The sequence below is a fragment of the Oncorhynchus clarkii genome, unplaced genomic scaffold, assembly GCF_045791955.1.
Source record: "Oncorhynchus clarkii lewisi isolate Uvic-CL-2024 unplaced genomic scaffold, UVic_Ocla_1.0 unplaced_contig_3011_pilon_pilon, whole genome shotgun sequence".
Classification (NCBI taxonomy): Eukaryota; Metazoa; Chordata; class Actinopteri; order Salmoniformes; family Salmonidae; genus Oncorhynchus; species Oncorhynchus clarkii.
The window spans coordinates 88,511-152,634 of NW_027260832.1; the positions used below are offsets into that span (position 1 = coordinate 88,511).

Below are 64,124 nucleotides of genomic sequence, written 5' to 3' on the forward strand. Positions count from 1 at the left end.
GTAAAATGTCCAAAATATAAAAAGGAGCCGGGTTGTTTTGCATATCCTTTTCTTCAAAGCACCGTGTCTGTGCTGACATGCAAATCGTCACCCAATGCTGAGACATTAGTTTCTGTCAGGATATGTTACGTATATGGAAAATAACCTGACCACATCTACACAATACATCCAGTGATGTCCTAACTTTATTATAAGGTCTATATCTGCATGTCTGATAGTTTGGATGTTCAGGAGGATCCGAAGGTGCAGATAGACAATCAGTCATGAATAATCTGGGAAAACCCAGAACAAACATGTTGCGTAATCTCATCAGATGCGCAATTAGATTCTGGGAGGAGAGGTTGAGAGAAACATACTTATGCAACTAGCAAAGTCTGGACCCACCTAAACGGAAACTAACAGCCAAAGCTTATCCCCCCACCCCCTTCCAAAAACAACATTCTGCTTGAAATCATTGTTTGAAAGCCCCGCCCCCACTTTAAGAACCATCTTCACCCAATCATGATTGGTTCAAATTAACCAGTGATGGAAAATGTTTCTCAAAATGTGTCCTCCCTACTGACCACTACCCTGGTCCCGGAGTCTCTGACAGGTGGAGTGCTCTGACTAGGGTTCATATTCACAAGACATCTCAGTGGAGGGGTGCTGATCTAGGATCAGTTTGGCTTTTTATATCATAATGAACAAGATCATAGATGACCAGCAGAAGAGGACTGGCCACCCCTCAGAGCCTGGTTCCTCTCTAGGTTTCTTCCTAGGTTCCTGCCTTTACTAGAGAGTTTTTCCTAGCCACCGTGCTTCCTCATCTGCATTGCTTGCTGTTTGGGGTTTTAGTCTGGGTTTCTGTATAGCACTTTGTGACATTGGCTAATGTAAAAAGGGCATTATAAATACATTTGATTACATTTGATTGATTACATAGACGCTCGTTCTGTTCCTTCTTTGAACACACGACACAGTGGGATTACTGCAGTGCGTTTGTAGAACTCACCACACAGGAAACCCTGAATGACACCACCACAACACTATAGTGTGACCTCTGACCCTTAAACCCCTGCTCTCTGACCTCTCCTGCAATCTCACATCAGCCCTCCTTGTCCACATGAAAGCTGTCCTAATGACTCACCACCAGGGCTAATCTAGAGTTCCGGTGCCCCCCCCCAAGTCCCCCTCACCTCTCTACCCCCTTCACCCCCCCGTCAGCTCTCCACTTTGAAACCCCCTCACATCTCCACCCCCCTCATCTCCCCCTCACCTTTAAACTGTAGCTGCACCATCCCACATTATTGGGACCCCATCACCTCTCCACCCCACTCACCTCTCCAACCCTTCACCTCTCCCTCATCTCTCCACTCCCTTATCTCCCCCTGACCTCTCCACCCCCCTCATCTCCCCCTGACCTCTCCACCCCCTTATCTCCCTCAGTTAACCACCACCCTCATCTCTCCACCTCTTCACCCCTCCCCCTCGTCTCTCCACCTCATCCCCCTGGGGTGGCAGGGTGGCAGGGTGGCCTAGTGGTTAGAGCGTTGGACTAGTAACCGGAAGGTTGCAAGTTCAAATCCCCAAGCTGACAAGGTACAAATCTGTCGTTCTGCCCCTGAACAGGCAGTTAACCCACTGTTTCTAGGCTGTCATTGAAAATAAGAAGTTAAATAAAGGTAAAATATATTTGTATTTTTTAAAAGTACCTCTCCATCCTCTCGTCTCTCCACCCCCTCATCTCTCCAACCTCTCATCCCTCATCACCCCCCCCCCCACCTCTCCACCCCCTCATCTCTCCACCTCTCCAACCTCTCATCCCTCATCACCTCTCCACCCCCCCCCCACCTCTCCACCCCCTCATCTCTCCAACCTGTCATCCTCCTCACCTCTCCACCCCCTCATCCATCCTCATCTCTCCACCCCCTCATCCCTCCTCACCTCTCCACCCCCTCACCCCCCTCAATACTCCATTGTTCCACCCCCTCATCTCTCCACCACTGTAGAGGAACTGTAAAGAACTGATTCTGAACCTCTTGTGTTGTTGGACAGATATTTTCACTCAGGTTTGTTTGGCGCATTACGAATTCTGTGAATATACTTATCTTAGTCCAGCAGATTGGTGATAACTTTGTGAGGTGTATGATACAAAATTAATGAATTCTGTCTGTGGGCTTCTGTCTGCCTCATGTGAATTGGGCCGGACATCATCTTACGATCTTGAAAAGTAACTGAAGAGTGAAAATTCTCAGATGTATTTACCTATTTAAAGTTGTGTTTAGCCCTAGTCTCTGTTGCCACTGCTAGCCAAAGCCAAATTACATTATGTCAGTGGAAGCAAGTGTGAGATCTGCTCCCATTCACCAATCTGCTGGACTATTCACAGAATTCACAGAATTCGTAATGCGCCAAACAAACCTGAGTGAAATGATCTGTCCAACAACACAAGAGGTTCAGAATCAGTTCTTTACGGTCTCCTCTACAGTGGTGGAGAGATGAGGGGGTGGAACAATGGAGAATTGAGCTGCACCATCCCACATTATTGGGACAGTAGATCCCTCATATGTTACCGTAGTAGTAGCCCTTAGACTAGTCCTTCACTCACTGGTCCAGTGAACAGCAGCCACGCGCAGGGGATAACCATGACACCTGTGGATGCCAATCCTCTCCGCAGCCTAACCAAAGGCCAAACATCACACTGTGTCCGCCCCACTGGCAGCTAAAGACATTTCGGTCATTACTTGCTCCTTTCGAAATATCATCAAACGTTTCCCCTGCTCATATTCCCAGCCCGCTGTAAGCCTGATAGACAGGTACCCAGAGGGCCCGTGCAGTACTATTTTTATTTCAGGCCCTTTGATCGTTCCTAAAAATAGGTTGATCTGCTGACCTCTGGTCCCGCAGGGCCAATCAGCTCATTTGGAGTACGACTTGATCCCCCCCCCCCCACACCTTTTGACGTCATTTTAGACAAAGCAGCACTTTATTATTAGAGGGAGGCTTCCCGACATTAATTGAATGGTCTGCTGCCATTCAGTTTGTGCACCATGTGTGTTATGTAAGTGGATTTACTCTTGTTATCGTCGACCTGTACCCTGGCCATGCAGGCCACAGTACTGTGTGTGTGTGTGTGTGTGTGTGTGTGTGTGTGTGTGTGTGTGTGTGTGTGTGTGTGTGTGTGTGTGTGTCAGTTCGCAGTACAGTGTATGTGCAGTGTCTACGATAGAATCCATGGCTCCCGAAATAGCCCCAGTCCTCCACCTAATTGTACATCCCTCCTCCTTCTGCTCCCCTCTTTCCCTCCTCTGCTGCATGCCAAGGTCGCTGACCCCATCATCCACCTCACTGGTTCCGGAAGAGTCCTTTCCGCCCCCTGCGTCGTCCAAAACCCCAGCCAATAGGGAGGGCACAGCAGCAGCCCATCCCGGCCCAGGCCTAACAGCAAAGCGCCAAAACCAGTTAGGAGTGATCCCAGGCCGTCCCAGCCCAAGTAGCTCAAACTGCCAGGTATGTTCTAATCAGAACCACCCAGTGGGCCCAGTGGCTCCCTAACGAGGGCCCTTCAGAGAGGCTCCGTCCGGGGCCCCTGGAACCTCCCACTGTGTTTGTGTCACGGCCGTGGAAACTGCAGGCAGAGCACACCGTCTGGGTATTTACATTCAGTGCACACACGCTAGGGTTAGGGTACACCCTCTCTCCTCAACACTAGGGTTAGGGTACACCCTCTCTCCTCAACACTAGGGTAGGGTACACCCTCTCTCCCCTCAACAGTAGGGTAGGGTACACCCTCTCTCCTCAACACTAGAGTTAGGGTACACCCCCTCTCCTCAACACTAGGGTTAGGGTACACCCCCTCTTCCCAACACTAGGGTTAGGGTACACCCTGTCTCCTCAACACTAGGGTTAGGGTACACCCTCTCTCCTCAACACTAGGGTAGGGTACACCCTCTCTCCTCAACACTAGGGTTAGGGTACACCCTGTCTCCTCAACACTAGGGTTAGGGTACACCCTCTCTCCTCAACACTAGGGTTAGGGTACACCCTCTCTCCTCAACACTAGGGTTAGGGTACACCCTCTCTCCTCGAGACATACAAGCTAGGGGATGTTAGGGCCATACACAAACATACACACGTCCATGCGACTGTGTACAGTATGTATGAAGTTTGTTATACAGTGTTGTTCATGTTTGTGAGTAGCATATGTGTTTGTAAGTCTTCATGATTTGTGATTGACTGTTAGCATGTATTGCTAGTGTTTATGAAAATCCTACACACTATGAAGTGACCTATCAGATAGTGTTAATATTTTGAAATGGAGAAATACTCCATGTTTTATGTGCCTCCTAAACTGTATGTGGTACATCCAGTGGTTCAGCTACAGTACTGTTACAGCAGGCCAACCAGTCTGAGACAGAATGCTGCAGGGTGTATAACTGTAGCTCAAACTTATAGTCTGGGCCTGAGAAGAAAATAGTTGGAGGAGTGAAGACAGAATATTGGGAGGCTGAGTCATCGTGGGCTCAAACAGAACGATGGAAACCGGGGGGGGGGGGGGGGGTAGTACAAGCTGACATGATCCTGACGTACCCTCAAAGGGACAATAAAGTGATGCTGACGTCCAGACTCACTCCACCCTAAAAACTGACATGATCCTGACCTCAAAGGGACAACACGGATTGATGCTGAAGTCCAGACTCACTCCACCCTAAAAAAAGCGACATCAGCCAAGGCCCAACTCCATCACCCACTGTCGCCACCACTATTATCATCAACGACCCCTGTCGTTGATAATCATAGATTTGTGCTTGCTGGCATAGGGTGTTACCATTATTCTCTCAATGTGTTTTTATTTGCTGTTGTTTACAGAAAATGAGTGTTACTGTGTGTGTGTGTGTGTGTGTGTGTGTGTGTGTGTGTGTGTGTGTGTGTGTGTGTGTGTGTGTGTGTGTGTGTGTGTGTGTGTGTGTGTGTCAAACCTTGGTTACAGTGAAGATTCTGTTTTGTTTGTTTCCTTTCAGGTAAGACAAGAGAAGACTAGCAGTCCAAGCATTGGAGGAGTGAAGACAGAAGGTCACGTCACGATGAATATCAACCTTAACTCAGAACCAGAACATACAGCACCACACATAAGAAGAACTTTCCAAGTTTCTCATTACTGACCTCAACCCTTTTAACACAGTCAGAATGACTACCTTAATGATACGAAAGACAACATATTGTAGTGACCTCAACCACTGTAATTTCTGACTCTGTTGAAACAATATCAACCCTACCTTAATGAATTACATCAACCCTACCTTAATGAATGACATCAACCCTTCCTTAATGAATGACATCAACCCTTCCTTAATGAATGACATCAACCCTTCCTTAATGAATGACATCAACCCTAACTTATTGAATGACATCAACCCTTCCTTACTGAATGACATCAACCCTTCCTTAATGAATGACATCAACCCTTCCTTAATGAATGACATCATACCTACCTTAATGAATGACATCAACAGTACCTTACTGAATGACATCAACCCTACCTTACTGAATGACATCAATAGTTCCTTTTATGAATGACATCAACCCTGCCTTACTGAACGAAATCAACATTACCCTAATGAATGACATCAACAGTACCTTAATGAATGACATCAACAGTACCTTAATGAACGACATCAACAGTACCTTAATGAACGACATCAACCCTACCGTAATGAATGACATCAACCCTACCTTACTGAATGACATCAACCCTACCTTACTGAATGACATCAACCCTTCCTTACTGAATGACATCAACCCTTCCTTAATGAATGACATCAACCCTTCCTTAATGAATGACATCAACCCTTCCTTAATAAATGACATCATACCTACCTTAATGAATGACATCAACAGTACCTTACTGAATGACATCAACCCTTCCTTAATGAATGACATCAACCCTTCCTTAATGAATGACATCAACCCTTCCTTAATGAATGACATCAACCCTTCCTTAATGAATGACATCATACCTACCTTAATGAATGACATCAACAGTACCTTACTGAATGACATCAACCCTTCCTTAATGAATGACATCAACCCTTCCTTAATGAATGACATCAACAGTACCTTACTGAATGACATCAGCCCTTCCTTAATGAATGACATCAACCCTACCTTAATGAATGACATCAACCCTGCCTTACTGAACGAAATCAACATTACCCTAATGAATGACATCAACAGTACCTTAATGAATGACATCAACAGTACCTTAATGAACGACATCAACAGTACCTTAATGAACGACATCAACCCTACCTTAATGAATGACATCAACCCTACCTTACTGAATGACATCAACAGTACCTTAATGAATGACATCAACAGTACCTTAATGAATGACATCAAATCTACCTTACTGAACAACATCAACATTACCCTAATGAAAGACATCAACAGTACCTTAATGAACGACATCAACCCTACCTTATTGAATGACATCAACCCTACCTTACTGAATGACATCAACAGTACCTTAATGAATGACATCAACAGTACCTTAATGAATGACATCAAATCTACCTTACTGAACGACATCAACATTACCCTAATGAAAGACATCAACAGTACCTTAATGAATGACATCAACAGTACCTTAATGAATGACATCAAATCTACCTTACTGAACGACATCAACATTACCCTAATGAAAGACATCAACATTACCCTAATGAAAGACATCAACCCTTCCTTAATGAATGACACTGCTTCTCAGTGCAAGAGGTGTCACTGCAGTACCTGATTTGAATTCAGGCTGCATCCTATACGGCCATGATTGGGAGTCACATAGGGCACAATTGGCCCAGCGTCGCCCGGGTTTGGCCAGGGTAGGCTGTCATTGTCATTGTTCTTAACTCACTTGCCTAGTTAAATAAAGGTTACATTTTTTTTTTTTAAATAACTTAATAAATGACATCAACCCTACCTTAATGATACAAAGGACAACATATTGTAGCGACCTCAACCCAATGCCTAACAACCTCATCAAGAGGCTCGGATATCTTGGCGTGACAGCTAAGGTGTTGAGTTGACAGTTGCTGAACCTGGGTTTGTATCTTGGTCGGGCTACCCCCACATTCGCTATAATATTTATTTTGTTATTATCATAGATATTGGATTTTGAGTACGTTATTCTGGAAAAAAGCTTATTGAAATTCCTGTCTTTAAAGGCCCCTCTTGGGCCGGAGAAGAGGCCTTCAAACATAGCAGTCTGACGTTATCTCACTTAATATATATATCTCTTTCTGTAGAGAACAGAGCTCGAGGAGAGGCCAGGCATGGCTACTGCTGCTTCCATAACGTCAGTACAGATCATGACGACCACCATCACACTAATAGCCACAGCCACGAGCAGGGCCTTTATCCCACGTGTGTCCAAGACCAGTCATCGGGATTGGAGACGGTTCAGTGTGTGTCTCCTGGTAAAAGCCTCCTTGCTCCGGAGCTTCTCCAATGCGTCTGGAATGGGCTGTGTCTCAAATGGCCCCACCTTATTCCCTACGTAGTGCACTACTTTTGACCAGGGCCCAGTAGTGCACTGTGGAGGAAAGGGTGCCATTTGGGATACAGACATGGGCTGTCGACACTCCCTAGCCTTTAATGTACGATCTAGAAAACCTTCAACTCATTACTCTCTTCCACGATCCTCCCCAGTCTGGTCCTAACTGCTTTCAGATGTTCAGTAATGCTGCCTTCAGATGTCATTAGTTCCACTAAGATGCAGAAGGAGAAAAGTGGTGGGGTAGCGCCACTACTTCACTACCATTACAGAGATCTTCCAAGAGCACTTCAGTGGAGATTTGCAATAGTACTCAGTATTGGAGGTTGACTACAGTTAATGTTTATGCATCTCAAATATCTCTGGACAGTAGGCACAATCATTAAATCAAAGGGAACTGTAAAGTTAACTGTCTCTGTGGAATCATGTCTTCTCATATAATACACACATTGTGAATTGACATCTTTATGATTAGTTACAGTATCTTTGTGGCAATTGTAATGCAATACTTTGAAATTGTTCAGTTACTTACACATTAGGAAACTAAATCAATAGTTTTACATATGCAGTGCATTGGGAAAGTACTCAGATCCCTTGACTTTTCCCACATTTTGTTACGTTACAGCCTCATTCCGAGTGGCTATAGAGTTACTCCCAGCGTCTGCCGGCGTAACTCCCTCCGTTGTGCCCTCAACCGACCTTTGCCGGACGTCGGAGCAGGCCCCAGCCTCGAACTCAGGTCCTGTGTGTAGTTAACTGACCCTCTCTGCCCATCGATCGCCATTTTACCTGTTGTTGTTGTCTTAACTGATTAGCTGTTGTTGTCTTACCCATTGTCTTAGCTAGCTCTCCCAATCAACACCTGTGATTGCCTTCTGCCTCGCTTCATGTCTCTCAAATGTCAATATGCCTTGTATACTGTGGTTTAAGATAGTTATCATTGCTTTAGTTTACTGCGGAGCCCCTAGTCCCACTCAACATGCCCCAGATACCTTCTTTGTCCCACCTCCCACACATGCAGTGACCTCACCCAGCATGACTAGTGCAGCCAGAGATGCAATCTCTCTTATCGTCACTCAATGCCTGGGCTTACCTCCACTGTACCCACACCCTACCATACCGCTGTCTGTACATTATGCCCTGAATCTATCCTACCACACCCAGAAATCTACTCCTTTTATTCTCTGTCCCCAATGCACTAGATGACCAGTTTTGATAGCCTTTAGCCGTACCCTCATCCTACTCCTCCTTTGTTCCTCGGATGATGCGGAGGTAAACCCAGACCCTGCGTGTCCCCATGCACTCTCATTTGTTGACTTCTGTAACCTAAAAAACCTTGGCTTCATGCATGTTAACATCAGAAGCCTCCTCCCTAAGTTTGTTTTACTCACTGCTTTAGCACACTCCTCCAACCCCGATGTCCTTTCTGTGTCTGAATCCTGGTTTAGGAAGGCCACCAAAAATTCTGAGATTTCCATCCCCAACTACAACATTTTCCGTCAAGATAGAACTGCCAAAGGGGGAGGAGTTGCAATATACTGCAAAGATAGCCTGCAAAGTTCTGTGATACTTTCCAGGTCTATGCCCAAACAGTTCGAGCTTCTAATTAAAAAAATTAATCTCTCCTGAAATAAGTCTCTCACTGTTTCCACCTGTTATAGACCCCCCTCAGCTCCCAGCTGTGCCCTGGACACCATATGTGAATTGATTGCCCCCCATCTATCTTCAGAGTTCGTTCTGTTAGGTGACCTAAACTGGGATATGCTTAATACCCCGGCAGTCCTACAATCTAAGCTAGATGCCCTCAATCTCACACAAATTATCAAGGAACCCACCAGGTACAACCCTAAATCCGTAAACATGGGCACCCTCATAGATATTATCCTGACCAACTTGCCTTCCAAATACACCTTCGCTGTTTTCAATCAGGATCTCAGCGATCACTGCCTCATTGCCTGCATCTGCTATGGGTCCACGGTCAAACGACCACCCCTCATCACTGTCAAACGCTCCCTAAAACACTTCTGCGAGCAGGCCTTTCTAATCGACCTGGCCCGGGTATCCTAGAAGGATATTAACCTCATCCTGTCAGTCGAGCATGCCTGGTCGTTCTTTAAATGTAATTTCCTTACCATCTAAAATAAGCATGCCCCTTTCAAAAAATGTAGAACTAAGAACAGATATAGCCCTTGGTTCACTCCAGACCTGACTTCCCTCTACCAGCAAAAAAACATCCTGTGGCGGACTACAATCGCATCGAATAGTCCCAGCAATACGCAACTTTTCAGGGAAGTTAGGAACCAATACACACAGTCAGTCAGGAAAGCAAAGGCTAGCTTTTTCAAACAGAAATTTGCAACTTGTAGCTCTACTTCCAAAAAGTTTTGGGACACTGTAAAGTCCATGGAGAATAAGAGCACCTCATCCCAGCTTCCCACTGCACTGAGGCTAGGAAACACTGTTACCACCAATAAATCCACGATAATTGAGAATTTAAATAAGCATTTATTTACGGCTGGCCATGCTTTCCTCCTGGCTAGCCCAAAAAAAGCTAGCCCCTCTTCAAAGGGGGTGACACTCTAGACCCAAACTGTTACAGAACTATATACATCCTGCCCTGCCTTTCTAAAGTCTTCGAAAGCCAAGTTAATAAACAGATCACTGACCATTTCAAATCCCACCGTACCTTCTCCACTGTGCAATCCGGTTTCCGAGCTGGTCACGGGTGCACCTCAGCCACGCTCAAGGTACTAAACAATATCATAACCGCCACCGATAAAAAACAGTACTGTGCAGCCGTCTTCATCAACCTGGCCAAGGCTTTTGACTCTGTAAATCACCATATTCTTATCGGCAGTCTCAACAGCCTTGGTTTCTAAAATGACTGCCTCGCCTGGTTCACCAGCTAGACAGAGTTCCGTGTGTCAAATCGGAGGGCCTGTTGTCCAGACCTCTGGCAGTCTCTATGGGGGTGCCACAGGGTGCAATTCTCGGGCCGACTCTTTTCTCTGTATATATCAACAATGTCGCTCTTGCTGCGGGTGATTTCCCTGATCCACCTCTACGCAGATGACACCATTCTGTATACATCTGGCCCTTCTTTGGACACTGTGTTAAAAACTTATTCGGGATAGGGGGCAGTATTCGGAAGTTCGGGTGACTGAGGTGCCCAAAGTAAACTGCCTGTTACTCAGGCCCAGAAGCTAGGATATGCATATAATGGTATTGGATAGAAAACACTCTGAAGTTTCTGAATCCGTTAAAATAATGTCTGTGAGTATAACAGAACTGATATGGCCAGTGTAAACCCGAGGAGAATCCATCTGGATTTTTTTTTTTGAGCTGTCTGCCCATTAAAATGCTTGTTTATGGGAAAATCAAAGGAATACCTCCCAGATTGCAGTTCCTAGGGCTTCCACTAGATGTCAACAGTCTTTAGAAAGACTTTCAGGCTTGTTTTTTTTTAAATGAGCTAGAATTTGTAGTTTTTCTAGGTGGCTTTCATTTTGACTGTAGTCTTGTGGCGCGTGTGGATGAGCGCGCGCTCTTCTTTATTTATCTCCGGTAATGTACATACTATTCTCCTTCTTAAATTTGATCGTTTATTTACATATTAGAGTACCTGAGGATTGATTAGAAACGTTGTTTGACTTGTTTGGATGAAGTTTATTGGTAACTTTTGGGATTCCTTTGTATGCATTTTGAACGAGGGGAACAGGTGGATTACTGAATCAAGCGCACCAACTTAACTTACTTTTTGGGATATAAAGATGGACTTTATTGAACAAAACAACCATTTGTTATGTAGCTGGGACCCTTGGGATTGCAAACAGAGGAAGATCTTCAAAGATAAGTGATTTATTTTATCGCTATTTCTGACTTTTGTGACACCTCTGCTTGTTTGGAAAATGTTTTTAATGCTTTTGTACGCAGGGCTCTGTCCTCAGATAATCGCATGGTGTGCTTTTGCCGTAGAGCATTTTTGAAATCTGACAAAACGGCTGGTTTAACAAGAAGTTAAGCTTTTAAACAATGTGAGACACTGATATTTTCATGAATGTTTAATATTACGATTTTTGTATTTTAAATTTCGTTAGCGCCCCACCTATCCCAAAAAGGTCACCTTTTGTGACTAGGGGGCAGTATTTTCATTTTTGGAAAAATAACGTTCCCATAGTAAACGGGATATTTTGTCAGGACAAGATGCTAGAATATGCATATAATTGACAGCTTAGGATAGAAAACACTCTAAAGTTTCCAAAACTGTAATCCAAACGAGCTTCAATGCCATACAACACTCCTTCCGTGGCCTCCAACTCCTCTTAAATGCTAGTAAAACGCAATGCATGCTTTTCAACCGTTCGCCCGCACCCGCACCCCCGACTAGCATCACTACTCTGGATGGTTCTGACTTAGAATATGTGGACAACTACAAATACCTAGGTGTCTGGCTAGACGGTATACTCTCCTTCCAGACTCATATTAAACATCTCCAATCCAAAATTAAATCTAGAATCGTCATCCTATTTCACAACAAAGCCTCCTTCACTCACGCCACCAAACATACCCTCGTAAAACTGACTATCCTACTGATCCTCGACTTCGGCGATGTCATTTACAAAATAGCCTCCAACACCCTACTCAGCAAACTGGATGCAGTCTATCACAGCGCCCTCCGTTTTGTCACCAAAACTCCATATACCACCCACCACTGCGACCTGTATGCTTTTGTCGGCTGGCCCTCGCTACATATTCGTCACCAGACCCACTGGCTCCAGGTCATCTATAAGTCTTTGCTAGGTAAAGCTCTGCCTTATCTCACCTCACTGGTCATGATAACAACACCCACCCGTAGCACGCACTCCAGCAGGTATATCTCACTGGTCATCCCCAAAGCCAACACCTTCTTTGGCCGCCTTTCCTTCCAGTTCTCTGCTGCCAATGAAGGGAACGAATTGCAAAAATTGCTGAAGCTGAAGACTTATATTTCCCTCACTAACTTTAAACATCAGCTATCTGAGCAGCTAACCGTTCGCTACAGCTGTACATAGCCCATCTGTAAATAGCCCATCCAATCTACCTACCTCATCCCCATATTATTTTGATTTACTTTTCTCTTTTGCACACCAGTATTTGTACTTGCACACTCCAGTGTTAATCTGCTCAATTGTAATTACTTCGCTACGATGGCATATTTATTGCCTTACCTCCTCAATTGTAATTACTTCTCTACGATGGCATATTTATTGCCTTACTCCTCAATTGTAATTACTTCTCTACGATGGCATATTTATTGCCTTACCTCCTCAATTGTAATTACTTCTCTACGATGGCATATTTATTGCCTTACTCCTCAATTGTAATTACTTCTCTACGATGGCTTATTGTAATTACTTCTCTACGATGGCATATTTCCTCAATTGTAATTACTTCTCTACGATGGCATATTTATTGCCTTACTCCTCAATTGTAATTACTTCTCTACGATGGCATATTTATTGCCTTACTCCTCAATTGTAATTACTTCTCTACGATGGCATATTTATTGCCTTACTCCTCAATTGCACACATTATATGGACTTTCTTTTTTTCTATTGTGTTATTGACTGTACGTTTGTTTATCCCATGTGTAACTCTGTGTTGTTGTTTGTGTCGCACTGCTTTGCTTTATCTTGGCCAGGTCGCAGCCTACCTGGTTAAATAAAGGTGAAATAAAAAATTACAAAAATAATATTCTAAAAGGTTTGCAGAAATTTTTGCAATTAAAGGAATAAGTGGTTTTGGGTGGATTTTTTTCCTTTGACTAATCAATCAGGTACAAGGAAGGAGTGAAAACCAACAGACACTGCCTTCCATGGAATGAGTTGGACACCTGCACTTTAGGAGAATTGTCACCTATACCTACATAAATGTGTGTGGCTTACCCTTTTCATAGTTAGGTTTAGTCTCTGCTGTGTGGTGCACTGCAGACATACACTCAATAAACACATCACTTTTAGGTTGCTAAGTAAAAATGGTTCCATAAATGTGCAGTGCTGGACATGGAATTGTCGAGATCTAATTCACTACCTAAAAGGGGCTGGGTCATGTTATGTTCTGTTAATTACTGATGCCCCCTTTAAGAATGGAGCACCCTTGGTCATGCGCAGTGTTGTTCTGTTATTCTGGTACTAACTCGTTTTAGTAAATGTGAAGCTCCAGTTCAAGTCCTGGTATTCAGTCTTTCTTATTATATAAATAAGTAATAAGAGCTAAGACACTACAGGTCAAATGCCAGGTGTTGTATCCTTGAGCACCCAGCAGGGCTAGCTATGACTCAAATCCCCCCACTTTACATCCAGCTGTATATGTTAGCAGCAGTTGTAAGCCCAGTGAGTCATTCATCAGCTCCACAAATAAAGTGTGAGGTGCTGTACAGCTATGCTGACTCACAGTGAAACCATGCTGGCTAGGGCCTGTCCAAAATGGCACCCTAGAAAGCGCTCTCAGGTTAGAATAACAGTCATCAGGCTCTCTCAGGTTAGAATAACCCAGTCATCAGACACTCTCAGGTTAGAATAACCCAGTCATCAGGCTCTCTCAGGTTAGAATAACCCAGTCATCAGGCTCTCTCAGGTTAGAATAACCCACAGTCATCAGGCTCTCAGGTTAGAATAACCCACAGTCATCAGGCTCTCTCAGGTTAGAATAACCCACAGTCATCAGGCTCTCTCAGGTTAGAATAACCCACAGTCATCAGACTCTCTCAAGGTAAAATACCCCCCCTACATGCCTAATTTATTTACCATCACAATTACACCCTGCTCTTCCCCTGTGGGCCATGTTCCAATTCCTTCTGTTTTGCTTCTTCTTTTCAAATGGAAGATCTATGCGTGTGGTCTCTGCAATGGTTTGGCTGACACACACACAGAGAGACAAAAACACACTCATGCACGCACACTCCATTCAACTTTCCCCTGGCCTGTACCTCGAAGTCCCATTCCTCCCCTCCCCTCCTAACTAAACATCGCAGGACAGCAGAAGGGAACTTCAAAGTGTCCGGAGGGGGGTACTCCTTTTTTCCTGCCACTTGTCATCATCCAAGGGCCTGGCTGCTCCCCTTATTACTCTAATTGCTTCCAACTGCTCCAGGAGCCTTTGATGGGGGGGGGGGGGGGGGGGGAGCCAGCCAGAGAGCATGCTGCAACCACCTGTTGTTGCAGAGCCAGACACAGGTGGGCTGTAGCGTGGCGGTGCTGTATAAAAGAGGACTGCACTACTGGGGTGTATTCATTTATGCAAAACTTTCTGGGGTTCCCAAAAACATAAAGATCATCTTTAGAGCTAAGATCATCTGAAGTCAATTGATAGGCAATGTACAAACAATGACCTTAATGCATAAGACAATCATATCTGTTCCGCATAGTTTCTAAATGTTCTGTGATGTTTCTTAGTCCTGAACATGGCCCCTGGTTTCTGTTTCTATTGTATTAAATATGTATAAACATATTCAGTGCACTCCGTAATTATTGTTGTTTTGGCTTTATACTCCAGCACTCTGAATTTTAAATGATGAGGTTAAAGTACACACTGTAAGCTTTAGTCCTGAATTAATCATGAATAATGAGTGTGAAAGCTGCACAAATATCATACCCCGCCCCAGAAATGCTAACCTGCCATTATTGTAACGGTGTCATATTATTATTGTTAGCATTTTTTGGGGCGGAGTATGATATTTGTGCAGCTTTCTCACTCATTATTCATGATTAATTCAGGACTATCCGTAATCATGGTATCATCCACATTAATGTGGAAAATACCCTCAAATGAAAGCTGACAGTCTGCACTTTAACCTCATTACTCACGATTCATTAAGGACCATGCATAATCATGGTCGATCCATAAAAGTGTTAAGAAACATTCTATTCTTATTTACAATTAAAGGGACTCCAAATTGACACAATACATTGTTTACCATTCACTTCTAAATGGGCAAGAAAATTAATCTGAAACAACCAAAACTAACAACAAATGCATCCAACAAGTTAGTCACAAGCTTTTGCTCCCCTACAAAAGGGGGAACTATGTACAAAAACCACTGTCATTTCAAAGCGGTTCACCTGACATGAATGAAAATACTCAAATTAAAGCGGGTCGTCTGCACCTTGACCATTAAAGAGGCCCGTCTGCACCTTGACCATTAAAGAGGCCCGTCTGCACCTTGACCATTAAAGAGGCCTGTCTGCACCGTGACCATTAAAGAGGCCCGTCTGCACCGTGACCATTAAAGAGGCCCGTCTGCACCTTGACCATTAAAGCGTCCCGTCTGCACCTTGACCATTAAAGAGGCTCGTCTGCACCTTGACCATTAAAGCAGCCCGTCTGCACCTTGACCATTAAAGGCCCGTCTGCACCTTGACCATTAAAGCGGGCCGTCTGCACCTTGACCATTAAAGCGGCCCGTCTGCACCTTGACCATTAAAGAGGCCCGTCTGCACCTTGACCATTGTATAATTTCAAATCCAAAGTGATGTCCCAATAAGGTCACCGTATATGTTTTATTGTCAAACACCAGATCCTCCCCCAATGCTGCTGGAGTACTAGGTGTGAATTCCTATCACACAACTGATTACAATAAAGTGCTTTTAGGTTTACAATACATGTTTCCCCCAAGAAAATAAGTGTCACAGACTGATGTAATAAATAAAAAAAAGCACGCAACAACTTTTATTAGTTAGCAATGGTTTCAAATGATTTCAAATAACAAACGTAGGCAAAACCACAGAGCAAAATGTACAGAGTTCATTAGAGACCGTGTGCAATGTAACTCAAATAAAGGACTAATTACAATATAATATCCTATATGGGCTGAATGTAGGACTGGTGGAAGGGATCACTGCCCCTACCTCTCTCCAACCAAGGTGCATGAATTAAGAAGTAGATTCAGAAACTCTTGGAGGACAATAGAAGTAAATAAAGTGCTTCTTTATGTTTACAAACAAAACAGAAGCCTTTTTCTTTACTTCCATTGTCCTCCAAGAGTTGGTCAATCTCTCGAATTCTGAATTGAGGACTGGATGGCTCTCTGGCTCCACCTTCTGGCCTGAAGTCATACTAAAAATCCAACAGCTGGAGAAGAAATGAAATATGTTATGACTGTTGATTCTTATACTGTCATTCCTTGACAATAATAGGAGAGGATATTTAATAGAATTCATGGGTATATTTACACACCAGTTGAGGCAGGATCTTCTCAAAGTGTTCTATGTCCATTCTGTCACAGTCCTCAGCCTCAGCCTGTTTTATCGTTCTTTGTGCAGCTTCTGAGAAACAAAGAGTCAGGGTCTGTATTCCTAAAGCAACTCGGAGTAAAGACTGCTGATCTAGGCACAGTTTTGCATTCAGCATTTTAGATCATAATGAATACGATTATTCAATACGACACATCTGATCCTAGATCAGTATTCCTACTCTAAAATGCTTTACGAATCCTGGCCCTGATATCTTCATCTCCTATTGAAGTTATATAAACACCATAATCGCAGCCTGTATAAACACCTCCATTGATTTCCATGTACATTACAGCAACAATCAATCGTTTGAACTTACCTTGAACAAACACATGTAGCATCTCTGCCATAAGGAGGACAGCATCGGCACCGACTTGAGAAAAACAAAGAAACAAAGGTCAAATGGCGATGACTTAGTTAACAGCCTACAACTGCTGCTTCATTTGACTAAACATGATCAGGTCCAACTCCTTTCCAGGATAGTTACATTAAACAACTCCGCTAGCTAGCAACTCGCCTTTAGTTTTCTCGTCCTTGAAGAAGCTTGACAGGAGTTTGCTTACAGTCTCCTAAAAAGAAAGAGAAAACCCATGATTCTGAATAACAGTATGCACGACAACAGTACGTTAAAGTTACTGTAGTGAACTGCTTCCAAAAACAACTGCCAGTGTTGTCAGAAGTATCCAGTAGGCTGATGATTTAGCGCGCTACCCCGCTGAATTAGCTCCATACAGTCTGCTCAGTCTAATTTGAAAATGAGGCTTGTGATCTTGATTTAGTTACAAAACGAGGCTTGTGATCTTGCTTTAGTCGAAATTATGTGACTCACAACATATAACAATTAATAGTATTAGCGACTTTCTCTTACCTTTTTGAATGTGATTTCCGCGCTGCTTTCCGCCATTTTCAGTTTTTGTCGATCAACGCGCTCTCAGCAGTGATTGGCTGCATCGAGTCCGTGATTATTTACGTAAAACGCATCGCGCAACGCTTCTATTCCAAAGGAAAAATAGTACCAAATAAAATGTGGAAAATAGTAAATGTCTTAAGAAAATGTGTGTGCTTGCTAGTTTAAAGTGCATTTACAGTTTTAACAGATGGAACTATCCAAGCAGAAGATAAATCTCCTTCAACCAAACTCAATATCACTTTTGAAATACAATGAATAGCCTATTTTTATTTATTTTTATAAATAGCCTATTAACTTTTCGACAAGTTAACAAATGACATGTTGGATTACATGTTGGCCTAAAGTTAAGGCTATCTTCCAAACTAATGTAACAATAAACCTTAAATGAGTAACACACCCATAGTTATTGTAACTATACATTTCTTCTTATGTAATCATATAAAGCGTGCAGGTTGAAGATAGCATACATACAGTAGGTCGTTGAAGGTTTGTGGAGATCTTCACAAATGTGAAAAAAAATCTGTTGAAATTTCAAACGGCATTGATCACGTGCACTTTTAATGTCATTTCAACTGCAATCCAGGTCATTTGGTTCTGCTAATAAATGAAGCACACTGATAACACATTAATTAATCTGTTGTATAAATAAACACAATATCATTGTATTCCCATTTGAACTTTGCTGTGGTTTTAAATGGTTGAAAGCAAAGTGATAGATATTTGGGTGACAACTAAACCAAAAATCAGACATTGTTTTTCCATTGGAATTTTGTTGTGCTTTTAGATGGTTGAAAGCAGTGATACAACATTGGAAATTCAACCCATTTTTAGCTGTCTTTTTGAGTGGGTAATCGCATTGATTAACGTCTCAACCCAATACTACCCAATTATCCACATTGAAAATATGTGGTGATATCAGTGGGATACCGAGGTGAGTGTGTTTCAGTGTGTGTGTGTGTGTCACAGCAGCGGTTTTACCAGGTAGGTGTGACAGGGTTTGAATTTTATGTTTGCTCTTGACACCTCTTCTGACAGGTGAACCTTGTAGTGAAAGATCTTCATATCCACCTTCAGAAACAGTCACAGGGTTAGAGGAGAGAGAAAGAAAAGATGAGAGAGAGAGAGAGAGAGAGAGAGAGAGAGGAGAGGAGGAGAGAGAGAGAGAGAGATAGAAAGAAAAGATGAGAGAGAGAGAAAGAAAATATGAGAGAGAGAAAGAGAGAGGAGAGAGAGAGAGAAAGAAAAGATGAGAGAGAGAGAGAAAGAGAAAGAGAGAAAGAGAAAGAGAACGAGAGAGAGAAAGAGAGAGAGAAAGAGAGAGAGAAAGAGAGAGAGAAAGAGAGAGAAAGAGAAAGAGAGAGAGAGAGAGAGAGAGAGAGAGAGAGAGAGAGAGATAAAAAAAAGAGATGAGGGATCGTTGAGTTTCATTTTACAGCCAGTCTCTACTCCTGTAAAGTCATAAAATAATCCACAAGACAGCTTTCCCAAGGACAACCAGTCAGATAAACACGCTGTATTAGAGGTAGGGAATTACACTGGCCAAAGAGATCACAGCAATCACAGCCACCAATTATCATACACCATCTAAAATATACACAGGAATCTAATTGTTTCTTGTTGTATTTGTTGCAAATTCATCAACTTTAGCTGCGCTAAACAACCAGACAAGCAAATGACTGCTATAGTGGAGTTTCAGCACCATGGACAGAGGTCAATCAATTCCCCGCTAATCTGACTACAGTTAGACCTGTGCTCTCTCTTTTATTAGTAAATGTCTATTTCCTATTGTAGAGGAGAGTGGGGTAAGTCGAGCAACATTTTTTGCATTCAGCATCACCCCATCAAGGGAAACATAGTATTCTTTCTAACAAATATATTTGCATATTTTTCAGGATGATGTGTATCCCTGGAAATAATCAGAATTAATGTAAATATTACAGTTTTGAAAACATAGCTTGTTAAAAAACCTTCTCGTGGCACAATATACCCCTTACCCAGGGTAAATTAAGCTGCTTACTTGGTGAAAATCTGTTTTTAGGACACAATGTAAAAACGGAGCGCTGGAGCTCATCTGAGCGGTTGGGTTCTGTTTGATGTCATATTGATATGTTAAATAAATGTGTAATTTGTGATTCTGTCAACCCTACACATGAACCTGTTTTTAATTTGTTTTGTTTATTGTTTATTAGCTGTGTTCTCTTTCACTTTAACCAGGCTAAAAATAGAGAATCTCGAATGATTAAGGTTTTATACTAATGGTGAAGGAGAAATAAAACATGTAAACTGTTATAGACTTATTTATTTTGCCACTCAACCCAAACTTTAACAACCCGTATGTGTGTTAGGCAGAGCACCCCATGCTCTTGTATAAACCTGGGGTGGCGTAGTGTGGCAGTTTGACTTGTGCATTTGGTGTTCTTTCAAATTAGCCAACAGTGGCATTTTCTGATGTTTTCAACGTGATTCTTCTTTGAATGAACCAGAGAGCGCACATTGTTCCAAAAAAATCTGGCTCTGCCCAAGTACACACAGGTGTGAAGAACTACATGTTAAGCTGTATCGGCCCTTACCCAGAATCACCAACCCACATTTTTAATGATCATGGTCACAGTATGGATAAGGTCCACGTGGGGCAAAATACATTGATCCTTAGTGGTTTTGGAACAGTCAGCATTTCATTAAAACAAACAACTAGCAACATCTGAAAGCTAATATGCCCTTTTAACCAAAGCAGTAGAGCAGAGCTTCATATTTCACTACTTAACCAGTTTGTCCAGAACCCATAGCCTATGAAAACCCAATTAGTACCATGAGCATACCACCGTGCATCCCGCCGCTGGCTTGCCTATGAAGCCAAGCAGGGTCTTTCCTGGTCGGTCCCTGGGTGCTGCTGAAAGTGGTGTTGGAGGGCCAGTAGGGGGCACTCTTCCTTCTAGTCTTAAGATCAAAATCCCAATGCCCTAGGGGAAGTGATGGGGACATTTCCCTGCGTAGGAGGCTCTCTTTCGGATGAGACGTTAACGTGTGACCTTACTCTCTGTCACTAAATATCCCATGGCACTTATCGTAAGAGTAGGAGTGTTAACTCTGGCGTCCTGGCTAAATCCGGGCGGCAGGTAGCCTAGCGGTTAAGAACGTTGGGCCAGTAACTGAAAGGTTGCTGGTTTGAATCCCTGAGGTGATATCTGTTGATGTGCCCTTGAGCAAGGCACTTAACCCTATTTGCGCCTGTTCTGGATAAGAGCATTTGCTAACATGTACATTTCCATCATGGCACACCTTCCCCTCATTTCTAATTGGCATGTATCACTCCTCACCTCTCCAGCTGTGGTGAGCGTTTTGGCACAAATGATTGTCATCATCTGGAAAGGCACTATATAAATGTTGGGCCCTGTAAAATCTGTATTTTTTTGTTGTTGCCTGATTCCGATTAGTCTTAATTCCAAATTCCGTTTCCTCCATTTCGTTTAAGGTTTCCATTCTCTGTTTTTTCCCTTCATTTTATCAAGAAAAAAAACAACAAGAAAAAAAAACATTTTAATAGAAGACAACTAAATTGGACATGGTCCAAGCACACCAAGAGAGTCGTTAAGAGGGCACGACAAAACCTATCCCCCCTCAGGAGACTGAAAATATTTGTCATGGGTCCTCAGATCCTCAAAAGGTTCTACAGCTGTACCATCGAGAGCACTGGTTGCTTCACTGGCTGGCAACTGCTCGGCCTCCATCCACAAGGGTAGTGCGAACATCACTGGAGCCAAGCTTCCTGTCATCCAGGACCTCTATACCAGATGGTGTCAGAGGAAGGCCCTAAAAATTGTCAAAGACTCCAGCCACCCTAGACATAGACTGTTCTCTCTGCTACCGCACGGCAAGCGGTACCGGAGTGCCAAGTCTAGGTTCAAGAGGCTTCTAAACAGCTTCTACGCCCAAGCCATAAGACTCCATAACATCTAATGAAATGTCTACCCAGACTATTTTCATTCCCCCCCCTCTCTACACCACTGCTACTCTCTGTTGTCACCTATGCATAGTCACTTCAATAACTCTACATACATGTACGTACTACCTCAACTTACCGGTGCCCCCCTGTATATAGTCTCGCGTTTGTTATTTTACTGCTGCTCTTTAATTACTTGTTACTTATTTCTTATTCTAATCTGTATTTTTTTAAACTGCATTGTTGGTTAGGGGCTCATAAGTAAGAATTTCACTCAAAGGACTACACCTGTTGAATTCGGCGCATGTGACTAATACAATTTGATGTTCTAAGTCCAAAGAAAAACAACATCAAGAGACCACTTTTGAGGTCTGGATTTCTTTTGCAAATGTTTGATTTTGGGGTGTATTTACCCTTTAATTCCAGTGTGCACCTACAGTAACAAGAAGCAGTTTAGAAGTGTTTTTGTAGTGCACACGTGATGGCAGAGTTTGCAAAACAAATACCCACTGATTGATTAGTAAGGTAAGCATAGGCTACTTTGTAGTTAACATCTAATTGCAAAGGTTTATGGGAAAGCCTTTCCATCTACCAGAAGATTTTTGATTAGAATCCTCACTACCAGCTACACAAAGTGGCAGGCTTGCGCACCACACATACAGACAAGGAATTCAAATCAAATCAAATGTTATTGGTCACATACACATGGTTAGCAGATGTTATTGTGAAATGCTTGTGCTTCTAGTTACGACAGTGAAGCAATATCTGCAATAACAAGTAATCTAACAATTCCACAACAACTACCTTATGCACACAAATCTAAATAAAGGAATGGAATAAGAATATGTAAATATATGGATGAGCAATGACAGAGCGGCATACGCAAGATGCAATAGATGGTATAAAATACAGTATATACATATGAGTAATGCAAGATATGTAAACATTAAAGTGCCATTATTAAAGTGACTAGTGATCCATTTATTAAAAGTGGCTAATGATATCAAGTCTGTAGGTAGGCAGCAGCCTCTCTGTGCTAGTGATGGCTGTTTAACAGTCTGATGGCCTTGAGAAATAGCTTCCGTCTCCCAGTCCCAGCTGTGATGCACCTGTACTGACCTCACCTTCTGGATGGTAGTGGGGGGAAACAGGCAGTAGCTCGGGTGGTTGTTGTCTTTGATGATCTTTTTGGCAAACCTGTGATATCGGATGCTGTAGGTGGTGTCCTGGAGGGCAGGTAGTTTTCCCCCGGTAATGCATTGTACAGACCGCACCACCCTCTGGAGAGCCCTGCGGTTATGGGCGGTGCAGTTGCCGTACCGGGCGGTGATACAGCCAGACAGGATGCTCTCAATTGTGCATCTGTAAAAGTTTGTGAGGGTTTTAGGTGACAAATTTCTTCAGCCTCCTGAGGTTGAAGAGGCGCTGTTGTGTCTTCTCACCCCACTGTCTGTGTGCATGGACCATTTCAGTTTGTCCGTGATGTGTACGCAGAAGAACTTTAAAAAACTTTACACCTTCTCCACTGTGGTCCTGTCGACCTAGGGCCTCAAGCTTAATGATGGGCTTGTAGAGTACTATGGTGTTGAATGCTGAGCTGTAGTCAATGAACAGCATTCTTACATAGGTATTCCTCTTGTCCAGATTGGATTGGGCAGTGTGATGGCGAATGCAATTCTCATTGCCCTCTAGAAGTTTGCAGAAAATATGAATCACTGATGCATTGTGTTCATTTCTTATGACATGATAAACTTGGGCAAATGTATTAATTTTCAATAGGCTACATTTTGTTGATACTTTCTAAGCTATATAAATTTTTGAACATTGTTTAATTCTGTTTTAATGTCTGGATTCCGTCAGCGTTCTGCATATCGCAGATTTACAGGGCCCTATAAATGCAATCAATCAATCATTACTACTATTGCTGTCACTATCATAAATACTTCTAGCAAACACACATTTTCTTTAGGAAATGTCCCTTTCTAGTAATATCTTCGCTTATTCTACTAAAAGTTCATGCAACATAGGCCTTATAATGTTCACAGCATTGAAAACAATTGGCATTTCATTACAAATCAGTAAATCACGGTACATAAGACATCTGAAAACAAATTGTTACAATCAAACCAAATCATAGAAAGAAATTATAATCTACATTTATTTTTCAACAAATAATCCATGTATCCCATCCAAAATTGCTTAAAAAAAAAAATAACTTAGGTACAGTATCATCCGGCCTCTGATACATTCTCGAAGATGCTCAATTGATGAACAGACCCATGGTCACGTCTGTGGATAGACCTGGCTGGGATGACCTCAACCTTCTGGGTCATCCATCTATATGAAAGATTAGATTTTAGCATGGTAAAAGAGTTGCAAAAACAGTGACTCGTAACTTCTGTTTGACTCTTGCATATGACTTTAGACTTGACTGTGTTTTAATAGTCAAGTATTGAATCAAAGTATATATATATTTTTAAACAAATTGACCTTTGACCTAGAATAGTCTAACCTGCAACACAATGTTACCCTGCATGGATCAGAACACACATCTGTTTATGAAGAGAGAGACTTGAGATTTGACTCAGACTCGCCCTGTTGAGACTTAAGACTTGACTGGTGCTGAAAGACCTGTGACCCAGACAGTGACATATCGATAAGACTGGCTGCATGTGCTGGATAAAAGCAACCTACACACAACCATGTCAACACAACACTCATTAAAACATGTTTCCAATGTGTAATCACAACAACAACAAAAAGTCAGCGGATTGAAGTGAAAAAATATGACATTCTCTTTATGTTGATGACTTTTTGTGAATCCAAACAGTTTTCCACGTTGATTCAACATCATCATTTTTACTTTTTTGGTTGATATGACATAGAAACATTGCTGATTCATTCAACAAGTCGTTGCCCAATGCTCTGTTTTGATTTACCTTCAGACTGACAACTCTCTTGGCCTCCACTTCCATGCCTCCTATATAGTGAGGACCCGCCCAGTCTGCCGTATCTGCCTCCTCCTCAGAGGAAAAACTCACGTATCCCAACGCACTGGCACTCTTTGAGTCAGAGTCCTGTGGAGTCTTCGTGATCTGTTTTCAAAGGATGGACCATCACCATTACCAATAAAAACACCAATAATCCAAGAAAATACGTTGTTTTAAAGGGGTCAATCTGTAATAGCTACATCCATTGATTCTTGAGGAATATAACTTATAAATACCTTGTCAGATTAGTTCAACTGTCTTACTGTCTTGTCCCATTAGAATGCAAATTATAAGCTTGTTTTACTCCACTGACTGCAGTGTAAAAAAGGTGGAGGGGTGAATGCTATGTTGTTTAAAACTACAGATTTCCCCTTTAAAAAGGTATGGTTTAGGCCTTATCCACGTGAGGCTAATATTACAATAATTGATATGACTTAATCAGCCCACCGTGCATGCTGTAATGCTGCCCCACTGTCGGAAGTAAGCTTGTAGGTATCCTTCATTTATGTTAGTGCTGAGATCCTTAATGACAAGCCCGTGATCCTGTCCAACAGATACAAAATAAAGCCATTCATATTTTTATTTTAAAATGTTATCATGGTAAAGTAACTATATTGTGTGTCTGTAATAGGAATACTATGAAAAATACACTACATCCATTCATAGGCTACTAAGAACTACAGACATCAAACCTTAATTTGATAACCCTGTTGTTGCAACAAATCAAAGACTTGATTTGGCATAACTAAAAATGTCCATTAATTATAATCCACATTTCCTGTTGCTGCAGGATTATTTTCCTGCTGTGACAAACTGATCCTACACCTGTAAGTGTGTTTTAGGATGGTCAGAAAAATAAGTGTTTGTTTACCAGTTTGTACTTTTTGGCCAAAGCGGTCCTGTGTTTTTTAGGGAGAGATATGTACACTCTCCTTTGAGGCTCCATTTTCCCCATAACTAGAGGGAAACAGAATAAATCAATATTTCATTTCATTTGACCCTGTGAAATGCTGTAGTCTTTGGATATTTGCTTCAGACAAAAACAAAATCGATCACTGTAACTTCTTCTATGCTTTATAAAATATATTAAAAAAATGTATCAGTCATAATTAACTTAACATGAAAATAACCTGTTAGAGCAAGATACAACGAATATTTCCTGAGTAGACTTTATTTTCTGCAATAAAAAGGCCAAAATGTGATCTTTCACTAGTAGTATAATGATATATATATATTGTCTTACATACCAACAGAGGTCGTAGAGATGTACATCCACCTGTTTGTTTGGTAGCCCTAAGAGCATTGCATAGGAAACCCCATCATAAGATATAAATCAACAGGTGGATTCGGGGTGGGTACAAGGTTTCTCTTCCTGCTTCACAAGAAGATGATGCAATCCTACTCTTGGCTTTCTACAAGTTCCATGTTACTCATCCTGCAGCATAACTCACATATTACTGGATTGAGTTCCACAGAAATTTCTGAGTAAATGGGCATTGTTCACCCCTCCTTCCCTTTGTGATATTTCGCCTCCTAGCAATGAATGTTAAGTAACAATCTAGGCAATGATGCGGGTCATCTTGGGGTCATGATAGGGGCTGCACAAAATGATTGATGTATTCTAATAATTGATAATGCTTATATTGTGTTAATAGAAGGGGAAGGACTATAAGACCCTCCCCCACTACATGTATAGGGTCCTGGACCACAGATTAGCAATATATGCATTATAAGGTTTAACTTCTTATGGCTGGGGCAGTATTGAGTAGCTTGGATTGATAAGGTGCCCAGAGTAAACGGCCTGCTCCTCAGTCCCAGTTGCTAATATATGCATATTAGTATTAGTACATTTGGATAGAAAACACTCTGAAGTTTTTCTAAAACTGTTTGAATGATGTCTGTGAGTATAACAGAACTCATATGGCAGGCAAAAACAATATGGCGGATATCTTTTTGGCTTGTTTGGTCTCTGAGCGCCGTACTCAGATTACTGCATGGTATGCTTTTTCCGTAAAAAAAAATTGAAATCTGACACAGCGGTTGCTGTGAGAAGTTTATGTAAAAAGAAGTTGCTGTGAGAAGTTTATCTACAGTTCTATGTATAATAGTTGTATCTCTTAATGTTTATGAGTATTTCTGTAAATTGATGTGGCTCTCTGCAAAATCACTGCATGTTTTGGAACTACTGAACATAACACGCCAATGTAAAATGAGATTTTTGGATATAAATATGAACTTTACCGAACAAAACATACATGTATTGTGTAACATGAAGTCCTATGAGTCATCTGTGAGTCATCTGATGAAGATCAAAGGTTAGTGATTAATTTTATTTATGCTTTTTGTGACTCCTCTCTTTGGCTGGAAAAATGGCTGTGTTTTTCTGTGACTTGGTGGTGACTTATTATAATCGTTTGTGGTGCTTTCGCTGTAAAGCCTTTTTGAAATCAGACACTGTGGCTGGATTAACGCGAATTTTATCTTTAAAATGGTGTAAAATACTTGTATGCTTGAGGAATTTTAATTATGAGATTTTTGTTGTTTTGAATTTGGCGCCCTGCACTTTCACTGGCTGTTGGCGGGGTGGGACGCTACCGTCCCACATTTCCCAGAGAGGTTAAACTGATTAATCATGTAACTGTAATTAACTAGGAAGTAGGGGCACCATGGAAAATATTCAGATTACAAAGTTATAATTTTCCAAATATAACTTTCAGATATTTTAATATCTGATCAATCAGTCTTGATTAATGAATCATTATTTACCTCATGTTAGTCTCATTCAAAACGTCGAAAATTGTTGGTTATCTGCACGAACCCAGTCTTCACTATGAGTCATCCATTCATCAATTGTCTTAAAATATTTATTTACTAACTAAGTAATTCACAGAAATGCATAATCAAACAGTAGATCGTTACAAGGAAATGATAGCAGAGTTTCCCTAGTGTGATAAACCGGCATCGCAGCTTGGTGGACAAAAAGGGAAGTGCGGGTCAACTGAGATGAGACACTACAAAGTTAAATATTATAACAATTGAAATACTAATCCTTTGCACATGAACGCTCACTCATTCGGGAACAATTGCAATCAATATATAGATTTACGCTCAGTGTGTCGTCTTGATCTCTGTTGAAAAGTTTGTTTCTGTTGGAGAGTATGTCCACCTTCTCTCTATCTATCGGTCGTGGTTAGAATGGATAGTTCAGAGTGACATTCATTCATGTCGTTATAGATAGATGTTTCGGCGGTTGTCGGTCTTCGTGTTCAATAATACAGAATTCCTAGCTGCAGACTAGTAATTAATATCAAAGACTTGTTCTTATTCTGTCGGTATCGATAGTCTAAGAGTTTAACCACGTGGGATGGTTAAATGATTCAGCAGTCTGGTCTCAAACCTTGGCCCTCTTGTTATCGAGGTAAGCTGGTCTGCAACCTTTGTCTTCACGTAATTGAGAGAAATATGGTCTGTTGAGAATTCTCAAGGTGGGGGTTTTATTCGGAAGAGCAGAAAAAGGCTGTCTCATGATGCCAGGTCCCAACTGTGTTCATGGGGGCGTGCCAGTGACTTAAGTGAAACTTTACACAGAAATACAATTCTCTCACATTACATCATTACATAGCATCCCACAAATAGTTTAATCTTTCCTCATTCATCCTGTACAGCAATTAGATGCAAGCCTCATAACTGAGGCTATTATATAAACAGCGTTATGGTAATGTATTGTCTCCCATGAGTTTCACAAAATTTTACCAAATGGACCAATTCATAGTTGGATTCTTCACCGATCTTTTATACCTTCTCCAGAACATAAATGTTGCTCGGAACTCAAGTTCTGTGAGGTGGAAGAAATTCCTTTGTTCTCTCTATGAAAACTCACTCTGTCTCTATACTGTGGCAATGAGGAGATAATCTCCTCCAGGAATTTACAACCTCTCTCTGACCACAGCAGCCTGGGTGTAGGAGACAGGGGGGTAGGGGGATGGTGCATAGAAAAGGGCTGGTGCAGAGGGAGGGGTGCTCGCTGTACCCAAAGAGGGCAACGTCATGACAAACTGTAACGCAGTAAAATCGTTGAAATTGTTGCATGTTGCGTTTATATTTTTGTTCAGTATACATTGAAGCTTGAAAGCGGTGACAGACAGCCCAGAGACAATAAATATATTTACAAATATATATTAACAAAAGGCAAATTAGACAGTTATGGCCCACATTGGAAATACCATACTAGTATAAAACACACCTCGGATGGTCTTGAATATATATCAGTCTCAGTTACATCACATTTTGATGGTCTAGAATACATATCAGTCTCAGTTACTTCACATTCTGATGGTCTAGAATACATATCAATCTCAGTTACTTCACATTCTGATGGTCTAGAATACATATCAATCTCAGTTACTTCACATTCTGATGGTCTAGAATACATATCAATCTCAGTTACTTCACATTCTGATAGTCTAGAATACATATCAGTCTCAGTTACTTCACATTCTGATGGTCTAGAATACATATCAATCTCAGTTACTTCACATGGTCTAGAATACATATCAGTCTCAGTTACTTTACATTCTGATAGTCTAGAATACATATCAGTCTCAGTTACTTCACATTCTGATGGTCTAGAATACATATCAGTCTCAGTTACTTCACATTCTGGTGGTCTAGAATACATATCAGTCTCAGTTACTTCACATTCTGATAGTCTTGAACACACATCAGTCATAGTTACATTCTACAAGAAATGTCTCAATGTCCTTCACCACACACATCACTCCACTTTGAGTTCACTTTGACTGGTTGATAGCAGACAAATATCCTTGATGTGATGGGAGTCCAAAATGTAACATGCAGCATCCAATGAATACTCTGGAATAATTTAATCTTCCACTAAAACATATTCCTGAAATGACATAAGGGAAAACATATTCAGAAATGACCTGAATCTAGACTAACATATCAACCTGAATCTGTTTGACTAACATATCAACCTGAATCTGGACTAACATATCAACCTGAATCTGTTTAGACTAACATATCAACCTGAATCTGTTTAGACTAACACATCAACCTGAATCAGACTAACATATCAACCTGAATCTGTTTGACTAACATATCAACCTGAATCTGTTTAGACTAACATATCAACCTGAATCTGTTTAGACTAACATATCAACCTGAATCTGTTTAGATAACACATCAACCTGAATCTGTTTGACTAACATATCAACCTGAATCTGTTTAGACTAACATATCAACCTGAATCTGTTTAGACTAACATATCAACCTGAATCTGTTTAGACTAACATATCAACCTGAATCTGTTTAGACTAACATATCAACCTGAATCTGTTTAGACTAACACATCAACCTGAATTTCTGTTGCGCACGCTAATGAACACGGCACAGTCAGGGTCACTCACCTCACTGCCCTGTGGCTGAGGCCTGGAGGAAGGGGACAGTGGATACTTCCTCTTCTCATGGATGGCCTGCAGACTAGTAATTAAGAACTTCTTGTCCTTCCCCTCCTGGTGATGAAAAAGAACAGATGAGCAACCATCAACACACAGATCTATCTTTGTAAGAATATTAAATGAAACAGAAGTGTTTTGTCTATACATATACACACACACACACATTTTCTATTTGCTCCTGTAGCAGACTGATTATTTTCCTTTGGCCGTCTAAAACTTGGGTGTGAATGTAAATGACCATTCTGAAAAAAAGAGAGGAAAAATTAACTGCCAGGTAGGTGAACATAACATACTTAAAACATACACTGTACTGTTAGTGGCTTTGCATAATAGTGTCAGCCAAACGGCACACAACAAGAAATATCCAGAGCAGTCCAAAGAATGTCCTTGTTGGATGCTGACTCACAGAAAGACACCTGCCAACAGGAACAGGAAGAGGGGGTTCTCCACCAAGCAGCTGTGTACCCAGTTGAGCCAGGCCAGCTTGTGGTTGGTACTCTTCAGCTCCTGGGCCCACTGTTTGCCCGAGTGGAACATGAAGGGGAGGTTCCTGAAAGGACCACAGCCAGAGGAGGGCTTAATCCTATGGGGGGGAGGCGAAGGGAAGAGTGGAAGAAACATTTGGACCACAACATCCTTTTCATACTGCAGTGTCAACCTGAAGCGTACTGTTCAGGCTGAAATATATTTTCTGTTCATGTTGTCCTTCCCAGCACAATTCCAGAGATGTATACTTTTCAAGGGATGTTATATAGCAACATAGACTCAAAAGTGAAAAGGTGCATGCACTGTATGCATGCATACTTGCGCCTACATTGGTATAGGTTGATATATTTGTGTGTGTGTGTGTGTGTCAGACACCGCTCGTGTGTGTGTTGGACAGACTCACGTCCATATGGTGTAGGTCACAGACACGGTGGCCCCGAGGAAAGAGGGGAAACACAGCAGAGAGATGAAGAGGGTGCTCATCTGACTGGCTCTCCACGGCTTCCTGGATGCCTGGCAGTTCACCAGTAGACTGCTCTGAGGAGGGAGAAAAGCAACAAGAGAGTTCACCAGTAGGCTGCTCTGAGGAGGGAGAAAAGTAACAAGAGAATTCACCAGTAGGCTGCTCTGAGGAGGGAGAAAATCAACAAGAGAGTTCACCAGTAGGCTGCTCTGAGGAGGGAGAAAAGTAACAAGAGAGTTCACCAGTAGGCTGCTCTGAGGAGGGAGAAAAGCAACAAGAGAGTTCACAAGTAGACTGCTCTGAGGAGGGAGAAAAGCAACAAGAGAGTTCACCAGTAGGCTGCTCTGAGGAGGGAGAAAAGCAACAAGAGAGTTCACCAGTAGACTGCTCTGAGGAGGGAGAAAAGCAACAAGAGAGTTCACCAGTAGACTGCTCTGAGGAGGGAGAAAAGCAACAAGAGAGTTCACCAGTAGACTGCTCTGAGGAGGGAGAAAAGCAACAAGAGAGTTCACCAGTAGACTGCTCTGAGGAGGGAGAAAAGCAACAAGAGAGTTCACCAGTAGACTGCTCTGAGGAGGGAGAAAAGCAACAAGAGAGTTCACCAGTAGACTGCTCTGAGGAGGGAGAAAAGCAACAAGAGAGTTCACCAGTAGACTGCTCTGAGGAGGGAGAAAAGCAAGAGAGTTCACCAGTAGACTGCTCTGAGGAGGGAGAAAAGCAACAAGAGAGTTCACCAGTAGACTGCTCTGAGGAGGGAGAAAAGCAACAAGAGAGTTCACCAGTAGACTGCTCTGAGGAGGGAGAAAAGCAACAAGAGAGTTCACCAGTAGACTGCTCTGAGGAGGGAGAAAAGCAACAAGAGAGTTCACCAGTAGACTGCTCTGAGGAGGGAGAAAAGCAACAAGAGAGTTCACCAGTAGACTGCTCTGAGGAGGGAGAAAAGCAACAAGAGAGTTCACCAGTAGACTGCTCTGAGGATGGCAAACAGCAACAAAAGAAGAAAAACTAATGAGTCTAACACCGCTGGGGTTTCCACTGAGTGCGATAGCTGGCAACAAAATGGCGGATCCTATTCATTTTCAATTGAAGGAAGTGGCTCGGGTCAAAGTGAACAAGGTCAGAGAAGGCAGGCAAACAGAGCATGAGCGGGTGGGAATTAAGTTGGGGACCTTAAGTTTCTGGACAGGACCTTTACTTACCTAATCATTTGTCAACACTTTTTGGGCCTCTGGTTATGACAAGTGCAGAGTTTGGACATGATAGTTTGACCTCTTTTAAGGAGTGTACCACTGTCACTGAAATAGTCACACTGGTTGAGCTCTGAGCTGGGGCCTACCTACCTTTTTCATATGGAACAACAACAACAGCTTGAGGATCTGCACAGCTGGCAGTAAAGGAGTGAAGAGCAAGCCTAGCCTGTGGGAAAAGATGACAGAGAAGGAGACATAAATACCACAGAAACCTCAATGACATTATCATCAAAAGAAAGAGAGACGACCCAGGGCTGACGGCACCTGCAGCATCTAACGAAGCATGACAAAACAATTATGTCACAGAGATACGAGGTGAGACGACTCATGGCATGCGAACAGGCATTTTACCAGGTGAGGGTTTGCCCATAGATGAGCTCGAGTACGTTACGGGCGATATCAAACACTGGCTTCCTCCTTCTCCTCAGCACTCCTTGAGAAAACCGCCTATGGGGGGAAACAGTGTGGAGTATCAGTACATTTTACAGGAATTCTAAACAACATGTTCAGCAGGTCTGCCACGTACAAATTCTATTAAAAAAAAAGCTTATTTACAAATGTCCATTTCACAAATACACTTTGGAAGTTACAACTTGAACATACTATACAGAATGACTGCTAATATGACAAGAACAGAAATACAATCACATACAAATAGTACAAAAACCTGTATTGGTTACTGTTTAGCTGTCTGACTAATGAAGGTCATCTAATGAAGGGACTCTTGAAGCATCCTTCAAAAGACTGTAGAACACAGTCAACATTAAAATAGTAGTGTCAGTACATCTCACAGTGAATGTGAAACAAACAAATGCTCAAGCAGTTCTGGCACTCACAACTTCACTACCGACTTCCTCACAAAATTACCCAGAGAGCATGTCAAGCACAGTGAAAATAGAATACCAGTTACATTTCACAGGAATTGTCTACACAAACATCTTCAAAATATGCTCAGCTGGTTAGTCACTCAAATATTTCCAGATAGAATCTCCAAAGAGCAAGTAGAGCGAATATGAAAATAGTAGAATACACAGTACCAGTCAAAAGTTTAGACACACTCGTTCTAAACCTACTCATTCAAGGTTTTTTCTTTATTTTTACTAATTTTCTACATTGCATAATAATGGTGAAGCCATAACTATGAAATAACACATATGGAGTCATACAGTAATCAAAAAGTGTTTTAGATTCTTCAAAGCAGCCACCCTTTTTCTTGACAGCTTTGCACACTCTTGGTATTCTCTCAACCAGCTTCACCTGGAATGCTTTTCCAACAGTCCTGAAGGTGTTCCCACATATGCTGAGCACTTGTTGGCTGCTTTTCCTTCACTCCACGGTCCAACTCATCCCAAACCATATCAATTGGGTTGAGGTTGGGTGATTGTGGAGTCCAGATCATCTGATGCAGCACTCCATCACTCTCCTCCTTGGCCAAATAGCCCTTACACAGCCTAGAGGTGTGTTGGGTCATTGTCCCACTAAGCGTAAACCAGATGGGATAGTATTTCGCTGCAGAATGCTGTGGTAGCAATGCTGTTTAAGTTTATTTGGGCTGCAATTCCTGAGGCTGGTAACTCTAATGAACTTATTTTCTGCAGCAGAGGTAACTCTGGGTCTTCCATTCCTGTGGCGGTCCTCATGAGAGCCAGTTTCATCATAGCGCTTGATGGTTTTTGCGACTGCACTTGAAGAAACTTTCAAAGTTCTTGAAATGTTCCGGATTGACTGACCTTAATGTGTTAAAAAGTAATGATGGACTGTCGTTTCTCTTTGCTTATTTGAGCTGTTTTTGCAATAATATGGACTTGGTATTTTACCAAATAGGGCTATCTTCTGTATACGTCCCCCTACCTTGTCACAACACAACTGATTGGCTCAAACACACTATGAAAATAAATTACAGAAATTAACTTTTTAATTGAAATGCATTCCAGATGACTACATACAGAATGCCAAGAGTGTGCAAAGCTGTCATCAAGGCAAAGGGTGGCTACTTTGAAGTATCTCAAATATATTTAGATTTGTTTAACATTTTTTGGGTTACTACATGATTCCATATGTGTTATTGCATTGTTTTGATGTCTTCACTCTTATTCTACAATGTAGAAAATAGTCAAAATAAAGAAAAACGTGTCCAAAGTATTAGGCGTGTCCAAACTTTTGACTGGTACTGTAGGTTAACACATACAAATCTCCACAACATGGGGTTACAGAGGGGAGTGTCAGTACATCTTACAGGAATTATTACCATAAAACACTTCTTACTTCCAAATAAATTCTCCGAAGACTGTGTAGAGAACCGTGAATATGAAATCCACGAGCAGGAAACGATACAGCTCCTGACCAACAAAGCTCTCCCAGCACTGTAGAGACAGACCAAGATACCAAAGTCAAAATATACATTACAACAACTGTGGTGGGAACTCATTAACAGACTAATTGACATCTGAAAAGAGTCTATACTATCCCAAATATGGGAACTCATTTTGTGGGAGAGCAAAATTGCTCCACTTGCAAGGCCTAGGGGGGGGGGGTCCAAAATAAGGGAGGGTTTTCCAACAATTTTTTTAAAAAGGTGCTTTGGGGAGGGTTATGCATTTATTTTATTTTATTGGGCACAGGGCATGGTAGTGTGTTTTTTATATATATTTTGTATTGGGCACAGGGCATGGTAGTGTGTTTTTTATATATATTTTGTATTGGGCACAGGGCATGGTAGTGTGTTTTTTATATATATTTTGTATTGGGCACAGGGCATGGTAGTGTGTTTTTTATATATATTTTGTATTGGGCACAGGGCATGGTAGTGTGGTTATGCATTGGTATATATATAATTTTTATTGGGCACAGGGGAGGGTAGTGTGTTTTTATATATATATGTTTGTATTGGGCACAGGGCAGGGTAGTGTGTTTTTTATATATATATTTTATATTGGGCACAGGGGAGGGTAGTGTGTTTTTTATATATATATTTTATATTGGGCACAGGGGAGGGTAGTGTGTTTTTTATATATATTTTGTATTGGGCACAGGGGAGGGTAGTGTGTTTTTTATATATATTTTATATTGGGCACAGGGGAGGGTAGTGTGTTTTTTATATATATATTGTATTGGGCACAGGGGAGGGTAGTGTGTTTTTTATATATATTTTATATTGGGCACAGGGGAGGGTAGTGTGTTTTTTATATATATATATTGTATTGGGCACAGGGGAGGGTAGTGTGTTTTTTATATATATTTTATATTGGGCACAGGGCATGGTAGTGTGTTTTTTATATATATTTTGTATTGGGCACAGGGCATGGTAGTGTGTTTTTTATATATATTTTGTATTGGGCACAGGGGAGGGTAGTGTGACCTTACCCCCCTCCAAAGGTGCGGACTCCGGCCGCAAAACCTGAACCTATAGGGGAGGGTCTGGGGCCAGCAACGAGGGTCCCCAGTCCGGGGCCCGCAGAGAGGGTCCTCACACCACAGGCGCCACCAAAGCGGGGTGAGCCAGAGGTGGAGCGGGGTCTACGTCCCGCACCAGAGCCGCCACCGCGGATAGATGCCCACCCAGACCCTCCCCTATAGGTTCAGGTTTTGCGGCCGGAGTCCGCACCTTTGGAGGGGGGTAAGGTCACGCCCTGACCTTAGAGAGTCTCTTTTTGGTTTGGTCAGGGTGTGATTTGGGTGGGCATTCTATGTCCTTTATTTCTATGATTTGTGTTTCTATGTGTTGGCCGGGTATGGTTCTCAATCAGGGACAGCTGTCTAACGTTGTCTCTGATTGAGTATCATACTTAGGTAGCCCTTTTCCCTCCTTTTAGTGTGGGTAGTTGACTTTGTTAGTGGCACTATAGCCCTCTTAAGCTTCACGGTCGTTTTGTATTGTTTGTTTTGTTGGCGACATTAGAAATAAAGTAATGTACACTCACCACGCTGCGCTTTGGTCCACTTATTCGTTCCAGGAAGACAGCCGTGACAATAGGCGTACGGAGGCCCATTATCAGCAGCTATCACTCCTGTGTTCCAATGGCACGTTGCGTTAGCTAATCCAAGTTTATCATTTTAAAAGGCTAATTGATCATTAGAAAACCCTTTTGCAATTATGTTAGCACAGCTGAAAACTGTTGATCTGATTAAAGAAGCAGTAAAACGGGCCTTCTTTAGACTAGTTGAGTATTTGGAACATCAGCATTTGTGGGTTCGATTACAGGCTCAAAATGGCCAGAAACAAAGAACTTTCTTCTGAAACTCGTCAGTCTATTCTTGTTCTGAGAAATGACGGCTATTCCATGTGAGATATTGCCAAGAAACTGGAGATCGCGTACAACGCTGTGTACTACTCCCTTCACAGAACAGTGCAAACTGGCACTAACCAGAATAGAAAGAGTGGGAGGCCCCGGTGCACAACTGAGCAAGAGGACAAGTACATTAGAGTGCCTAGTTTGAGAAACAGATACCTCACAAGTCCTTAACTGGCAGCTTCATTAAATAGTACCAGCAAAACACCCGTCTCAACGTCAACAGTGAAGAGAACTCCGGGATGCTGGCATTCTAGGCAGTGTTGCAAAGAAAAAGCCATATCTCAGACTGGCCAATAAAAAGAAAAGATTAAGATGGGCAAAAGGACACAGACACTGGACAGAGGAACTCTGCCTAGAAGGCCAGCATCCCAGAGTCGCCTCTTCACTGTTGACGTTGAGACTGGTGTTTTGCGGGCACTATTCAATGAAGCTGCCAGTTGAGGACTTGAGGCCATTTGACAAATGGAAAGAGACATCTGTTACAAAACACCAAAATTACAGTTTAATGACAGTCGGAGATTGTCAACACAAGCCTTCAATACTGGGTAGGCCTACAAGGTAGGGAGGGATGTATTTCCAGTTGTCAGTCTATTTGTTGTGGTGCTGAAAACGCAAATCATGATATTGAGGTGCATGGAATTGGTATGCTTTGTTTATTGGTTGTGTGGTGCATTGGGACAGAAACCTGTTGGTGGAAAATGTGTCACATATTTGACATAGTTGTACATATGGCATAAACATTTTAAATCTGATTTCCCCCTAGCTGATCATTGGCTGCATCCGGCTCTGATTGTAGAGTAATGAAACAGGCAGGGAGAGTGAGCTCCTCGGTGGTGGTCGGCCAACCCTCAACCTGCACGGCATCAATCGTGCCACAAAAGCATGCTGAAGTGGCAAAGTTCATGTTTATAAACACAGTGTTGCTACAGTTGTTATTTGTGGTCGTAAACATTATTTTGAGTTAATTCTATGAGGGGGGAGGGTGTGCAATTTATTTTACAGTGAAAAGGGGGGGGGGGTCATGTGTAAATAGTTAAGCTGAGAAGGGAGGTACATTTTTTGTATGACACCTTGAGTTGGACCAGCCTCCCCAGTAAATATAGAACTGTCCCCTACTACTACTACTACTACTTTGGGCCATAAATTCTTAGCTACTAATGTTTCAATGAAAGGGGACCTTAATTTGAAGGTGACCTCTTGTTTTATGACAGACAGCATGGTGACAAGTATCAGGTGTCTTACCTGCAGACCATGTTGCTCTGGTTCAGCTGCAATTTTCCCCAGCCAATGGTAGCACAGTACGCCAAGAATGCTCACCTTCAGCAGTAGGTTCCTGTATAAAAACAGGATGTACAGTATCAAGTGTCTCAGAGTAAGAGTGTTGATTTAAGGTCAGTTTAGCCCAGCCATACTGAAATGGAGGACCGTGGTCCGGACCCAGAACGGGGTCAATACACACAGCGGGTCCTGACTTTTTTGGGGTGAACTTAGTCAGGCTTTCAACTTGCTGCTGTTGATTTATAATAGAATGCACAAGGTGCAATTTGGAAATGTCTAAGTGCATGGACAGTTTTCTTCTTATGTCATTCACTGACAGACCTACAGCTATTTACAACTGACAAATGTTCAGTTGTTAAACTACTAGCCCATGTAAGCTAGACACAGTGCATTGAGAAAGTATTCAGACCCCTTGACTTTTTACACATTTTGTTACGGCTTTATTCTAAAAATGGATTAAATAAATAAATCTAATCAATTTACACACAATACCCCATAATGACAAAGTGAAAACAAGTTTTTACGTAAATAATTTGAATTCGAAATTGAGCTCAGGTGCTTCCTGTTTCCATTGATCATCCTTGAGATGTTTCTAAAACTTGATTGGAGTCCACCTGTGTTAAAGAGTCTATATAAGGTCCCACAGTTGGCAGTGCATGTCAGAGCAAAAACCAAGCCATGAGATTATAAGAATTGTCTGTAGAGCTCCGAGACAGGATTGTGTCGAGGAACAGATCTGTGGAAGGGTACCAAAAAATGTATGCAGCATTGAAGGTCCGCAAGAACACAGTGGCATCCATCATTCTTAAAAGGAAGAAGTTTGGAGTTCTTCTGTGGAGATGGGAAAACCTTCCAGAAGGACAACCATCGCTCCAGCACTCCACCAATCCGGCCTTTATGGTAGAGAGGCCAGACGGAAGCCATTCCTCTGTAAAAAGGCACATGACAGTCCGCTTGGAGTCTGCCAAAAGGCTCTCAGACCATGAGAAACAACATTCTCTGGTCTGATGAAACCAAGAGTGAACTCTTTGGCCTGAATGAGAAGTTTCACGTCGGGAGGAAACCAGGCACCATCCCTACGGTGAAGTATGGTGGTGGCAGCATCATGCTATGGGGATGTTTTTCAGCGGCAGGAACTAGTCAGGATCAAGGGAAAGATGAACGGTGCAAAGAACAGAGAGATCCTTGATGAAAACCTCCTCCAGACCACTCAGGACTTCAGACTGGGGTGAAGGTTCACTTTCCAACAGGACAACAACCCTAAACACACAGCCAAGACAATGTAAGAGTTGATTCAGGACATCTTGAACCTGATCGAACATCTCTGGAGAGACCTGAAAATAACTGTGTAGCAACGCTTCACATCCAACCTGACAGAGCTTGAGAGGATCTGCAGAGAAGAAAGGGAGAAACTCCCCAAATACAGGTGTGCCAAGGTTGTAGCGTCATACCCAAGAAGAATCAAAGCTGTGATTACTGCCAAAGCTGCTTCAACAAAGTACTGAGTAAAGGGTCTGAATACTTATGTAAATCTGATATTTCAGTTTACATTTTTTATACATTTCAATCAAATTCTAGAAACCTGTTTTTGCTTTGTCATTATGGGGTATTGTGTGTAGATTGAGGAGGGAAAAACAATTGAATCAATTTTAGAATAAGGCGTAACAAATGTGTAAAAAGTCAAGGGATCTGAATACTTTCTGAATGCACTGTAGGTAAGTTAGACTAACCAGCTACATGTCAGCTAGATAACTGGTTAGCCTAACTTAACCTATCTAAGTCTTGCAGTTATCGTGGCTGGATTACGTGCCCAGGGCCCCCCATTGATTTTGTTGAGTCACTCAGGTATCATATGAACACACATTAGACATGTAGAATTGCAGGAATTTAGCTTTACAAACAGCAACAATTTCTCTCTGCCAACAAGAGAGGTGTGAACAGTTTGGGGTCGCACTGTGAGGAGGTTTGTTACTACGGCAATAAATGACAACATCCATCCACTGGTTTAGCCTTTCAGATCACAAATAATAAGATTATATTTACAGGGAGGAGCTGAACCTAGATCAGCACTTCTACTTTGAGAAGCTTGATACATGGCTCCAGATATTGTTAGAGGAAGGAACATTTGGTGAGTTTGTTAGGGCACACGTTTTAAAAACGTTTTGCAACGTACAGCAAATATGAGCATTTCTTATTGGACAATACCAAGTAGTCCCTCTGTTTCAGTTCATATCCTTCCGTTTGATGCCTAATGAACATGACCCTGCTGTACTACTTTGGCCATTGGTTGGTTTGCTTTATTACACACAACCCCCCCCCCCCCCCCCCCCTCCCCCCCCTCCTATTGGGCCTCTGTTAACCACTTTGATAGGAGCATCTAAAAATGTTTACTCTGAAGTTATGGTATCTGTAGTATTGTATACTTTTGCGAAGGGCTCCATCCCTTTGTTGGTCCATTGACAACACCCTCCCATTTGTACTTCTTGTTTACACATGGAGGGAGCATACTAGCTCACTAACTGTTGTCCAAACGTTTGTTGCATGCTTTGAATTAAAAAGGGAAATTTTTCTGTAGTCTAATGTCAAGATTTGTCCACATTCCACACTACCGGTTGTATAGAGCTATCAGTATGCTTCAACCCCAAAATTGTTTTAAAATGTAACCTTTATTTAACTAGGTAAGTCAGTTCAGAACAAATTCTTATTTTCAATGACGGCCTACACCGGCCAAACCCGGACGACGCTGGGCCAATTGTGCGCCGCCCTATGGGACTCCCAATCATACCCGGTTGTGATACAGCCTGGAATCGAACCAGGGTGTCTGTAGTGACGCCTCAAGTACTGAGATGCCGTGCCTTAGACCGCTCTGCCACTCGGGAGCCCATTAATGTCACAATCCAAAATGAAATATAGGCTAAGCAACATGTAATTTACATATTTCCATTCATATTGGATTGTGACATTAGCAATGGTAAGATAATTCACCAACTTAATTTGTTGGACAACCAGGGTTGTCATTTTCACCAAAATTTGCTGTTTTTCCAGAAATCCCAGTTGGAAGATTCCCAGAATCAGGAGGGAATAAGCAGGAAATCCAGAATCCTTCAACCAGGATTTCTGGGAAAAATATTGGAACTCTGGAACTTACCACAATGCTAATGTACTAATATGTGTCAAACACTGAACATCTCTGAACGCAGTTCTAGTCGTATTTACCTGAAGATGGAAACATAGAGACGTACAATGGGCGAGTTGAAGTTCTCCATCCAAGACACGAGGTTGAAGAGACCAGGGAGGAGGAGGTTCCCACAGGACACAACCCCAGGCAGAGCCAGCAGACGAGCCTCATGCACCACACTGACCTCCCCCTCTGCATGCTCAAGTCTCCTCTGGTCACATTGAAGGAAAATCATTAAACAAAGGACTTTGTTGTCAAAAAGAGAGAGTGTAACAAAATAGCAGGAGTGTTGCATAGGCCTACAGTAGAGACCAGGAGTGTTGCATAGGCCTACAGTAGAGACCAGGGGTGTTGCATAGGCCTACAGTAGTGTTGCATAGGCCTACAGTAAAGACCAGGGGTGTTGCATAGGCCTACAGTAGTGTTGCATAGGCCTACAGTAGAGACCAGGAGTGTTGCATAGGCCTACAGTAGAGACCAGGGGTGTTGCATAGGCCTACAGTAGAGACCAGGGGTGTTGCATAAGCCTACAGTAGAGACCAGGAGTGTTGCATAGGCCTACAGTAGAGACCAGGAATATTGCATAGGCCTACAGTAGAGACCAGGGGTGTTGCATAGGCCTACAGTAGTGTTGCATAGGCCTACAGTAGAGACCAGGGGTGTTGCATAGGCCTACAGTAGAGACCAGGGGTGTTGCATAGGCCTACAGTAGAGACCAGGAGTATTGCATAGGCCTACAGTAGAGACCAGGAGTGTTGCATAGGCCTACATTAGAGACCAGAAGTACTGCATAGGCCTACAGTAGAGACCAGGAGTGTTGCATAGGCCTACAGTAGAGACCAGGAGTGTTGCATAGGCCTACAGTAGAGACCAGGAGTATTTGCATAGGCCTACAGTAGAGACCAGGAGTATTGCATAGGCCTACAGTAGAGACCAGGAGTATTGCATAGGCCTACAGTAGAGACCAGGGGTATTGCATAGGCCTACAGTAGAGATCAGGAGTGTTTCATAGGCCTACAGTAGTGTTGCATAGGCCTACAGTAGAGACCAGGAGTATTGCATAGGCCTACAGTAGAGATCAGGAGTGTTGCATAGGCCTACAGTAGAGACCAGGAGTATTGCATAGGCCTACAGTAGAGACCAGGGGTGTTGCATAGGCCTACAGTAGAGACCAGGGGTGTTGCATAGGCCTACAGTAGAGACCAGGAGTGTTGCATAGGCCTACAGTAGAGACCAGGGGTGTTGCATAGGCCTACAGTAGAGACCAGGGGTATTGCATAGGCCTACAGTAGAGACCAGGGGTGTTGCATAGGCCTACAGTAGAGACCAGGAGTGTTGCATAGGCCTACAGTAGAGACCAGGGGTGTTGCATAGGCCTACAGTAGAGACCAGGGGTGTTGCATAGGCCTACAGTAGAGACCAGGAGTGTTGCATAGGCCTACAGTAGAGACCATGAATATTGCATGGGCCTACAGTAGAGACAAGGGGTGTTGCATAGGCCTACAGTAGTGTTGCATAGGCCTACAGTAGAGACCAGGGGTGTTGCATAGGCCTACAGTAGAGACCAGGGGTGTTGCATAGGCCTACAGTAGAGACCAGGAGTATTGCATAGGCCTACAGTAGAGACCAGGAGTGTTGCATAGGCCTACATTAGAGACCAGGAGTATTGCATAGGCCTACAGTAGAGACCAGGAGTATTTGCATAGGCCTACAGTAGAGACCAGGAGTATTGCATAGGCCTACAGTAGAGACCAGGAGTATTGCATAGGCCTACAGTAGAGACCAGGGGTATTGCATAGGCCTACAGTAGAGATCAGGAGTGTTTCATAGGCCTACAGTAGTGTTGCATAGGCCTACAGTAGAGACCAGGAGTATTGCATAGGCCTACAGTAGAGATCAGGAGTGTTGCATAGGCCTACAGTAGAGACCAGGGGTGTTGCATAGGCCTACAGTAGAGACCAGGAGTGTTGCATAGGCCTACAGTAGAGACCAGGGGTGTTGCATAGGCCTACAGTAGAGACCAGGGGTATTGCATAGGCCTACAGTAGAGACCAGGGGTGTTGCATAGGCCTACAGTAGAGACCAGGAGTGTTGCATAGGCCTACAGTAGAGACCAGGGGTGTTGCATAGGCCTACAGTAGAGACCAGGGGTGTTGCATAGGCCTACAGTAGAGACCAGGAGTGTTGCATAGGCCTACAGTAGAGACCAGGAATATTGCATAGGCCTACAGTAGAGACCAGGGGTGTTGCATAGGCCTACAGTAGTGTTGCATAGGCCTACAGTAGAGACCAGGGGTGTTGCATAGGCCTACAGTAGAGACCAGGGGTGTTGCATAGGCCTACAGTAGAGACCAGGAGTATTGCATAGGCCTACAGTAGAGACCAGGAGTGTTGCATAGGCCTACATTAGAGACCAGGAGTATTGCATAGGCCTACAGTAGAGACCAGGAGTGTTGCATAGGCCTACAGTAGAGACCAGGAGTGTTGCATAGGCCTACAGTAGAGACCAGGAGTATTTGCATAGGCCTACAGTAGAGACCAGGAGTATTGCATAGGCCTACAGTAGAGACCAGGAGTATTGCATAGGCCTACAGTAGAGACCAGGGGTATTGCATAGGCCTACAGTAGAGATCAGGAGTGTTTCATAGGCCTACAGTAGTGTTGCATAGGCCTATAGTAGAGACCAGGAGTATTGCATAGGCCTACAGTAGAGATCAGGAGTGTTGCATAGGCCTACAGTAGAGACCAGGAGTATTGCATAGGCCTACAGTAGAGACCAGGAGTGTTGCATAGGCCTACAGTAGAGACCAGGAGTTTTGCATAGGCCTACAGTGGAGACCAGGAGTATTTGCATAGGCCTACAGTAGAGACCAGGAGTATTGCATAGGCCTACAGTAGAGACCAGGAGTATTGCATAGGCCTACAGTAGAGATCAGGAGTGTTTCATAGGCCTACAGTAGAGACCAGGAGTGTTGCATAGGCCTACAGTAGAGACCAGGGGTATTGCATAGGCCTACAGTAGAGACCAGGGGTATTGCCTAGGCCTACAGTAGAGACCAGGAGTATTGCATAGGCCTACAGTAGAGACCAGGAGTGTTGCATAGGCCTACAGTAGAGACCAGGGGTATTGCATAGGCCTACAGTAGAGACCAGGGGTATTGCATAGGCCTACAGTAGAGACCAGGGGTGTTGCATAGGCCTACAGTAGAGACCAGGGGTGTTGCATAGGCCTACAGTAGAGACCAGGGGTGTTGCATAGGCCTACAGTAGAGACCAGGAGTATTGCATAGGCCTACAGTAGAGACCAGGAGTGTTGCATAGGCCTACATTAGAGACCAGGAGTATTGCATAGGCCTACAGTAGAGACCAGGAGTGTTGCATAGGCCTACAGTAGAGACCAGGAGTGTTGCATAGGCCTACAGTAGAGACCAGGAGTATTGCATAGGCCTACAGTAGAGACCAGGAGTATTGCATAGGCCTACAGTAGAGACCAGGAGTATTGCATAGGCCTACAGTCGAGACCAGGGGTATTGCATAGGCCTACAGTAGAGATCAGGAGTGTTTCATAGGCCTACAGTAGTGTTGCATAGGCCTATAGTAGAGACCAGGAGTATTGCATAGGCCTACAGTAGAGATCAGGAGTGTTGCATAGGCCTACAGTAGAGACCAGGAGTATTGCATAGGCCTACAGTAGAGACCAGGAGTGTTGCATAGGCCTACAGTAGAGACCAGGAGTTTTGCATAGGCCTACAGTGGAGACCAGGAGTATTTGCATAGGCCTACAGTAGAGACCAGGAGTATTGCATAGGCCTACAGTAGAGACCAGGAGTATTGCATAGGCCTACAGTAGAGATCAGGAGTGTTTCATAGGCCTACAGTAGAGACCAGGAGTGTTGCATAGGCCTACAGTAGAGACCAGGGGTATTGCATAGGCCTACAGTAGAGACCAGGGGTATTGCCTAGGCCTACAGTAGAGACCAGGAGTATTGCATAGGCCTACAGTAGAGACCAGGAGTGTTGCATAGGCCTACAGTAGAGACCAGGGGTATTGCATAGGCCTACAGTAGAGACCAGGGGTATTGCATAGGCCTACAGTAGAGACCAGGGGTGTTGCATAGGCCTACAGTAGAGACCAGGGGTGTTGCATAGGCCTACAGTAGAGACCAGGGGTGTTGCATAGGCCTACAGTAGAGACCAGGAGTATTGCATAGGCCTACAGTAGAGACCAGGAGTGTTGCATAGGCCTACATTAGAGACCAGGAGTATTGCATAGGCCTACAGTAGAGACCAGGAGTGTTGCATAGGCCTACAGTAGAGACCAGGAGTGTTGCATAGGCCTACAGTAGAGACCAGGAGTATTGCATAGGCCTACAGTAGAGACCAGGAGTATTGCATAGGCCTACAGTAGAGACCAGGAGTATTGCATAGGCCTACAGTAGAGACCAGGGGTATTGCATAGGCCTACAGTAGAGATCAGGAGTGTTTCATAGGCCTACAGTAGTGTTGCATAGGCCTACAGTAGAGACCAGGAGTATTGCATAGGCCTACAGTAGAGATCAGGAGTGTTGCATAGGCCTACAGTAGAGACCAGGAGTATTGCATAGGCCTACAGTAGAGACCAGGGGTGTTGCATAGGCCTACAGTAGAGACCAGGGGTGTTGCATAGGCCTACAGTAGAGACCAGGAGTGTTGCATAGGCCTACAGTAGAGACCAGGGGTGTTGCATAGGCCTACAGTAGAGACCAGGGGTATTGCATAGGCCTACAGTAGAGACCAGGGGTGTTGCATAGGCCTACAGTAGAGACCAGGAGTGTTGCATAGGCCTACAGTAGAGACCAGGGGTGTTGCATAGGCCTACAGTAGAGACCAGGGGTGTTGCATAGGCCTACGGTAGAGACCAGGAGTGTTGCATAGGCCTACAGTAGAGACCAGGAATATTGCATAGGCCTACAGTAGAGACCAGGGGTGTTGCATAGGCCTACAGTAGTGTTGCATAGGCCTACAGTAGAGACCAGGGGTGTTGCATAGGCCTACAGTAGAGACCAGGGGTGTTGCATAGGCCTACAGTAGAGACCAGGGGTGTTGCATAGGCCTACAGTAGAGACCAGGAGTGTTGCATAGGCCTACATTAGAGACCAGGAGTATTGCATAGGCCTACAGTAGAGACCAGGAGTGTTGCATAGGCCTACAGTAGAGACCAGGAGTGTTGCATAGGCCTACAGTAGAGACCAGGAGTATTTGCATAGGCCTACAGTAGAGACCAGGAGTATTGCATAGGCCTACAGTAGAGACCAGGGGTATTGCATAGGCCTACAGTAGAGATCAGGAGTGTTTCATAGGCCTACAGTAGTGTTGCATAGGCCTACAGTAGAGACCAGGAGTGTTGCATAGGCCTACATTAGAGACCAGGAGTATTGCATAGGCCTACAGTAGAGACCAGGAGTGTTGCATAGGCCTACAGTAGAGACCAGGAGTGTTGCATAGGCCTACAGTAGAGACCAGGAGTATTGCATAGGCCTACAGTAGAGACCAGGAGTGTTGCATAGGCCTACAGTAGAGACCAGGAGTTTTGCATAGGCCTACAGTAGAGACCAGGGTATTGCATAGGCCTACAGTAGAGACCAGGAGTGTTGCATAGGCCTACTACAGGCCTACAGAGACCAGGAGTATTGCATAGGCCTACAGTAGAGACCAGGAGTATTGCATAGGCCTACAGTAGAGATCAGGAGTGTTTCATAGGCCTACAGTAGAGACCAGGAGTGTTGCATAGGCCTACAGTAGAGACCAGGGGTATTGCATAGGCCTACAGTAGAGACCAGGGTATTGCATAGGCCTACAGTGCAGGAGTGTTGCATAGGCCTACAGTAGAGACCAGGGGTATTGCATAGGCCTACAGTAGAGACCAGGAGTATTTTATAGGCCTACAGTAGAGACCAGGGGTATTGCATAGGCCTACAGTAGACCAGGGGTGTTGCATAGGCCTACAGTAGGAGTGTTGCATAGGCCTACAGTAGAGACCAGGGGTGTTGCATAGGCCTACAGACCAGGGGTGTTGCATAGGGTAGAGACCAGGAGTGTTGCATAGGCCTACAGTAGAGACCAGGAATATTGCATAGGCCTACAGTAGAGACCAGGGGTGTTGCATAGGCCTACAGTATTGCATAGGCCTACAGTAGAGACCAGGGGTGTTGCATAGGCCTACAGTAGAGACCAGGGGTGTTGCATAGGCCTACAGTAGAGACCAGGGGTGTTGCATAGGCCTACAGTAGAGACCAGGAGTATTGCATAGGCCTACAGTAGAGACCAGGAGTGTTGCATAGGCCTACAGTAGAGACCAGGAGTATTGCATAGGCCTACAGTAGAGACCAGGAGTGTTGCATAGGCCTACAGTAGAGACCAGGAGTGTTGCATAGGCCTACAGTAGAGACCAGGAGTATTGCATAGGCCTACAGTAGAGACCAGGAGTATTGCATAGGCCTACAGTAGAGACCAGGAGTATTGCATAGGCCTACAGTAGAGACCAGGGGTATTGCATAGGCCTACAGTAGAGATCAGGAGTGTTTCATAGGCCTACAGTAGTGTTGCATAGGCCTACAGTAGAGACCAGGAGTATTGCATAGGCCTACAGTAGAGATCAGGAGTGTTGCATAGGCTTACAGTAGAGACCAGGAGTATTGCATAGGCCTACAGTAGAGACCAGGGGTGTTGCATAGGCCTACAGTAGAGACCAGGGGTGTTGCATAGGCCTACAGTAGAGACCAGGAGTGTTGCATAGGCCTACAGTAGAGACCAGGGGTGTTGCATAGGCCTACAGTAGAGACCAGGGGTATTGCATAGGCCTACAGTAGAGACCAGGGGTGTTGCATAGGCCTACAGTAGAGACCAGGAGTGTTGCATAGGCCTACAGTAGAGACCAGGGGTGTTGCATAGGCCTACAGTAGAGACCAGGGGTGTTGCATAGGCCTACGGTAGAGACCAGGAGTGTTGCATAGGCCTACAGTAGAGACCAGGAATATTGCATAGGCCTACAGTAGAGACCAGGGGTGTTGCATAGGCCTACAGTAGTGTTGCATAGGCCTACAGTAGAGACCAGGGGTGTTGCATAGGCCTACAGTAGAGACCAGGGGTGTTGCATAGGCCTACAGTAGAGACCAGGGGTGTTGCATAGGCCTACAGTAGAGACCAGGAGTGTTGCATAGGCCTACATTAGAGACCAGGAGTGTTGCATAGGCCTACATTAGAGACCAGGAGTATTGCATAGGCCTACAGTAGAGACCAGGAGTGTTGCATAGGCCTACAGTAGAGACCAGGAGTGTTGCATAGGCCTACAGTAGAGACCAGGAGTATTTGCATAGGCCTACAGTAGAGACCAGGAGTATTGCATAGGCCTACAGTAGAGACCAGGGGTATTGCATAGGCCTACAGTAGAGATCAGGAGTGTTTCATAGGCCTACAGTAGTGTTGCATAGGCCTACAGTAGAGACCAGGAGTATTGCATAGGCCTACAGTAGAGATCAGGAGTGTTGCATAGGCCTACAGTAGAGACCAGGAGTATTGCATAGGCCTACAGTAGAGACCAGGAGTGTTGCATAGGCCTACAGTAGAGACCAGGAGTTTTGCATAGGCCTACAGTGGAGACCAGGAGTATTTGCATAGGCCTACAGTAGAGACCAGGAGTATTGCATAGGCCTACAGTAGAGATCAGGAGTGTTTCATAGGCCTACAGTAGAGACCAGGAGTGTTGCATAGGCCTACAGTAGAGACCAGGGGTATTGCATAGGCCTACAGTAGAGACCAGGGGTATTGCATAGGCCTTCAGTAGAGACCAGGAGTATTGCATAGGCCTACAGTAGAGACCAGGAGTGTTGCATAGGCCTACAGTAGAGACCAGGGGTATTGCATAGGCCTACAGTAGAGACCAGGAGTATTGCATAGGCCTACAGTAGAGACCAGGGGTATTGCATAGGCCTACAGTAGAGACCAGGGGTGTTGCATAGGCCTACAGTAGAGACCAGGGGTGTTGCATAGGCCTACAGTAGAGACCAGGGGTGTTGCATAGGCCTACAGTAGAGACCAGGGGTGTTGCAAAGGCCTACAGTAGAGACCAGGGGTGCTGGAGGCGTTATCCGTTGGGCACAATGTTCAGTTCTTTGTTGCTATGAATATTAGTTGGGTGGGCAGTGGACGCAGATCAGTCTTCTCAACTCCTATGGTCATTGTCAAACGTTGGCTATACAGAACAAACAGATCTGTGACCTGGCTATAGAAACACTGCAGTGCAGACAGACATTAAGGTAAGAACAAGCAAGGCTCTACGTCGCTGACTATAGTCTGGTCCTGCCAGATCTGTTTGTGTTATTTGGCATGACAAAGTCCATAGGAGTGGGCTATACACCACAGATCTGGGACCAGGCTTCTGACCTACTCCAACATTGAGAACGTTGCATTCCCTTTCGAGTAGGCCCCCGAGACATCTCCCTATCTTGTTTTGCAGGCAACAACATGTCTTAAGCTGCTTTCTGATTTCACAATGTGATTTCCTCTGTCGACTCACCAAAGTATAATTCTGCAACAAACAAAAACCGTTCCTGTCTGATTCTCAGAGAAACTCTGAAAAAACCTTATCCCCAAAAACTGTGGCAATACTTGAAAGTAAAGTGGCTATAGTCCTCTTCCAATATCCACCCACTAACTTACTTACTTAGAAGGAAGTTATGTATTGCCAATATCCACCCACTAACTTACTTACTTAGAAGGAAGTTATGTATTGCCAATATCCACCCACTAATGTTCTACTTAAAAAGGAAGTTATGTACAGTGTTGGGCAGTGTATTCTATGTGGTACGCTAGTATGAACATGGGAAGGTAGCTAATGGGCTGGTGTGCCAGCAGCAGTGGGTTAGTGACAGAGTAAGCTCTCTCTCCTTCCTTGGTAAAGGCTCATCCATCTACCTTTGAGAGAGCAGCCACAAGAAACTCTGGCAGTAATACCCCTATTGTGCAAACCTGAACCGTACTGTGCTGGTCCGTATAGCCCATTTTCTTTCCACATTGTCCTTTCCAGCACAGTTCCAGCAGCTATAGAGGATGCCTAACCAGGCCAGTGCAGTACAGCTCATGCTTGGCTCAGCAGTATGAAAAAGGTGCAACAGTTTAGCTGGGGTTGGATTTGCATAGCGTTCTATGGTGTGATAGGAGCCCCCACACACACACTAACCAGGTGCATGTACTTGGCAAAGCAGTGGATGCCGAGTGCACAGAAGAAGGTGCTCCCCAGAGAAATGCTCCATGCTAGCAGGTGCACCGCCATCCCAGACAGCCTGCCCTTCTCCTCCTCTCCGCCTTTCACCTCCGACAACAGCTCCTGGAAAGAATGAAGAGACAGTTTATTTATTTATTCAACAAGGACAGTACACAATAACCAACAATACAGCTCATTTTCATCAGTAGCCAAACAGTGTTTGTGAATGTAGAGTCAGTGAAACTACAACACTGAAAAATAACTTCCCCAGTCAGTATTTTAATCTGCGTCATAATGTAGTTCCTTTTAGCTAACTTAGTCTTATTTGTACATCTTAAAATGGTTGCATATTCTTGTTCATTTTCTGTTGACACTGGGCAAGAATGTAGCTTTCTATAGGCATGCTACACCACAAACACCTAGACCCACATCCTGTGTGTGTTTCAATACCAGCTAGAACAGTTGTCCTTTAGATACTGTAGATATGCAGATCTATCCGAGGCAAATTGACGGACTGGGAGTGGCCTTCAGCCTCTGACTGGCTGACTGACTGGGAGTGGGCTTCAGCCTCTGACTGGGAGGGGCCTTCAGCCTCTGACTGACTGACTGGGAGTGGCCTTCAGCCTCTGACTGACTGACTGACTGGGAGTGGCCTTCAGCCTCTGACTGACTGACTGACTGACTGGGAGTGGCCTTCAGCCTCTGACTGACTGACTGACTGGGAGTGGCCTTCAGCCTCTGACTGACTGACTGGGAGTGGCCTTCAGCCTCTGACTGACTGACTGACTGGGAGTGGCCTTCAGCCTCTGACTGACTGACTGACTGGGAGTGGCCTTCAGCCTCTGACTGACTGACTGGGAGTGGCCTTCAGCCTCTGACTGACTGACTGACTGACTGACTGGGAGTGGCCTTCAGCCTCTGACTGACTAACTGACTTGGAGTGGCCTTCAGCCTCTGACTGACTGACTGGGAGTGGCCTTCAGCCTCTGACTGACTGACTGACTGACTGGGAGTGGCCTTCAGCCTCTGACTGACTGGGAGTGGCCTTCAGCCTCTGACTGACTGACTGACTGGGAGTGGCCTTCAGCCTCTGACTGACTGACTGACTGGGAGTGGCCTTCAGCCTCTGACTGACTGACTGACTGGGAGTGGCCTTCAGCCTCTGACTGACTGACTGGGAGTGGCCTTCAGCCTCTGACTGACTGACTGGGAGTGGGCTTCAGCCTCTGACTGATTGACTGGGAGTGGGCTTCAGCCTCTGACTGACTGACTGGGAGTGGGCTTCAGCCTCTGACTGACTGACTGGGAGTGGGCTTCAGCCTCTGACTGACTGACTGGGAGTGGGCTTCAGCCTCTGACTGACTGACTGGGAGTGGGCTTCAGCCTCTGACTGACTGACTGGGAGTGGGCTTCAGCCTCTGACTGACTCACTGGGAGTGGGCTTCAGCCTCTGACTGACTCACTGGGAGTGGGCTTCAGCCTCTGACTGACAGACTGGGAGTGGGCTTCAGCCTCTGACTGACAGACTGGGAGTGGGCTTCAGCCTCTGACTGACAGACTGGGAGTGGGCTTCAGCCTCTGACTTAGCATAGAATATGAGCTTGATCAGGCCTCTATCCTATCTGATCTATTTTGTTTGTTATAGTCTACGCAGGATTTTGCTCCTGCCCATCACTAACATGCCTGATTCAAACATGCCTGATTCAAATGATCAGCAAATAATCATGGCTCATCACACCTAAAACAAATGATCATGGCTCATCACACCTAAAACAAATGATCATGACTCATCACACCTAAAACAAATGATCATGGCTCATCACACCTAAAACAAATGATCATGACTCATCACACCTAAAACAAATGATCATGACTCATCACACCTAAAACAAATGATCATGACTCATCACACCTAAAACAAATGATCATGACTCATCACACCTAAAACAAATGATCATGACTCATCACACCTAAAACAAATGATCATGGCTCATCACACCTAAAACAAATAATCATGACTCATCACACCTAAAACAAATGATCATGGCTCATCACACCTAAAACAAATGATCATGGCTCATCACACCTAAAACAAATGATCATGGCTCATCACACCTAAAACAAATGATCATGACTCATCACACCTAAAACAAATGATCATGACTCATCACACCTAAAACAAATGATCAGTGAATCATGGACCACATTTGGCTGAATAAGGTGTATTAGTGATGGACACCTGTTGATGTTAGTTCTACAGCACTAGAGTTGGAAACCCCTGGGTCTTGTTCATTAGGCACAAAATGGAATAAACAGACTGAAACAGGGAGGGACTACCTGGATTTGTCCAATAAGAAATGCTTATTTGAGTTTTTGGGCTGGAATTGTATTTTTATTTTTTCATTGTGAGCCCTAATGAACATGATCCTGTCCCGTACCTTGAGCTGGGTGGTGATGTTCTCCGACTGCAGCCTGACAGACATCTTCTTGCTGACTTTGAAATCCCAGGAGCAGAAGACCTTTATGGCCATGTTTCCCTGAGACTTGAACACACGGAAACTCCTCTCAAAGGACTTGGACATGCTAAGACAAGTACAATGAAAACATTTTATTAATCACATGAAAGACCAACAAGGAGAAAAAGGTCAAAGATCTGTCTTGCCAACTCTTATGGGCATTTTCACACCAACACGGACCATAGCAGTTGGCTGTAGAGCACAAGCAGATCTTGGACCAGGCTAACAAAGAGATTCCAAATGAATAGATCAGGGTCATATTCACGTTATGATCAATGGTTGCGTTTACACAGGTAGCCCAATTCTGATATTTTGCTGGTAATTGGTCTTTTGACCAATCAGATCAGATCTTTCGCCAATAATTGGGCAAAATATCAGAATTGGACTGCCTGTGTGAACGCAGCTTAAAAGTGATAATCTGATCCTATATCAGCACTTCAAAAGGTTTGAGAGGGTTGTTCAACCTGTAAACGAGGACGATGCCGGTGATAAAGAATGTTATGCCGATGGTGAAGCAGTAGGCTAAGGGAATGTTGTAGGCCATCATGTGAGGGTCACTGGTGGTGCCGCAGCCAGTCCCGGCGGTGGCTTCATCAGGTCTACAACTGGTGTTGATGGTGGAGTTGGTGTAGTAGCCATAAAACATTAGAGAGTTGGAGAGATAACCCTGAGAAGGAAGAGAGGTGATGTGGTTTCAGAAACAGACTGACAACACTGATGTAGTGTTTTGATATAGAAGTGCTCTTGCAGGTGCTTTACATTTGTATGGGTGGGCATTGCATTGTGACTTAGCTAGGTATGTCAGCAGCAGTTGTTTTATTGGCGTAGGCTGGATTTACACTCCACTAGGTGTACTCTGTAGAGGCTCAACAACCACGTCGTGCTTTCACCGCACACAGCAGAGATTTTGGTACATGCCAGAAATTGTAACTTAACCAATCGGTGACATTTCGCTGGACGATCGGTGGAGTTTCAACTTTAGAGTGAATCACATTAAGGTCAAAACCTTGTGGATGAACATAATCAACCAATCAATCATAAACCTCATCTTACCGTGCCGGTGAACAGCTCCAGGCCTGTGACTCTGTGGGAGCTGGGGGTGTGAAGGGGCGGGTGGATGGCCTGGGGGAGGACCAGGAACAGGCCGTTGATGAGGAAGAGAAAGACGTTGAAGAGCAGAAGAGTCCTGATGAAGAGAAAGTAGGAGAGCACACCAGTGCCAAAGCGGCCACCCAGCCTCTTCAAAGCCACCTGCCACAACTGCAGGGAACTGAGGATGAAGAGACATCCGAACCAGATGTGATACAAAGCCTGTGGACACAGAACGCAGAGTAACTTTCATGCCTAACATCTCTGTGCAGAGATTAACGTCAGGATTGGAGCACTTTCCTCAGATTTTACATCTGAATGATAGTCGTGAAATTGCCAACAGCATGTTTTATGCTAGTGATAGCTTGGTTATACTCACTCGCTTAAGGAAGCTACAGCAGGGAACCTGGCTGCTCAAGAGGGACTGTCCAACTTTGTCACTGAATACAAGTTTCCTAAGGAGAGATGTTGATTGTAAAAGGGGTCTTTGAAGATTCAGCAATGATGAGAGAAGGGTTTAAGTAGCTTTCGTGTAATTTGTTTATTGTCAAATTTTACATTGGCATCATGTAAAGCAAATGGTGTCCTGGAACAATTAAGATATTCTCTTCATTGTTTGTAATTGATTATGGCACACACCTCAGTTTAGTCTTCTCAGCCAGACTAAGGGGCGTGGCACGCAGCATACGCACACGGTCACCGGCCGACAGACTCTGAAGATTGTTGACCAGCTCCTGTCTCTTGGTCTCTGTAATCCACACAAAGTTAAAAGGATACCGTAAAACTTCAATTAAATAGCCCAGGCATTTATTTGCTTCAATCACTGAACACAACCGCAAATATAAGAGACAGGCTTGTATTTGCCTGGCTATTAAGAGAGCATGCAACTGGCATGCTGACTGCAGAAATGTCCAACAGAGCTGTTGCCAGATAATTTAATGTTAATTTCTCTACCATAAGCCGCCTCCAACATTGTTTTAGAGAATTTGTCAGTAGGTCCAACCGGCCTCAACCACAGATCACATGTAACCACAAAAGCCCAGGACCTCCACATCCGGCTTCTTCATCTGTGGAATGAAACTGGCCTCATCTGAGACCAGCCACACTGACAGCTGATGAAACTGTGGGTTTGCACAACCGAAAAATGTCTGAACAAACTGTCAGAAAACGTCTCAGGGAAGCTCATCTGTGTGCTCGTTGTCCTCACCAGGGTCTTGACCTGACTGCAGTTTGGCATCGTAACAGACTTAAGTGGACTAATGCTCACCTTCGATGGCCACTCGCATGCTGGAGAAGTGTGCTCTTTACGGATGTATCCCAGTTTCAACAGTACCAGGCAGATGTGAGGGAAAGCGTTTTGTTGATTTCAACGTTGTGAACGGAGTGCCCCATGGTTGCTGTGGGGCTATGGTATGGGCAGACATAAGCTATGGACAACAAACACAATTGCATTTTATCGATGGCAATTTGAATGCACAGAGATATCGTGACAGGAATCTGAGGCCCATTGTCGTGCCATTCATCCATCACCTCACATTTCAGCATGATAATGCACAGCCCCATATCGCATGGATCTGTACACAATTCCTGGAAGCTGTACATGTCCCAATTGTTCCATGGCCTGCATACTCAGACATTTCACCCATTGAGCATGTTTGGGATGCTCTGGATTGACATGTACGACAGTGTGTTCCAGCTCCCGCCAATATCCAGCAACTTCGCAGTCATTGAAGAGTGGGACAACATTCCACAGGCCACAGTCAACAGCCTGATCAACTCTATGTGAAGGATATGTGTCACGCTGCATGATGCAAATGGTGGTCACACCAGATACTGACTGGTTTTCTGAGCCACGCCCCTACCTTTTTTTTTTAAGGTATAGGTGACCAACAAATCTGTAACTAACAAAAAAATGTGTTTGATACCATTCCACTTATTCCGCTCCGCCAATACCACAAGCCCGTCCTCCCCAATTAAGGTGCCACAAACCTACCGTGGTTCCCAGTCATGAAATCCATAGATTAGGGCCGAATGAAATGCATTTCAATTGACTGATTTCTTTATATGAACTGTTAGTCAGTGAAATCTTTGAAATTGCTGCATGTTGATTTATATTTTTGTTCAGTATAACATTTTCTAACCAAACCTTGATATCTTTAACTTCTACCAGCGGAGTCATTCTTGTTGGTACAGCCCATCTCAGCAGAGCACACAAAACAGACACCGACTCCCAGCGGAGGGACAGAATGTTCACTCTGTTCAAAGGTTGATCTAAAAGATCTAAAACTGTCTGGTTTCAAATGCCATACACATTGTCATGTGTCTGTAGTGAGGGTGGTAGAAGGCCCCTCAAAGCTGGTGAAAGACTATTGCCTTCAGGGGTGGATGGTGAAGTGGGTTTGGGGATTCACCTTCCTCACAGACATCCTCAGAGTCTGCCTCGATCCCATAGCCACGGATACTAGGTCTGGAGGAGAGGGAAACGTCTTGGGTCTGGCGGTGGTACCTGCGCAGCTGAGTAGAACGGATGTTGCACTGGGAGATGATTTCAAGACGACTCTGCTGCCCTGAGTGAGGAGAGACCATTTCCTGAGGTTTAAAAGGAGGAAGATTACATTTACTACCTGGGTGTATTCACTAGGAACCAAACGGAAACAAATGGCCGAAACAGTTGTCTAACTTGAACTTGTCCAATAAGTATTCTGTTGCACAGCATACATGGTTCGCTACGGTGTGCACTAATGAATACACCTCAGCAGTTTATTCAAACGTCAACCACTTGTGAGGTCAGTGGCTTTTGCGTAGGCCATATTCTCCTCCAGTAATTTTCTGAAACTTCTGACACAGTAAGAAAAGAGACAGGAAACTCATCTAATGACTTATGCAGGTTCTTAGACCCCACATTTTGACCATCCACATAGATGTAGATTTCCGAACCATTGTACATATTTAAAATGTGTGTGGTGCGTTTACACTTATCCAGAGTGACTTACAGTAGTGAGTGAATACGTTTTCATACTGATTCCCGGTAGGAATCGAACACACAACCCTGTGTGCTATGCTCTACCAACTGAGCCACATGGGTAACAGGGCAGAGACAAGAGGAACTGCAACATTTTTGTATGCTCTCAAAATATCACCCATAGTCTCTTTATGAGTCACACAAAAGCCTTTGGCCTGGGTCTTGTTCATTAGAGCACAACGTGGCAAAACCGTTTGCAACGTCAAACGAAAACAAGCATTTATTTGGACAAATTCAGGAAGTACCTCACGGTTTCAAGCCGTTTTCTTCCCTTCTGTGTCTATTAAACACAACCCTGAGGTTTCCCCTTAACAAATCGGCTTGTGACTGAAAGGATGGTCTCACCGATGCTGCGACTGGGCATGGAGGACAGGACCCTCAGGGTGGCGGTAGACCAGCTCTTCCTGACCAGAAGGTTGGTCTGTATGGATTCCTCACTCCTCTCATCTGCCCGCTCTCTGACATCACTCATCTGGCTGGCCAGCCTATCTGTGGGGAACATATGATTGAATATGATTAATCAGATGATAAAATATATTCAGTAAGACACACTGTACTGGCCTTGGTCGTTTTCATTAGGGCATGCAATGGAAAATTATTTTAAAAAATGTTTCAACTGCAAACATTTCTTATTGAACAAGTCCAAGTAGCCTCTCCTTGTTTCATTCAGTTTTGTTACATTTGGTGCCTAATGAACACGACCCTGGTGGTAGTCTGCTTGTGCTTTATCCAACTCCTCTGTGTATTATGTTCTTTGTCATACATGTAGGCATGGCAATGATAAAGACAAGTTGGCTACAGCACAGTATGGGACCAGGCTAACACTGTTATGGACGTAGTGGTTATCAGAGGGAGTTAGAAGATATCAGTCCTCACCTCAATGAGCATATCAGTTCACTGGAAAACATTCACTTGTAACAAACTGGCTACGTCCTAAAAGACAACCGATTGCCCACATAGTGCACTACTTTTGACCAGGGCCCATAGGGAATAGGGTGCCACTTGGGATACAACCACATATAGAAGTACCTCTGCCTTCTGTTGTAAGGACCTCCATTTCCAGGGTTTCAGGACTGCCACTCTCCAGACCTGTTCCCGTCATAGAGTCCTGGGCCGTATCATCACCCCTAAGACTCCTGGTCGTAAACAAATGCACACACACACAGCAGTGTTATTCTAGTGGTTAGAGCGTTGGGCCAGTAACCGGAAGGTTGCGGGATCGAATCCCCGAGCTGACAAGGTCAAAATCTGTCATTCTGCCCCTGAGCAAGACAGTTAACCCACTATTCCCCCACACCTCTCTGATTCAGAGGGGTTGGGTTAAATGCGGAAGACACATTTAAGTTGGACAACTGACTAGGTATCCACCTTTCCCTTATTCTTGGTTTTATCTACATATAAAAACACATTCAATATGAATTATGCAACAATTGAGGAAAAAATAGCCAGTGCTTGTAGATGTTATGATTTCCTATTCTCAGGACAATGATTAATCGAACAAAAGGATCCAATGTTGCCAAGGCAACTGGGGTCACTGGAACATATCCAAAAGAGAGAAACAGACCAGAGGACAAATAACTGCTTCTAAATGCTAGTAAAACTAAGCACATGCTCTTCAACCGATCGCTGCCCGCACCCGCCCGCCTGACTAGCATCACTACTCTGGACGGTTCTGACTTAGAATATGTGGACAACTACAAATACCTAGGAGTCTGGTTAGACTGTAAACTGTCCTTCCACTCACATTAAACATCTCCAATCCAAAATTAAATCAAGAATCTGCTTCCTATTTCGCAACAAACACCTCCTTCACTCATGCTGCCAAACATACCCTCGTAAAACTGACTATACTACAGATCCTTGACTTCGGCGATGTCATTTACAAAATAGCCCCCAACACTCTACTCAGTAAATTGGATGGAGCCTATCATAGTGCCAACCGTTTTGTCACCAAAGCCCCATATACTACCCACCACTGCAACCTCTATGCTCTCGTTGGCTGGCCCTCACTACATATCCGTCGCCAAACCCACTGGCTCCAGGTCATCTACAAGTCTCTGCTAGGTAAAGCCCCGCCTTATCTCAGCTCACTGGTCACCATAGCAACACCAAACTGTAGCACACACTCCAGCAGGTATATCTTACTGGTCATCCCCAAAGCCAACACTTACTTTGGCCGCCTTTCCTTCCAGTTCTCTGCTGCCAATGACTGGAACGAATTGCAAAAATCTCTGAAACTGGAGTCTTATATCTCCCTCTCGAACTTTAAGAATCAGCTGTCAGAGCAGCTTACATTTGCACGCACTGCACATAGATTCTTCTATTTTTCTTTTCTATTGTGTTATTGACTGTACGTTTGTTTATGTGTAAGCCTGTGTTGTTGTTTTTGTCACACTGCTTTGCTTAATCTTGGCCAGGTCGCAGTTGTAAAAGAGAACTTGTTTTTAACTGGCCTACCTGGTTAAATAAAAAGGTGAAATAAAAATTAAATAAATAAATGAAAATCATTTTTCTGTAAAAAAAATTCTGTGTACACTTTAACTACTAAAACCACATATAACGTATGTAGAACAGATAATGAAGCTACATATTTTAAATAAGATTGTCTTTGAGAACTAACATTCACTAAACAAACACTAGACAGTCTGGGAGAAACTAAAATTCCTAAATGTCACTGCAATAAAGAAGCACTTTTTTATCAACTTCCACTGTACTCCAAAAGCTCTTTGCTTCAGTTTGCTCCTCAAATCAACCTTGGTTAGAGAGCGGCAGTGTTCCCTTCCCTTGCAACCATACAGTAGTTGGACAGCGTTAAAGGAACTTTTGAATGGGATGTTTAGACCTTGACTAATCTCACGTGAACAGACTGCATAAACATAAATGGTCATCCAGTATCTGACCAAATTACGCAATAATGTTGTTCCGGGTTAACTGAGATTAAACCTTGACCTATTCCAAACTAATGATGTCCTATGCACCAACTATGTACAACCAGACAGAGAGAGTGTGTGAAACTAGAACTAACAACGAGGAACAACAATGCACACACAATAATGCAGTATCTCCTGCAGAATATGCAACTGTGGACAGACATGGGCTACAAAACACAGCTCTACTTAAACATCCCGCCATTAACAGAGAGATGAGAGTAAAGAGCAACTTACTCTAATTCAAGCTCCATTATAGGTCTCAGATTGAAGTCCACACTGTATGCCATCCTCCTGGCCTTCACTCTGCGTGGCCACACCTGTCTGTCTGTATCATGGACTTACCCTTTTCCAATCAGACAGAACCATAGGGGAGCACACCAAGAAGAAAGGATTGGTGGAACAGAGGTACTGTTGCGTTGTGTTACTGTAGTTAGTGCATCGTCCCAGTCTTGTCTTCCAGTTCCCAGGAGAGGGAACTATTAGGAGCTCTTAGTGGGTGGGTTTAGGAGTTAGGACTTTGTCTGACCAACTTACACTCTCAACTCATTATCTACCAAACCCAAAATATGAAGAAAAAAAAAAGACTGACGGAAGGGTTGTTTCACAATCAAAAGAAGACTATAGAGGAAGTGGTCCCTCCCACAGACCACTAGTGTACTCCTTCCTCCGTCCTCCATCCTCCCAAAGATCCTTATCACAGGCAATGTGCCATGTTCACATGTTATCAGGAACTTCTTCAACAGGAATTGAGAGGAACTTATGGAGGTTAAAGAAAATAAAAACAATCAAGGACTAACCATCCATTATATCAACATTATTGTTGTAAGCATACATTGTTTACATTTAATTCATTTACAAACAGAGTAAAACAAGCTTTCGGGTTCTGACGGGGTAGTACAGTTGAGCTAAGCCCATGAGGCATTTAAGTTCTATTCTGCAAAAATGTATGTAGAAATTGCTTACTGCCCCTTTAAGCTCCCTCTTGGATCTAGTTGAGTTCATTTTACTAAAGAAAAACAATAACACAGTATGTATATTTCTAATAACTAGTTTCTGGAATACCTTTGGATTTTATATAAAGCTATCCAACAAAATGTATTAAATAAATTCATCCAGAGTTTCTAAGTGATTGACAGCAGTGGAGGCTGGTAGGCGGAGCTATAAGATGACAGCTCATTGTAATGGCTGTAATGGAATCATTGAAACAGTATGAAACATATGGAAACCTCAAGTTTGAGTCCGTTCCAATAACTCCATTCCAGCCATTACACAGAGCCCGTCCTCCTATAACTGTTCCCAACAGCCTCCACTAATTAACAGCTGTGAATTGATTCAATGTGTTAGTTCCATTTCCACAGGTTTCCAGATGGAAACACAATAGAAACAACACCAGTCAATACACTAAACTTCTGAATCATAATTCATAGGCAGTAGCCTATGACTTAGCAAAACTGCATATGTATTGTAACTGCAAAAATAAACTTCAAATTGAATAGGTTGATGCATAAGACTTGCATTATCGATGTATGTTCTACCCCTCACCATTTCTGAAGACTTCATTTTTTCAAGACTGCCATGCACAGAACCAAATCACCAATCAACTTTCAGCTCGAGCGGATTTCTCTGGCGCAGACTCAACCAATGAAATACATTCTCCTCATTAGAGGTGTGTTCATTATGCGAAAAGTTTCGAAAACGTTAATAAAATATTTCCAAATGAATGTCAAGTTTATTCTAGACAGTTTGAATACATTTTGTAAGTCAATGTAACATTCTAATTGCAATCCTGCATTACAGTGGTGCACAACTAAAATGCATTGGCACATCACTAAAGAATAAAATGAAGTGAATATATAATTCATAATAAACTGTCTCTCACAGCAGGAATCCCTTGTGTGCTACTGCTGTCCTCTAGTGGTAAACCTACATTATGAATGGAGTTTAGTGGGATAGGATAGCAGTTGTTTGAGACGATATTAGTTAGAGAATCTAAAATATTGAAGTGAATAACAGTGATATGCAGACCTCACAACAACACCAATAAATGTTTTCTATTTGGTGGTCAATGTGCAATGTTTTCATGTCCAAAGCACATTACACAGCCTGTGTCCCAATCAAAAGGCAACATCCTTGCTGATTGGGAGGCCAGTGGAGGCTGCTGGGGGAAGAACGGACCATAATAATGGCTGGAACGGCGCAAACGGAATGGCATCAAACACATGGAAACCATGGAAACCATGTGTTGGATGTATTTGATACCATTCCACCAATTCTGCTCCAGCCATTACCATGAGCCTGTCCTCCACAATTAAGGTTCCACCAACCTCCTGTGGATGCCACCATCATAGCCTATGGAAGGTGGTTGTTCCTAGGGGTATCATTGCAAATACTGCCTTGATGATGACAATAACGATGAATTATATATTATACACTATAGCCAGAATTATATTTTATCTTGCTCTCTTCCACACCATAATGTCAGCCACTAGGCTACATAAGCCTATCTATTATTCTCAAAGCGTGTGAAAATGAAGTTGATAACAAGTTAATAAAGATACAAGCCATTGTGTACACAATGGGGTGTGTGTAAGGGGACACAGACACATAGAGAGAGGATAGATGCTTATTTATTTTGTACAAACCCTTTGAAAATGTGTGATAATGTGACAATACTGAACACTATGGTCAAAAGGTCACTGTGAGAGTAGCAGTACCCCCATTTATTTGAAGCAATTATTAGTCCTATGAAGAAAAAAAATCATAGAGATGACGTGGTCATTGTCCGGGGCGGTTCTTTAACTTTTCAGGAAATGAGAGTGAAAACAAAACCACAGATCTGCAACTTCACAAATGAGACCTGCGCATAGTCATTTTCTAGCTGAAGTTGGGACATATTAATCGGCATAAAAATATATATATAAAAAATGGAATCTGGTGCCTATGGGGCCTCGCTGGCCGGAGGTGACTTCGATTTTATGAGCTTTATTAAACAACCTCAAACCATAGTCCGCATCTTGAGCTGGGTGAGTGATTTACTCTAGGTTGACAGCCAGCTAAGCGTGTTATCTTAGGAAACTTTTGAAGTAGCTAACGTTAGCTAGCAACCATAGCGAGCTGTCTGTTTAACTACAGTGCACATCACAGTTGTATTTTCTTTTTATGTAAAAGCTTTGCGCATCAAGGCAAGAAGACAACATGAAAGAGTTGTTGACCTGTTTTCTAGTTTGTGATGTTGTGGAAAAGTTGCGAATGACACTTGGCTAATGCTAGCTAACAGGCTATCCAGCTGTGTTCTAGTAGGGAACTTTTACTCGTGACCAGTTTAGCTGTGTCAACCAAACTAAGCGTTTTGCCAACTGTTGATGATGGTAGTTGTAAGCCTGCCAACGGCCAGCTTTTGAGCTACAGATGTTAGTAGCTTGCTGCTGTAACTTTAGCTCGCTGGCATGACGTGGAAGATGTTTGTTTAGCTACTATCTGATCAACTGTCAGTCTGACAGATCCACCACACCACACGGTCATCCCATCAACTTCCGTACCCCTGTAAAAGTTCTGCAAGGATAGCTGTGATGACAATTTGTTTGCATGCAACTATCTATATTATTATAAGATGGACAATATGTTTAGTTTAATGGGGAAAAACATGTTAATTGATGTTGCATTACACTTCAATGTCAAGAAGAGATCTTGGATGCACTGAGCTAGCTAACCAAAAGCTGAAGCCCTTGTGGAAAAGTCCCATTGGATACCAATCGGAAATCATCATGGGATACAGGTCATGGGGCCCCAGTTTGGTTGTTTTCACTTAAAAACCCCGATGGGGTGACCGAGGGGCAAGCTCAACGCAACTTGCAACTGCTCAGTTCACTTGCCCCAGGCAACCCAAAAAATTGACCCAGAAAAAAGATACATTTATTTTTCGTGTCTCTGTTTCACAATTTTCCTTCAATTCTTAAGTGGCTGATGTGTCTCACCGGAGAAAGCATCCGATCGAGTGAAACAGGCTACACATACAGGAGACAGAGGAGCACTATCTATCTGATGCTGTCTGGTCAAAAGGAGCATGACATTGTTGCCGCCTGTAGCATTGAATGCAAGGGAAGCCAGCAAGCATTTGGCTTCCCTTGATACAAATAAAATAATAGCCAATCAGCGTTGCGCTAAACTGAGTGAGCCCACACATTTCACCCACGCACTGCTATAGCTGTCCAAAGGGTTTCAATGGGAATTCCAATAGAATGCACATTTTGTGGTTGATCGAGTAG

The 64,124-nt window shown here is 43.5% G+C and overlaps 3 protein-coding genes across 3 annotated transcripts; all 3 read right to left on the reverse strand.

Moving 5' to 3' along the window:
• Positions 1 to 16,413: 16,413 nt before the first annotated feature.
• On the reverse strand, positions 16,414 to 17,777 carry LOC139401854 (centromere protein X-like). Its single transcript, XM_071145839.1, has 5 exons — positions 17,666 to 17,777; positions 17,315 to 17,366; positions 17,117 to 17,170; positions 16,742 to 16,830; positions 16,414 to 16,636 (listed from the first exon to the last, which is right to left on the reverse strand). The coding sequence occupies exons 1-5, from the start codon at positions 17,699 to 17,701 to the stop codon at positions 16,622 to 16,624; spliced, it is 246 nt and encodes an 81-aa protein (XP_071001940.1). The 5' UTR covers positions 17,702 to 17,777; the 3' UTR covers positions 16,414 to 16,621.
• Positions 17,778 to 23,963: 6,186 nt separating this feature from the next.
• Positions 23,964 to 25,592, reverse strand: LOC139401852 (heterogeneous nuclear ribonucleoproteins A2/B1-like). The gene is made up of 4 exons (XM_071145837.1): positions 25,509 to 25,592; positions 25,085 to 25,180; positions 24,587 to 24,742; positions 23,964 to 23,984 (listed from the first exon to the last, which is right to left on the reverse strand). Exons 1-4 carry the CDS (start codon positions 25,590 to 25,592, stop codon positions 23,964 to 23,966), a joined length of 357 nt encoding a protein of 118 aa, XP_071001938.1.
• A 4,414-nt stretch (positions 25,593 to 30,006) lies between these two features.
• On the reverse strand, positions 30,007 to 60,146 carry LOC139401853 (transmembrane channel-like protein 6). Its single transcript, XM_071145838.1, has 19 exons — positions 60,094 to 60,146; positions 57,959 to 58,065; positions 57,275 to 57,418; positions 56,319 to 56,474; positions 54,547 to 54,655; positions 54,287 to 54,362; positions 53,872 to 54,129; positions 53,283 to 53,485; positions 52,741 to 52,885; positions 50,279 to 50,425; positions 41,100 to 41,260; positions 37,848 to 37,938; positions 34,579 to 34,676; positions 32,665 to 32,760; positions 32,404 to 32,479; positions 31,004 to 31,137; positions 30,521 to 30,697; positions 30,278 to 30,356; positions 30,007 to 30,168 (listed from the first exon to the last, which is right to left on the reverse strand). Exons 1-19 carry the CDS (start codon positions 60,144 to 60,146, stop codon positions 30,007 to 30,009), a joined length of 2,472 nt encoding a protein of 823 aa, XP_071001939.1.
• Positions 60,147 to 64,124: the final 3,978 nt, after the last annotated feature.

Coding starts and splice junctions, on each gene's coding strand:
- LOC139401852 (XM_071145837.1), bottom strand. CDS start 25,592: ATGGGGAAAATGGAGCCTCAAAGGAGAGTGTACATATCTCTCCCTAAA. Junction 24,743..25,084: donor GCAGCATTACAGCATGCACG/GTGGGCTGATTA, acceptor CTTTGAAAACAG/ATCACGAAGACTCCACAGGA. Junction 23,985..24,586: donor AGAGAGTTGTCAGTCTGAAG/GTAAATCAAAAC, acceptor TCTTTCATATAG/ATGGATGACCCAGAAGGTTG.
- LOC139401854 (XM_071145839.1), bottom strand. CDS start 17,701: ATGGCGGAAAGCAGCGCGGAAATCACATTCAAAAAG. Junction 17,367..17,665: donor CGGAAATCACATTCAAAAAG/GTAAGAGAAAGT, acceptor CTTTCTTTTTAG/GAGACTGTAAGCAAACTCCT. Junction 16,831..17,116: donor GCTACATGTGTTTGTTCAAG/GTAAGTTCAAAC, acceptor TTTGTTTCTCAG/AAGCTGCACAAAGAACGATA.
- LOC139401853 (XM_071145838.1), bottom strand. CDS start 60,146: ATGGCATACAGTGTGGACTTCAATCTGAGACCTATAATGGAGCTTGAA. Junction 58,066..60,093: donor ATAATGGAGCTTGAATTAGA/GTAAGTTGCTCT, acceptor GTTTACGACCAG/GAGTCTTAGGGGTGATGATA. Junction 57,419..57,958: donor CCTTACAACAGAAGGCAGAG/GTACTTCTATAT, acceptor TGTTCCCCACAG/ATAGGCTGGCCAGCCAGATG.